Raw genomic sequence first — 70,962 nt, 5'->3', positions numbered from 1 at the left:
ATAGACTATTTACCGAACTAAATGCATAGATTGAAACTAATTTGCAAGACGAATTTATTAAGCCTAATTAGTCTATGATTTGACAATGTTGTGCTACAGTAAACATGTGCATATGGTAGGTTAATTAGGACTTCTGTAATTTGTTTTTTTATTAGTATTCATGCGAGGTGCAGTAAACATGCGAGGGGGAGGGAAAGGGGAAAGGGGTGAGTCGGCCGGAGTGGGGGAGATGGTGAGGACGGAAGGACGTGAGGTGCCGCCCGCCGGCGCCATTCGCTGGAGTGGGGGAGGTCCAGAGGTGGCGCGTGGCGGCGTCGTGCTGCCGTGCGTGGCTACGTGCTGCGGCGTGGAGCAGCGAGCGCGAGCAGGGAAAAGGGCGCCAGGCAGGGACAACGCAAGCATCAGTGTGTATTCTGGGCTTTGTCGCTTTCGTGGGCTGCCAGGTTGCTAGAAACAGATGTTCTATTGGCCCTATGAGTTAGAAACGTGAATGCACAAAGATATGTATAAAGATGTGTATACTTATTAGTTTATTCTCTCAAATCTTGGGTATGCCTTGGCATATATGGGCATACCCTGGCGCCGCCACTGCTCATGCGACACCCATATAACATCCAATTAAAATTTTAGTCCCTGCGTCAAACACCCCCAACATGCCCAAGAAACTAACGCGCACAGCGGCATAGCGGTACGTACTACTCCTACCTAACCTAGTGATGGCGATGGGCCATACTCCTACTCCTAGCTGCTGCTGTGCTCTGGGGGTGCGCCGCCAGCCCGCCCTACGACCAGGCCCGTGTTTTTTGGCGTAACAAAACACTGTGAGATCGAAAAATGGCCGACGCGAAACAGTACTTGCTCATCTTAGGCTGTCTAATAGGTCTCCGGTACCTATATGGAAGACTTATTTTAGGTGCAGGAGAGGCATAACTCAAATATGAGTATCCTCTCTTCTGGAGACTCGTTTGGATTTTTTTAAATTTTAACATTTTTTGAAAACTAATTTTAAATCTAACACTGTATGTTTTTTTTTCAAAACTAACACTTTTGGGCACGCCTACTGCCATGGCGCGGCCAAAAGGCTATGCCGCGCCATGCACGGTGGCGCGGCAGGGGGCTGACGTGGCGACGACTAGAAAGGTTGACGGTTGATGTGGCAGGGCCTGCCGCGCCACCCATCATGGCGTGGCAGTGCCGCGCCACGGAGCATGGCGCCGCAGGGCCAGATAAATATCACGAGTGAGCCCGCTCGCCCGCCCGCACGCCATCCCACCCGCTCGCCCGCCGTTGCGCAGCGCCCCGCCGCCAGCATGCCCGGACGGCCACCTGGACGGCCACCCGTGCTCGCCCGCCCACTCTCGCCACGCAGCACCCGCGCCGGCCGCGCCACGAACGTCGACGCGTCGAGGCCGCCCGCTCCTACCAAGGTACCTCCCTCTCGATTTCAAGCTATTTTGATTATTATTGATTTAGGATAATTAGTGATTTAGGATAGTTAGTGATTTATGATAGTTAGGGTTTTAGGATTGTTATTGATTTATGATAGTTAGTGATTTAGGATAGTTAGGTTAGTGAATTTGTTTATGATTTAGGTAGGTAGTTTTTATGTTTGAGGTTGTGTGTTGTAGTATAGTTTGGATAGTTAGATATTTATTATTTAGTTTATAGTTAGTTATTTAGTTTTTTGGTTTGAGGTTGTGTGTTGTAGTATGAAGTTTCGTCAAATGCTTATATTCCTAGTGAAGTTGTTTAATATGTCTGTTAATGTTACTTTGAATATATACATGTGCTTTCATATTGTGTTCGTATTGCATAACAAGTAGTTCAAATTTTGTAATGCTACATAATGTTAATTTAAATTTTGTTAATTTGAATACTCTAACCCTTTGTTTATCAATTTATAACAGGATGACCCCTCCCACGCAGCACCCGTTGTACCCCATTCTTGAGGTGGAGTACGATGACCAGCACCGAGCACACATCTTGAGTGACAACAACGCAGAGATGGCCTTGCCTCCTTTGAGGCCCCGCACGCACACCAGGGCGCACCAGTGGGACGAGCGTTACGCATCGTACATATGGCGTGCCGGTTTCCTCGAGCTTGTCCATGTTGTCAACTACGGTCTTTCGCCCCTTGACCCAACACTACTTACTGCAGCTATAGACAGGTGCAAGTGCCTTATTTATACGTAAACATTCTTGTAACAAATTTAAGGCAACTAACAGTCGTTCTATTCTTATAACAGGTGGAGGCCTAAGACCCACACGTTCCACCTACCATGTGGCGAGATGACCTTGACCATGAAGGACGTGAAGGCTATTTTTGGCCTTCGATTGGGGGGACTTCTAGTGATAGGGATAGTTGACAACGATCACTGGAGGGAGCTGGTGGCTCAGTTTACTGGCTTTCTTCCACCGGATGATGAGGCTTCCAAGAAAAATAAGTGAGAAATTCAAGGCTATTTAATACTTGCATTGCTTTCCTGCAGCCATCGGGTCTTATTTTCTTTGGTCAATTTTAGGAAAAGTTCTGGTATTTCGTCGTCCTGGATCACAGAGCGCTTTGATTACTTGGACCCACAAGCTGAAGAGGCTCAGATCGACAGGTTTGCTCGAGTGTGGCTCTGGCACTTTCTTGGTGCTTTCCTCTTCCCAGACGCCTCGGGCAACACCATTAGCTGGATTTTCCTTAACATACTACGCCAGTCATGGGAGAACATTGCGACGTACAGCTGGGGCAGCGTAGCCCTGGCATGGATGTATCGACAGCTATGCGTTGCCTGCCGTCGCACCTCAGGGTATGCGAACCTTGGGGTTGCTCGTACCTGCTCCAGGTTTGGCGTTGGGAACGATGGCCCATTGGGAGGCCCCTTAATACTGGTTTACCGGTAAGTACTTCGGTTCATTATATTCTTCAATATGGTTACATATGATGAGTTTATTAATGGCTAATTCATTATCGTGTTCAATGAGCAATGAAATGGGCAGGATACACTCCCTACAACTATGTATATCTAGACGGAATCAGAGTTAGTTAGAGGGAATGAGAGGCGCAAGTACATGGAGTACACGGACGGTCTCGACGTCCTGACACAGCACCAGGTTACGCTCTCTTTACTATCATACATGTGTCTTATTCGATGTACACTATATCACAGCCTAACTCAATTACGAAATGTTCAGGTGCATTGATGTCCTTGGGATGCTCTAGAGCTCCAGTACTATCTCAGTCCTGTCACTAGGGATGAGTCAGAGGAGTATCGTTGCAACGTCCCTCTTATTTTCTTCCATGTGGTCGAGATTCACTTGCCCATCAGGGTCTGCAAACAGTTTTGAAGAATGATAGGCTGCCTACCACCGCTTTACTCCACCAACCAAGGATTGCACGGGTGCGTTATCGGTTAATAACAAAGCTATAATTCAGAGGTGTGTGTGGTACAACTAACATCGTTTTGTTGCAGGTATGACCGTAGGAAGAGGTACAAGACCAAGGATTGGCGCATGACATACAACACGCACATCCACTTGTGGGAGACCAGGGAACGATAGCTGGTCCATGCGGGTCCTCCACACGACTAGCACACCTTCGACGAGTACCTACGGTGGCTTCATAGGTCTACGGGGACACATATCAAGCCCCCGTACACTGAGGAGGCGATTGACGAGGACTCGAAGGAAGATGTGATCGAAGATGTGTATGACATTGCCACTAGGGAGGTGAAAGGTCCTAATATGGCTAGAGGGGGGGGTGAATAGCCTATTTAAAAATCTACAAATCAACTAGAGCAATTTGATTAGTATGACAAATAGTGAAATGCAAACTTGCTCTAGCTCTATAAGGGTTGCAAGCCACCTATCCAACAATTCTAGTTGTAATGATTACTAGGCACACAACTTGCAATGTTACTACTCACTAAGAGCTCTCAATTTTGCTACTCTAACGAGCTCCACTAGATGAACTTAAAATAACAAAGCAAGCTCTCAATTCTAATTACACTAAAGAGCTTGCCACAACTAGTTTGCAAGAATATAAATGAGTGAGTAGGGTGATTATACCGTCGTGTAGAGGAGTGAACCAATCACAAGATGAATACTAAATCAAACACTGGGAGAATACCAAAGGGCAAGAGACAACCAATTTTTCTCCCGAGGTTCACGTGCTTGCCGGCACGCTAGTCCCATTGTGTCAACCGACACTTGGTGGTTCGGCGGCTAAGAGGTGTTGCATGAACCTCGTCCACACAATTGGACACCATAAGAACCTACCCACTAGTGAGGTAACTCAATGACACGAGCAATCCACTAGAGTTACCTTTCGGCTCTCCACCAGGGAAGGAACAAGACCCCTCATAATCACCACGATCGGAGCCGGAGACAATCACCAACCTTCGCTCAACAATCCTCGCTGCTCCAAGCCGACTAGGTGGCGGAAACCACCAAGAGTAACAAGTGAATCCCGCAGCGAAATATGAATGTCAAGTGCCACTAGATGCAATCACTCAAGTAATGTGCTTGGATTCTCTCCCAATCTTACAATGATGATGAAACAATGATGGAGATGAGTGGGAGGGCTTTGGCTAAGCTCACAAGGTTGCTATATCAATGCAAATGGCCAAGAGAGTGAGCTTGAGCCAGCCATGGGGCATAAATAGAAGCCCCCATGAAATCGAGCCGTTGTACCCCTTCACTGGGCACAACACGGGGTGACCAGACGCTCCGGTCAGTTCGACCGGACGTAGGACCCCAGCGTTCGGTCGCCCGATGCTTGCCACGTGTCATCGGCTTCAAACGCCGATCGCTCGATCTCAACGGTCAAGTGATGACCGGACGCGTTAGTTAGAAAGTGACCGGACGCAGGACCCCAATGTCCGGTTGTTTCTAGTAAGGTTCCAAATACAAAATTTCACGGCCGGACGCGTCCGGTCATGCTCGATCGGACTCACCCGGCGTCCGGTCACTCAACGTTTCTTCTGTGTGCCTCATGTCAGCGTACATCAGCACTGACCGGACTCAGACCATGAGTGTCCGGTCAATTTACACGCTAGCGTCCGGTCACAAGACTGAGACAGTGTGCTTACTGTTGTCACTGACCGGACTCTGAACCCAGCGTCCAGTCACTGCACCACCAGCGTCTGGTCACTCTATGAACCCCTGTCTTTTCTGTATAGGGTGTCGGTGGCACCGTTGGACTGTCCACACTCTACGGGTGGACACTCCATCGGTGAAGTTTCTAACCCTTGCTCAAATGTGCCAACCACCAAGTGTATCACTTTGTGCACATGTGTTAGCAAATTTTCACAAATACTTTCAAGGGTGTTAGCACTCCACTAGATCCTAAATGCATATGCAATGAGTTAGAGCATCTAGTGGCACTTTGATAACCGTATTTTAATACGAGTTTTACCCCTCTTAATAGAACGACTATCTAACCTAAATGTGATCACACTCGCTAAGTGTCTTGATCACGAAAACAAAATGGCTCCTACTATTTATACCTTTGCCTTGAGCCTTTTATTTTTCTCTTTCTTCTTTTCCAAGTTCAAGCATTTGATCATCACCATGCCATCACCATCGTCATGATCTTCACCATTGCTTCATCACTTGGAGTAGTGCTACCTATCTCATAATTACTTTGATAAACTAGGTTAACACTTAGGGTTTCATCAATTAACCAAAACCAAACTAGAGCTTTCAATCTCCCTCTTTTTGGTAATTGATGACAACCCTTTCACAAAGACATGAGTTGAAATTTAATTGAATCCGTATTGCTTGCCCAAGCATATTTACCATGTGTAAAGGATATGGACAAGTTTCATGAATCCCAAATGGTAGCAATTGCTCCCCCTATATATGTGCTAAGAGTCTATATTGTAGCTTGCACATATGCTTAGATAGGAAATATATGAGACAATTTCTACCGTATGATGCTAAGGTATAAGAGATGGACCTTTGAAGCGTGATACCAATCGGAGTGCACCAATATACCATCCTTAGCACCATTAGTAACTATATATACACAAAAACTAGAATACCCCATGAGATCAACATTACAAGCAAGGGTCTAGTTTCTATAAAATGAACATAAGTCTAGTTACTTTACCCTATGCATGCTAGTTTTTAATTTCACCATTCAAGCATATAACTATCATACACCACACAAGCATGGATATTGAAATTTAGAATTTATGCTATGCAAGCAAATATATGAAATACACATCAAAATGCAACATACAAGTTTATGAGCTTGCTCCCCCTACTTGTGTGCATTTTTTATTTTTCCCCTTACAATGTCATTTCATTTGTTTGGTTCTCCTATCTTACTATCTTTGTGAATTTCTCTCCCCCTTTGTCAATAATTAGCACAAAAGGTGAGCTCAAATTGTAGATAGGTTGGGATGAAACCATGTGAAATGAGGATCATTTTCCCAATTTGGTTCAATCTAGATTATTTGCAAAAGATATTTAACTCGGTTTGATCCAAGGACAAGCTTCTTCACACCTCCAAATAAGGGTCATCTTGTACCATGTTGAGTTAAACACTTATAGCTTATTTTCTAGATCAAACACTAGGTTTACAAGTCCACAAACATGTCATATGCTACCACTAGATCATTTCAAGCATACAAGCAATAGTGGTACCATACAAGCATCAAATTCATTTGATTTTTATGAATGAGCCTATTCAAATGTGAAAAATATCTAGATGCACTAAACATGTCCTTAGCAATGATGTATGCCATGCCAATCAACTTTTACCTTGGATTGCTCGAAGGAGAGGCATATCATATAAGTGGGGGGTGCATCAACACATATTGGAGAAGTCAAGTATATTCAATTCATTCCTTAGCTTGCAAAACCTCTTTTCATTAAGTGGCTTGGTGAAGATATCGGCAAGTTGATCTTCGGTACCCACACTCTCAATGCAAATGTTCCCTTTTTGTTGGTGATCTCTTATGAAATGATGGCGAACATCAATATGCTTTGTTCTTGAATGTTGAACCGGGTTGTTGGTGAGCTTTACGACACTCTCATTGTCACATAGCAATGGCACTTGCTTGAATTTAATTCCAAAGTCACTCAAAGTAGCCTTCATCCAAAGTAATTAAGCACAACAACTACCAGCCGAAATGTACTCTGCTTCGGCGGTTGAAAGTGCTACACTATTTTGCTTCTTTGATGACCAAGACACAAGTGATCTTCCCAATAGTTGACATATGCCCGATATGCTCTTTCTCTCAACTTTGCATCCTGCATAATCGGAGTTCGAATATCCAATCAACTCAAATCTAGCTCCTTTAGGATACCACAATCCAATATTTTGTGTATGCTTCAAGTGCGTACACCACCACATCATAGCGCTAGGAAGGACCCTGCAACCGAGGACAACGACCCCCCAGGCTTCTACAGACAGCAAGGCCAGTGGGACGATTGGCCGTAGGACGAGATCGGCATGTCTTAGCTAGGTGGTGCCCCGCTTGGTACCCAAGGAGCCTCACATGTACTAACAAAGGTAGTTTTTTTAAATACGTAGGCTCCATGAACTAACGATCATAAAGATTATAAGTAATCATGCATATCATATACTTGCATGGTACAAGCCGTACGCATCGGCGATGCGACCACACCGACGTTGGCTATACTCTCAATGTGTTGCCAACAAATCCGAAGAGACAGAGGCGTCCGAGGGATCCTTACACTCCTGGGTCTTAGTTTGTTAGGTCGAATCAATATTGGCGTCTGAAACTTACAGGCTTAATTGGTTATGTTATGTCGAAGTTATGTCAAACCAATAAATATGTTATGTGGCAGCTTGTCAACTTGCGCACGGACTTCATTTATTTGCTTCATATTCATTTCAATGCGTCGTGGTAGCACTGCCAGCAAGATTAAGTAGCAACTAGTTCGGGAAGCGGTAGTCCCGGGGTATCTCGACGCCGAGGTCCATGGTCGCGTCGCTGCCGATCCTACAATATGGGGTCAAAAAGGCAAAAAATAAGTTCCCTTAAAAAATATTCGTTTCAATTCAATCCAATTTTTCATAAACGATTAGTTAACATGGTGGTTAACCGTATTATGAAAGACGGAAAAAAATCATTGGCTTATCAAATTCTCTATTCGGCCGTGAAAAAAATTTAACAAAAGACAGAAATAAATCCACTATTGGTTTTACGTCAAGCAATACCTAGACTTACTCCCACTATTGGCGCGGAAAGCTCCGATTAAACTGTCTAGGTACTGCCATGCCTTGCTCCGTGGTGCGGCACTGCCGCGCCAAGATGGGTGGCGCGGCAGGCCCTATCACATCAATCGTCAACCTTTTCGGTCGTCGCCACGTCAGCCCCCTGTCGCGCCATCATACATGGCGCGGCACAGGCTTTTGGCCACGCCATAGCAATAGGCGCTGCCAAAAGTGTTAGTTTTGAAAAAAAACAGACAATGTTAGATTTAAAATTAGTTTTCAAAAAGTGTTAAAATTAAAAAAAAAAATCCTCATTTGCAGAAAGGATTGTCTTTTGGGTCTTGTTGTTAGAGAAGACCAAAAATAGGTATTGAACCCTTTGCTTGTAGCACTACTCAAAGGATAAATGGGTCTTGTATTTTGGGTCACGGTTGTTGGAGACAGTCTTACCATTATATAAAACACAACATATCTAAACAATTTTTTTTTGTGTGACTTAACATATCTAAACAGTTTTGTAATCAAATTAGAAGTCGAACAAAATACTAGCTTGCTCCTCAGTAGCTGCTACTTCCCATTGTTAGCTTTCTTACTATTTTGTTAAGTAAGCCATAGTTTAAAAAGACATACATGCATGCATGTTATGTTATTTATTTCGGTTTACTTGTTACATAAATTATCTTTAGACAAGATGGTATATTAGTTCGTGTGGCTGTCTATTAAAATCAACTATGATAATGAGTTTGGTGTCTCGTGGCATATTAGTTCAGATTTATGGACGTCTTTTTAGCAAAGACAGTTTTTTAAAAAAAATGACATGTGGCAAAAGCCACATTTTAACAGTGTCCTCTAGCAAATTTTGTCTAATAAATACTTAAGGTACTTATATTAGTAACGGTCCCTAACCGATCACACAGCCCGCCCAGACACTACGGGAAACACGTGATTTGCCGAGTGTAAAAATCTTTGTCGAGTGCCAAATTTCGAGCACTCGGCAAAGACCTGCTTTGCCAAGCGTCGCACTCGGCAAAATATAGCACTCGGCAAAGACCTGCACTCGGCAAAGGCTGTCTTTGCCGAGTGCCTAGCACTCGGCAAAGGCAGACACTCGGCAAAGATTGGTAGGGGCCTAACGGCATCCAACGGCGTCCTCTTTGTCGAGTGCCCCCCCCCCCCATTTGGCACTCGGCAAAGAATTTATTTTGTCGAGTGCCAAAACTTGGCACTCGGCAAAATATTTTTTTTGGTTTTTTGCCACCAATTTTTTTTGAAGCTTTAGTACACTACCACAAACAACATGTTTAAATTTGGGACATTTTCATTGTCTTTTGGCATGTTTCTATAGTTTATTTTGTTTTGTTGAATTTTTCCAGAAAATGTAAGTTTGAACTGCAGGTGCATCGAATAATGGATTACATTCATTCAAAAAATGTTATCCTTGTTTCTTAGTGTAAATTTAGGCTAAATCCAAGAACTGTCTCGAAATTTCGATCAACGTGCTCACGGGGCAACGCCGCCAACTTGCGTGGGAGTGGTTTTTTAATTGTAAAAAATGTGAACGAATTCCGAAAATCATAAAACTTGTCGAGTTGTCCTGGTTTGTGAGCATCGTACGTGACAACGTGCTCGAAACTTTTTCAAATTTTTTTCCACAGCATACGCATACGATACGGCGACAACTCGATAAGTTTCATGATTTTTGAAATCCGTTCGTATTTTATACAATTAAAAAACTAATCCCACGCAAGTTGGCGGCGTTGCCCGTGAGCACATTGATCGAAATTTCGAGACAGTTCCTGGATTTAGCCTAAATTTACACTAAGAAATAAGGATAACATTTTTGAACGAATGTAATTCATTATTCAATGCACCTGCAGTTCAAACTTACATTTTCCGGAAAAATTCAATAAAACAAAATAAACTATAGAAATATGCCAAAAGGCAATGAAAATGTCCCAAATTTAAACATGTTGTTTGTGGTAGTGTACTAAAGCTTCAAAAAAATTGGTGGCAAAAACCAAAAAAAAAATATTTTGCCGAGTGCCTAGGGTTGGCACTCGGCAAAGTAATAACTTTGCCGAGTGCCGCCCAGCTGGCACTTGGCAAAGAGCTGCTGATTTTTTTTTAAACTTCGCCGAGTGCCAGATCACGACACTCGACGAAGAAAATTGACTTTGCCGAGTGCCGCCGATCTGGCACTCGCCAAAGCCGCCCTTCCCTTCACCCGCGCCCGGCCGGCGCGCTCTCTCTCTTTCTCTCATCTCTCTCCCTCTCACCTCTCTCTCCCTTAGCCGCCACCGCCGCACATTGCCGGCCTGCGCCTCCGCCCCGGCCACCGCGCCTCCCCGCGCGGGCCCCCGCGGCGCCCGTCCCCGTCCGCCTCCCCGCACCGGGTCATCACGCGGCCGCCTGCGCGGTCGCCCGTGTGGCCTCCCCGTGTGGCGGCCCCTCGCCGGCCGACGCCCCCGGGCCACCTCCCCGCGCGGGCCCTAGCGCCGTCGTGGCATGCCCCGTCGACGGCCACCGCCCCCGCCCAGCCTCCACCGCCCGTGCCGGCCCCCTCGACGGCCACCTCCCCCGCCTGCACGCCCCCCTCGGCGGCCACCTCCACCGTCGGTGGCCACCGCCCCCGCCGACGGCCACTGCAGAAGAGAGGAGGAGGAGGCGTGCCGCGGCCACCGCCGCCGCTCGGCCTCCACTGCCCGCCCAGCCTCCACCGCCCGCGCCGGCCCCCTTGGCGGCCACCTCCCCTGCCTGTGCGCCCCCCTCAGCGGCCACCTCCTCCATCAACGGCCACTGCCCCCGCCGGCGGCCACTACAGAAGAGAGGAGGAGGAGGCATGGGAGATGAGAGGAGAAGGGGAGAAGTGAGAAGGAGGGGAGAAGAGAGGAGGAGAAGGAGAAGGAGAGGAGAAGGAAGGTGTCAGCCTAGGCCCGTCGACCCTCACGACGCTGCGGTTGTCCCCGCTGTCATCGCCGACCCTTGTTGTTGCCATTCTCATCGCGAAGGTATGCCCTACACCTATAGTAGTTAGTAGTAGTACTTAGTAGTGTTAGTAGTAGTAAGTAAGTAGTAGTAGTTAGTAGTTAGTAGTGTTAGTAGTATTGTTAGTAGTAAGTAGTGATAGTAGTAGTGTTAGTAGTAGTAGTGTTAGTGTTAGTAGTAGTTGTAGTGGTAGTAGTACTTGTTGTTGTACTACTTCGATAGTTTCATTTGCATGGAAAGAGAACTAAAGTACATGGCTCATCTTGGTATATATATGTTTGTTGACCTTCGTGCCTATGTTTGGTATATATGTGGTTGTTGGCCATCGCGCCTACGTTTCTTGCAGGTTTTGGAAACCTCCCCGTGCAGGGGAGGTGCTGCCGAAATTTTCAATGGATTCTAACCTATTGCCTTTTTATGTAGGAGAAGGACCCGTGGGAGGTGACCCCGATCATCTTCGTCGGCGCTGCTGGTCTGCCTACACCGCATCGCCTCACCACTGCACTGACACGCCACTGCCCCGCTAGCCTGACTCCACTGCCACCCTAGGTATAACCCCCTCCTCCTTTGCATGCATGTTTTATATGGTCACGTAGCCCAGTTAGGCATCTCCCGTTCGAAAGAGATATGGTCGGAGGTATGCAGATCTTTGCATATCTGCGACCGTATCTCTTTTGGATTGTCCACGTATTTTGGACAGTTCGCGGATGCGTAGATGAGGTTAGTTTCCATGGTTCGCTTCGGTCCGAGACAGACTTTCGGCATCACCTCCCTGTTGTTCTCTGGATACACACTCTCCCTTGCAGGACATGTATCGGGAGAATAGCGGGGAGGTGCTACCGAAATTCTGTCTCAGATAGGAATGGAGCATTGAAACTGACCTCATATACGCATCCGCGGGTGGGATTAGGACCTATCCTCACCTATTAGATGGTAGGAATGCTGTGCAGATGCAATTGCTAGTTATATTACTTGCTTACATATGTATATACCAGAGGATGGAGAACCATGATTGGATGTACACGGGGCACGTAAGTATGACCCCAGAATGGATGACTAAGACTAATGCTTTCTTCGAGCATTCATTTGGTGAGGCTGCTAGAGGGTCGAGTCGGATGTCGTGTCCCTGCAGCAAATGTGACAACCGTGTAAGAAAGAATAGGAAGAACATGGGGGAAGACCTTTGTAAGTATAGATTCACGCCAAACTATACCTATTGGATCCACCATGGTGAAGCCGATCGTATTAGAGAGGAGGTGGTGAGACCACGCCTCGAGGCTTTTGATGGAGATGCTGGGGTAGCAGACTGGATGGATGACTTTCAGGAGGCACGGTTCGGTGAAGGATTAGAGGACGAGCCAGAGGAATCCACAAAGGCATACTACGATATGTTGTCTTCGGCATAGAAGCCCCTTCACGAAAAGACAATGGTTTCGCAACTGGATGCCAATGGACACCTAATGATGTTCAAGTCACAGTGTAGCATGAGTCGAGACAACTTCGATGGTATGTTGGCAGTTGTTGGATCCCTACTTCCAGAGGGTCACATTCTGCCAAAGAACTTGTACAAGTCACAGAAACTTCTTCATGCCCTTAAGATGTCGTATGAGCACATCCATGCTTGTCCGAATGGTTGTGTCCTATTTAGGAAAGATCACGAGAAAGCAACGCACTGTCCAAAGTGCAAATCCTCTAGGTATCTGGAGGTCAACACTAGTGATGGCAAGAAGGAACAGCTTGGTATCCCCGCGAAGGTCCTACGGTACCTTCCTGTCATACCAAGGATCCAACGGCTATACATGATAGAGGAGTCCGTAAAACAGATGACATGGCACAAACATGGCAAAAGATACAATGCTGACAAGATGGTACACCCATCGGATGGCGATGCATGGACCCATGTCGATGGCATACATCATGGTAAAGCTGTGGAGGCTTGGAATGTACGTGTAGCGCTGGCAACAGATGGGTTCAACCCCTATGGATTGCTGGCGGCCCCGTACACTTGTTGGCCCATGTTCGTGATCCCCCTCAATCTCCCCCCCCCCACCCCGACATCATGTTTCAACCCAAGAACATATTCTTGTCACTGATAATTCCTGGACACCCAGGGAACAAGATGGGTTTGTTCATGGAGCCTCTCATTGATGAATTGATCCTTGCTTGGGAAAAGGGGGTACTAACATACGACCGAGCTACAAAGAAGAACTTCACAATGCATGTGTGGTGCCACTACTCCCTGCATGACTTCCTAGCGTATGGCATATTCTGCGCATGGTGTGTTCACGGGAAGTTCCCATGCCCAATATGCAAGACAGCTGTGAGGTTCACTTGGCTGAAGTGGGGTGGCAAGTTTTCTTCGTTTGACCAACATTGTCAATTCCTCCCTCTTGACCATCCATTCAGACGAGACGTCAAGAACTTTAGGAAAGGGGTTCAAGTCACCGACCCTGCACCTTAGATGATGACCGGTGCTGAGGTTCGTGCTGAGATAAAGGCTCTCAAAGATGACAAAGAGAAAGGTGGTTTTATTGGATATGGTGAGGAACACCAGTGGACTCATAAATCGGGCTTGACTAGGCTCCCCTATTTCAATGACCTTCTTTTTCCACACAACATTGATGTAATGCACACAGAAAAGAATATCACTGAGGCGCTTTTTGCAACACTCATGGACATTCCTGATAAGTCAAAGGACAACGTTAAGGCTAGACCGGACCTGGCAACGATGTGCGATAGGCCAAAGCAAGTGATGAAGCCTCCCGTGCCCGGCAAGAAATGGAGAAGGACTCCAGTCGATTTTGTCTTGAAAAAGGACCAAAGGAAGGAAGTACTGCAGTGGATCCAGACGTTAATGTTCCCTGATGGGCATGCGGCGAATTTGAGGAGGGGAGTGAACTTGTCCACTATGCGAGTCTTAGGGATGAAGAGTCATGACTACCACATATGGATTGAGAGGCTCCTTCCTGCAATGACCTGGGGATACGTCCCTGAGCATGTGTGGCGCGTGCTGGCAGAGTTGAGCTATTTGTTCCACTAGCTTTGTACCAAGGAGTTATCTCGGGACATGATTGATGACTTGGAGAAAGTGGCACCTATGTTGCTCTACAAGTTAGAGAAGATCCTCCCACCCGGCTTCTTCCTGGCAATGCAGCATCTGATTTTGCACCTACCGTACGAGGCACGAATGGGGGGGCCGTGTAGGCCCATTGGTGCTATACAATTGAGAGATGTCTAAAGATTCTTCGGAAAAGTGTAGAAATAAAGCAAAAATTGAGGCTTCTGTGGCAGAGGCATTCATTCTGGAGGAGGTGTCAAACTACACAACAGCATACTATAAGGATGGCCTTCCCAGCGTGCACAATCGTCCCCCTCGTTACAACGCGGACGAGAGTTCATCGAACCTCAGCCTTTTCAAAGGGCAACTCGGAAAGGCAAGCGCATCGGGCACCAAGACCTTGTGGCATGATGAGTGGCGCACTATCATGATGTATGTGTTGTTGAACCTTGACGAAGTGAAGCCTTATGTGCAGTAAGTTCTCAATGAGCTTGTTACATACGCCCTTGTCACTATCCTCCATCTATCGAACCCCCTTATCTCTTGTTTTTTCAGGGAATTTCTGAATAAATACTAGAGAGGGAATAGGGCTCCTTCCCCTCAAGAAGAAGATAGTATTCTCAAAGATGGTGTGCCCGATTTCATATCCTGGTTCGATACGAAGGTACCGTCGAATTTACCTCGTTTAATCTTTGACATCCCACTTTGCTCCTACGAGCGAGTAATGTAATGATCTATCCGGCCTCACCTTGCAGGCCTGCAAGGATGCAGAAATGGATGCTGAGTTGAAAGGGCTTGCCAAAGGCTTCGCCTACAAGGTCAAGTCATTCACCGTTTATGATGTGAATGGCTATCGCTTTCACACAAGAAACTACGAGTGGAGTCGGCCCAATCAGAAAACCACGAATACCAGAGTTCGTACGCCCGGCACCGATGAGCATGACTACTATAGCATAGTAGAAGAAATATACGAGCTCAATTTTGAGTGTCACAAAGCTCCTAATCAAGTCATATTCAAATGCCATTGGTTCGATCCTAATGTCATGAGAACAGCCCCTGAGATTGGACAAGTCGAAATTCAATAGGATTCTATCTATCAAGGAGAGGATGTCTATATTGTGGCTCAACAGGCTACGCAAGTTTATTATCTCCCATGGGCGTGCCAAAAAGACCCTAATCTTATTGGTTGGTACCTTGTGCAGTTGGTATCACCACACGGTAAACTGCCTGTCCCAAACGATGAGGATTACAACTTTGACCCAAACACACGGGAGTTCTATCAACCAGAGAGGCTAGAAGGGAGGTTTGACATAGACATGTTTTCACTGATTGGGCATGGAAGTAGACAATGACATTGATCAGGACGATGGAGATAAAGACGATGGAGAAGAGGTGCAAAATGCTAAGGACTTACAAATGCTTGAGCGATTACAGTTAGGCGATGACAATGATGACAACGATGGAGATGAGCCCGATTTACTCGACAATATTGATAGTGGTGACGACACCTATGATCCAGCCGCTGCCGATCGTGAAGAATATTTCTAATTCATGTAATACTATATTATTATTATTATTGCAATTATGTTTTGTTCATTTTGCATCTCTTTATAAGTACTTGTAATTTAACTGTGCTAATTGGTTTACTCTTTGAAATTGCAGGCACTCGACAAAATGCCGGGCAGAAGGTAGGCCCGTCGAGGGGTCAACTCCCTCTACATGAGGGAGCGCTCACCACCCCACGCTGAGGAGGACCCCTTGCCTGAGCCACCGATGAGGAGGACGAGGAGCGGCCGCCCCCGCGGCCGTCCGATGACGAGGGTGCAGCCGGCTGCCACCCCATCGGTGGACGAGGACAACCAGGCGGTGGGCCTACACATAGGAGGGGGTGGCACTTCCTCTGACTCGTCGGACCACGGGGAGGCAGCGATAGCGACATCAAGGGGGTCCACTTGCACTGCCTCTGGCTCTACCTCGTCGGGAGTCTACTTGCGTAGGCCCTCGTAGCTCTCGGCGCGGCCGATCCCACTTCACCGGCCCTCGGTGATTCGACCCAACGGTGACAAGTAAGTATTATTTCACTACTATTTCATATGACATGTTGAAAATCGAACTAGAGACTAACAATTCTTCTTAATGACTCTTGCAGCAACTGGGAAGTTGTGTCCGGAATGGGCCGGCACATCAATGGCACCCTGGGCCTTCTGATTCGGTAGCACTACCCTGGCATGGTCACCTACGCCTCGGTGACTTCACCGCCCTAGACGTGGGACCACTTTTACGCCGCCAAGGACAGCGAGTTCAGCACCGTTGCGGCGCGGATCAAGGCCGAGTTCTGGGTGAGTCTTCATCGCACTAAATTGGTCAATACTACGTATTCATTGGTCGTTCTTGAAATAATGAAATGATACATGATGTCTGTATGCAGGACTTCTTTAGGTGCGACAAAGGGTTTGAGGACCGGGCGGTGCGAGTGTAGGACAAGGTCTGTAGGTCCTGACTCTCAGACCTGTACCACGAGATGCGACTCCAGTGCATCATCAACTACAGCGCCAATGTCCTTGGTCAGGTGGTGAGGAAGGCCGATGCCAGGACCAGGACGCTCACCAAGGAGCAGTACCTCTCGGTAAGTATGAAACATTAATACTGACTCCTTCCATGAAGAATAGGTAGGCTTCATTTCATCTTCTGACATATCAATAACTTGATGACATGTAGCAATGTCTTGATTGGTGCACCAGGCACCGCCTCTGCTGGGAGGCCATTGTGGACAGGTGGCTCTCGGAGGAGTGGGTGGAGAAGCACAACATCTGTCGAGACTGCCGCCTGTAGATGGGTGGGGCGCCACACCACCAAGGCAACCGGAGCCTCAGCGCGTACACCCAGACATGGGGTAATATTCTTTGTGTTTTCATCTTTATTTATTTATTCTAACACTCAATTCTCATTACTTGTAATCATATTTGTGTTTTCCTCGCAGTCCTAGGAGCACCAAGGCCAGGAATGCAACGAGTTCATGACGTACGCCCTGGCACACAAGGGCAAGGCGATAGCCCCGGAAGTCACCTACAACCTGGCGGACGGGCCCGAGACGTACACCAACGCGAGCGTCCACAACAAGCTTAGCGAGTACACCTCGGCGGCCCACGAGCACCATGGGGAGGACTTTGATCCGGTCACCCAGCCCCTGGACATAGACCTCCTAATGAGGATGGGAGGAGGGAAGCAGCACGGCCAGTACTGGATGGCGGACAGCACAGTCGACTCCGCCTCTGTTCCCAACCTCGTCAAGATTCGAGCAAGGAGCACAAGCTCCTCCCTCCCCATACGCTCTCGGCAGCAGAGCTCAGAGCAGCAGATGATGGAACTCCAGCTTAGTACTGTTTTATTCGTTGTTCATTGCTTTTACACATCTACCTTGCCTTTGCATTGTTTAAACATTGTGGGTGGAATATTGCAGGCCAACTTGCGGAGGTTGGCGGCCCAGCAGGCGGCCTAGGCGGAGGCCCATCGGCTGGAGATGGAGGCTGTACAAGCCTAGAGGGCGGCCGAGACGCAGAAGCTGCAGGACTTGTTCAGCTTTATGGCGAGCCTTCAGGCCTTGCCAGGTGTGGTCGTGCCCTAGTCGCTGCTCGCTCCAGTTGTGGCTCCTCCTCCTCCTATAGGGACTCCGGTGAGTATATATGGTTGTTTATTCCTTTAGCTTGTGCGACCCTCCTGTAGATACTCATGAATTCGCTTCTCCTTTGTGCAGCCACAGTCGGCAGGTTCGAACCCGACTCCTCAAGGTGGCCCTTCTCCACAGGCCGGGTGGACAAATGGCCCTCCTCAAGGTGGCAGTTCACACTCTGGGTGGGGAGGCTGACAGTGGGTACCGTTTATTTGTTTCTTTTCATGTTACATGGACTTGTGTTAGACTTAGCCTTATGTTGGACTACTACTAGAGACATATATATATTGTGATGGATATTGTCATGGATGATGTGAATGTATGTGATGGATTATGGACAATGGATTTATATGTGATGTATTATGGATGGTGGATGTGTATGTGATGGGTTATGAATGTGTATATGATGGAATATGGATGTGTATGTGATATATCTTGTGCTGTGTGTTGATATATATGTGATTTCTTTGTTTGTGCTGATGGAAAGCAAAAAAACCCAAAAAAAACATTTTTCCCTCTTTGTCGAGTGCCACACTCGGCAAGCCGTGACCATGGCACTCGGCAAAGCTGGGAAGCAGAGACCCAATTTCCCAGTTTTGCCGAGTGCCAGAGCCATGAAACTCGGCAAAGATTTTTTTTAAAAAGAAAAAATTTCTTTGCCGAGTGCAAGAGTATGGCACTCGGCAAAGAATTTTTTTTAAAAAAAAATCTTTGCCGAGTGCCACTGAGGTGGCAGTCGGCAAAGAGGCCGTCAGAATTGAAGCTAGCCTTTTTTCCACGTGAGGGCTATCCTCCATTTACATTTAAAGAGAACCGGATCTAGCTGCGTGCAAGGTGAAGGATTTTCTTTTGTTTAGCCAAGAAATTTATTTGTTTAATAAGTACGACTATCTTTCCGTATTTCCATTAGATACTTTGTTGAGATTTGAAAGAATGGTGCCATATTAACTTTAGACACTTGACTTTTTACCATTAGTTAGATATAGATATGTGGTTGGGTGGTTGTAGCACACTCTGACGACGGACGACCAACAGACCAACAACCTATTCGCTTTCGATCATAAATGGTCGTGGATTATAAGTCAGAATAGTATTTTTTTTTTACATCAAATTAGTCAACAATAATAATCCACGATCGTTTTAGCCGAAATGAACTATCGTTTCAGCCGAAATGAACAAACTGCAAGTAGCTCAGAACCACACTACTTTACCTCGAGGCGGGCAGGGCCAGGCCGGCGTGGCATGGCGGCAGTGGTTGACTGCCTGTGCGTGCAGTGCACGTGCATCAGATCAGCAGCATGGTGGACGAATCTTAGAGCAGCCATGCATCGACGTCGACGTGCTCACGGAAGGAGATTAGAGATGGGGTGGACAAGGCTCACATGGGCCACGGTATATCTGCCTGCCTGTCGTTGGGCTCACAAGCCGGTCCGGTTCGACATTTACGTGCAGTGCGGGCCTGGGCCTGAGATGCAATGGCGGAACAACAAGGGACATCGATCGGGCTGGGCATGCGTTGGGCCGCCAGCCGCAGGATCAGACCAAGGGGTTGGGCTGGCGGCCCAGGATCAGACAAAGGGGTTGGGCCGTCCCTTGTGCGAGACCAGGAAACAGGGTAAATACTAGACTCTGTTCTTCTTCTTCTGAAGGTCAGTGGGAGTATAGTTTCACTCGCCATCTTGCTCAATTTATGGTTTGTACTGCTATCAACTATGAGAGAATACTTCCCTGTGCTATATAGAATGGTAAAACTATTATTTTGAGACCTTGGCACCTGATCTTCCATATTCTACAAGCATTTTTAATTGAGCTTGCTGATGATAAGAATATGTCTATTGTCCTTGGTGTGGCTGGAGAAAATTACAAGGACACGCTAATTAATTAGTTGTGTGTGTCATGAATCATCTTAGAATTACCTATTCTATAGTCTTTGCCTTAAACAATGAGACATGAAAACTCAGTTTGGTAATTCTTTTCAATGACCTCCCTTTATTATTTTATCTCCTCAAGTTTGGCTGAACAAAACATTTTCAACGGTGACAAAAGTGAAGTGGTAGATTATATTAAAACTAGGATACAATGTGTTGATGCTTCCATACTCTTGGCCAAGACATGTAAATTTTAGTATGCACAAAGACATGGAGTTCCTGCTGAAGAAACAACACAAGCTCGAATCCTTGCATCAGAGATCTTGCTGTGTTGCCTTCAGCTTCAAATATACATTTATTGTCTGTTGAAAAAACAACGTAAATCTACTGGCTAGAACTGAATCCTGAAAAACATCAAACATACCATACTGTGCATTTGTCCAAGGAGCATTGCCTTGCATACACTAGGGCCATTGCAACTTGCAAGAGATTTTTACATATGATCTTCTCCAAATTTTTATGCTTACTCTGCTTTCAAATAACTTACAAGACTACTTGGACTACTCGCTTGTGAATTTTTAACAAGGGGGGCTGGTTGCCTACAGCAAGGGCACGGCAAAGCGTTACATTACATATGTTAGTTCTGGCTTCCGACTCTTGCCTAACCAAAATCATGGTAAGTTAAAACTTAGGCTTGACAAAATTAAGGTTTGTCAAAGTTAGAGCAAAAAATATGGATATGTAATTAGTTGAGTGCCGTAATAATGGTACAAAGCACTTCTTCTCTCATGCAATTTAAGAAGTTTTCAGAAACTAAAACTTTGCCCATAAGCGTTGGTGTGCTAATTCTTTCACTATGAATCAAGTGATGACTAAAATTTTTGGTTTGCCATGGTTTTGGTTATACGGGAGAAAACACAGGTGAGCAATTTTGAGCGAGTCACGATCCTTTTGGTTTCCACACCGTGCTACACAAAATCCACGTGCAAAGCTAGCTGCATGCAAGGTGAATTAGATGTGCGTTTTATTTCTTTTGTTTAGCTAAGAAAATTCTTTGTTTAATATAGTACGACTATCATTCCGTATTCCCGTCATCAGATACTTTGTTGAGATTCGAAAGAATGATACTCTCTCTCTACTCAAAAGAATATGATTTTGAAATAGTGCCATATTTTAGTATATCATATCAAGTTTGATCAATTATAGATAAAAAATATAAATATTTATAATATCAAATAAATAAGTAATTATAAAATGTATTTTCATAGTAAATTAATTTAGAGTCATAAATGTGAAGATTATTTACTAAAAACTTAGTCAATAACTGACGCGTAATCCATAGTTGTATCCATTTTGGGATAGTGATAGTATCATAACTTTAGATACTTGATGCATGTACTGTCCTTTTTACCATTAGATATGTGGTTGGGTGGTTGCAGTACACCACGACGGCGACCAAGTAGCCTAGAGCCACATGCTTACTTAGGTCTTCCCGAACGTTGTTCTTTTGCTTGTAGCTCCAAGGGCTATGTAGAACCAGATAAAAAAAAGTATGTGCTTTATACTTATCATATTGATTTGCAGAAGCTATGTTTGGAGAGAGAGAGAGAAGGTGATCCATGCTAAAAAAGAAGAGGGAGAGTAAATAAAGATGAGGCATGATGAAAGAGAAAAAAGTTTTTGTGTAAACCACAAACAGTGATAGTTTACATTGTTTGAATAGTAGTCTCAATATTTCCTAATATATATGGACCACTTTATTTGTACTAGAACTAATAAAAGTGTTAGCCTTCGTTAACGGTGCCCTTACCTCAAGGCGGGCAGGACCAGCCGGCGACATGCGCATGGTAATATAAGAGCACGCCCAACGTGGGTAACACAGTCGTATGCCCCAGATAAATTCTAAGGGCCACGTATTAAGCGAAGACGCAGGGGCTTACATCCACCACCAACGTGGGCAGCGTAGGCAGATGCCTTTTGTCAGAACCATTTGTAAGACCTTTTTACCATTCCGTGCGATGAGGCACCAACAATTCCCACCACAACGCATGTTCTAACATGTTCTTTAGCCTTTTGTCAGCCAGGGCACTAGTTGCTTCTGCATGCACTTCTGAACCTCTGTGAAGCCATCGATACCAGTGATTTGGATGCTGCGCGTCGACGTGGAAGCTGGAGCTACAAGCCAACATGAAGCAATAGGGCTGGCCTAATGCTCTAGTACTTTTTTTTTCCCGCTACATCAATACAATCCAATTTACGAACAGAAGAAAGAAGAACCCTAACTTGTCCAGCGATCGGCTGATCCTAATTAGCAACAGGGGTCACCGGCCTTCTGAACTTCTCGAATCTCGAGGAGAAGGAGATGAGGAGTCACGATTTGAAGCAGCAACGCAGGGGCCTGTTGGCCGGCCAGACAGGCCAACTTATGTGTTGCAACAGGTCAGCGCTGATAGTCCTACGCTCCTAATGGGTTGAGAAGCGTGTGACATTGTTGTTGTTGTTAGGATAATAGCAATTTCCATGTCATTTTAATTCCATAAATTAACAGCATGATGATGGCATATAAAGAATTATTAATCATTGAAATCATGATATCGATTATATCCATGGTAAAACTACATGCTGGATCATATATCATGTGAAACTTATGAAGATCATGAATCATAACAAAGAGAAACTCATGGAATGATATATATTTCATATCTGCAACAAGCATAAAGCTACATACGAAAACACAGGACTGTAAACAGGAAACACATATGTAGAGCATATATCTAGCAGGAACAGACATAAGATATCTTATGAAATGACATGACTGAACATATGAAACAAACTGATGAACTACTGAAATATGTAGAACGTAAAACAGAGAAAAGATGAAACGATCATACCCTCCCATCCGCAATTCCGAAGTTCCAGCTTCCCTTGACATGCCGTAGGAGAAGAAGATGTTCCTTCCGTCAGCGAACGGGAAGAAGACGACGTATGGTGACGGCGGCTCTTCGGGCAGTCGCGTAGACGCTCCCCAAAAACCTAATTGCCGATCCCCCGTGCAAGGTCCCGAACGACAAGGGCTTCGGAGGCACCTGCCCTCTCGCTCCTCCGTGCGCGCAGAGTTACGAGATGAGGAAAGCCATCAAGCAACTGAATCATTTTCCGGAATACGTGTGTTCTCTATTTAACTGGAGTTGGAAGACTCGCAGGGAAAAACGAAGAGGTTACAGAGGCATGCGCCGCGAAGACAGAGAGACCCCGAGAGATCAAGAGTCAGGTCGGGTTAGTGGGTGCTAAAAATTAACATGCCACGCCCCGAGCCCGGCCTGGCCGGCGGCGGCGCGCGCACGCGTGTGGCACACCTTTGTCCATTTCTCAACTTCCCAAATTAGACGGATTAATTCCAATCATTTAAGTTGAGTCAACGTCCTTTTAACTTCCAATCCGGTACAAATAATAATACCCACAATTACAAGCCATAGAGTTATTGATTTATTAAATATATAAATGGGCCTAGCCCATAATAAATCCAACAGTTGTTGAGCTAGACCAGAGACATATATAGGCCAGCCCTATATATGACATTGCATATCATACTACGTCGTCCGGCCAGTCAGCTTCAATCGGCCCATTTACGTGCGGACACTGACGGAGGTGGAACAACACGAGGCATGAATCGGGTTGGGCCACCAGACGTAGGAATGTAGGATCACACTAAGGAGAAAGCTGTTTGGTTCGAACGATTCTGCGCGTCATCCATTCACACCTTCTTTATTGAATGCCGTTGTTTATTGTTTGGTTGGTTCGGTTCGTGATCGATTGCACTATAATCAGATACCAGCATGTACAACGTCGTTACCCCTCCCCAACCAGAGCGATTGCACTGTAATCGACCTGCAAACTGGGTAAATACCCAGTTCATTCTGAATGCTAGATAGTAGGGATGAAAACGGTATGGATATTTTCCGACCGTATTTGAAACCGAATCCGTTTAGAGGAGATCTGTCCGTATCCAAGTCCGGATATCCAACATCCGATACCGTATCCGTATCCGAATACTCAAATCGCATATTTATGATGTCGATATCCAATCGTATCCTATCCGACATAGTTGACACTATCCGTATTCGAATCCGAATCCGGACAGAAATATGAAAACAAATGTAATATCGGTGATATCCGTCCGTATCCGATCCGTTTTCATCCCTGCTAGATAGACAGTGGCGGAGGCCGGCACACATAATTTTGAGGTGTAACGGATAAAGCATCTACTCACTCTTTAAATCATCTCTTGAAGAGTCGTTTTCTATATGTTTTGACTCTCCAACAATTGAGTCATTCACGTTTTTTATTTTTGGCTAGCGTGAAATCCGGAAAAGAAGATGAAATGTGCCATCTTTTGACGTTTGATATATGTCATAACACATGCAAACTTAGTCACAAATCACCATTTATGACACCAAGTTGACAAAAAATTAAATGTCAAAAGATGAGCGTCTTTAATGGCAATTTGTGACGTTTAAGTGTTCATGTCATATTATTATGACATTGATTTTGAAACTCACAAACGTCATGACATCTGCTTTTAAGTCATATGTTCTTAGACCTCTCACATGGGATGGCTCGTTAATATGGCTCGATCTATACCATCACATACCCCACACAAACCGCACAAATAATCCACATTAACATATGTAGGCCCAATAATATATTCTATTCATGACCAAATCAACATGTTCACGTGTCATACATCAACATATTTATTACATTCATCACGAACACCAAACTAACAGTTCAATGAGTGACCTTAGTTATAAAGGTGTCTCAGATAAAATAAACAGATGGAAATATCTCACGTCCATGTATCACAAGTGACCTTAGTTACCAAACTAATAGTTCAACAGGTCCTAGCAGCTAGTTTTTCTTGGTGTCAGGATCATGAGTGAATACCTTAGGTTGCTGGAATTTGTCCATATCCTGTAGACAACGCATCAGAAGCAAACATCATTTGTTGAAACAAATAAAAAAGTCAAAAAAGGGACTTTACATATGTGTAAAGCCAGAAGAAATCAAACTACAGCTTACATGATATATTTGATTATTTGTGCAGCAAATGTTGAGTTACAATAATCCATGCATATATCATCTCACTGCATCAACATCATGCATTCTTTGAACAACACTCCAAACTATATCAATTAAGTGCACAACTAGTCCTGTTCAAAATAACAGGTTCTACATAGCTCCAGTTTAAAATAATACAGCTTCAAATTTTCTCAAATGAATGAATTAGCTGTGCTGAACAGCACCACCTAAACCTTAAATCGAGTGACTGAACGTCTGCACAGAATAGTAGGCAAACTCAACTTTAAATCCATAAAAAATATCACATACCTATAGGGTATGAAGGTGCAATCTGCTATCCTTTTCTTGATTGTACGAATAATTTTATCATGTCCACTTCTAACAAACATTCCTGAACTTGGCTACACCCTGCATATAGCGCCATCAAGCAAAATGATATTGACTTGGTGTAAGAACAGTGTAAGTGAAAGACCTTTCTTTTTACATGTAATCTTTTAGCATTATGGTATACTCCTACATCAAAGAAACACAAAACATTTGTATGCTGTACATATTGATATATGCTGTACATATTGATTACATAATCTTTCAATGGTTTTGGTCAACTATTTTATAAAAAAATTAGTAGTGGATCAGAACTACAATCTAAGATCAAAAGAGCTAGAAAATAGGACAAGCTGCTACAAATGGGTACTGAACCAGTAGAGAACAAAGAGCTAGAAAAGCAGGAAGCTACAGGAAGCACTAACAACATGTTGAGCAGTCAGATCTCCATTTGGTATGACTGTATGAGCAAAGAAGCACGAATTTTTTACTGCCAGAGGAATTTTAGAGTTGGCTACAATAAGAAAAGCAAACAATCATTGTTATGTTGTCATGAATTATTTATGAAACCAAGGTGTATATTAAGTATACTATGTAATGGATTCCAACTAGTCATGGTATATATGGAGCTACTGACACCAAATACTGCAATTTCTAAGCTTTTTTCAGCCTATTTGTTAGGCTGAAAGCATTCCTTTTGTTTACACTAGTGTATGTCACTGTCTTGTATGGTCAAAATATCTATACTTAGACTGTTGAGATCTGAACCAAAGCATACAGTACTACTACACATGCTTTCATAAAAGTATATTACTTTGTCTACAACTCTAAATTCAGATTGCTTCTAGCAATTAACAACTCTAAATTCAGATTGCTTCTAGCAGGATACTGATGCTAATTAATCCATCAGTTTAACAGTCGTAGATCCTAAAAAATTGCAACGAAGAGACAGAGTGAACGAGATCGAACTCACGGACAGTTTTGCTGCTAGTTCCCCTGAGACGAATGCTATAACCGGTTACCTCCTCCTCTGTTGCTAGCCATTTCATGGAGTGGTGCTGACAGAAACAGGCATATAAGAGATGTAAGTTCTAGAGAACCATTAGCATGATACTAGGTTTCAAGTTGAACAAGGTGAAGAGAAAATTACAGCAGTAGCTAGACCCTACCTTAAGATATATAAGAGTTCTATTAATAAACAAAGACAAATTAGACATTTTGGTGGCACTAGATAAATAAGCAAGTTTCGACTGACTAAAATTTTCAGCCCTGCAGTTCTGCAGATAGCAGAAAAATGCATAAAAGTATGGGTAACAAAAAGAAATATTACAAAGAGGAACACACTAACATTCCTGTTTAGCAAAAAGAGGCCAAATATATCCACAAGAAAAGCAGGGGAAAAAATGACGTGTCAGCTTTGGAGCACAAGGGCACATATACAGGACGTGAAACTTACCCATCCATTGATGTCGTCATTAAGTCTTAGATTTCTCTATTTGTGTGTTTCCTAAGGATCCTGAATCGGAGTCCAAGTCACTAGCATTGTACCCAGTAAAACAAGAATCTATCAGGTCTAGCAAATAGTAGAAGACAAAATTTATCTTTACATTTCTAAAATGAAGATACTAAAGAGTGCCAATAAAAAAGCACCAGGAACAATGATAGACAATAGACATTTAGATATAGTATACTACAAAATTTATTTAGCAGTTCAGATTTTTTGAAAAATCAGGAAGAAGTCATGGTGAAAAATCAATACATTATTTCTAAAACTTTTTTTACTGAACTATTAGTGATTAAATTGAAAGTAAGTCTATCTGAATATAAATGCCTCAAGATACTAAACGTTAGACAACTTGGCTTGCCTTTTTAATTCATTTGACTCAAGATACTAAACATTAAACAACTTGGCTTGCCTTTTCTAAAATTAAATAGAGTCATGCAGCAAGGTCAGCAATACATGTTACTTATGGCTTGAGATTGTAAGACAAATACAGATGCATTTGCATCAGAAGCAAGGAATTCAAATTAAACTTTTCTGAATTTGCTGATTTTTCAGAAGTGCATTTTGAGATGAATAAGATAAGAAACAGTACAGGAAAATCAATATATTGATGGAAACAATACATCTTCATGAGTGTTAGAACATCTTCAATCTCTACAAAAGCAGCAACTAAGCCGAATGGAGATCATTTCATTCCGGAGTCACCTACAAGGAAGTGTTAGAATGTTACAACCATAAGTTGATTTTAGAAGTACAAATGGATCATGTCAGATAAATTGGCACAGGACATGTCAGGTAAATAATAAAATAATAATAACACAACATGTGTTTCGTGTTACAACCATTGGTTGGTTTTAAAAGTACAAGATGGTATTAGACCTAGGAATATATACTCACTCTTAATCAAGGGATTATTGGAGATTTATTGTGCATTCCACTGGTACATCTGAAAAAACAGAGACCTTTAGAAGAAAAACGATAGGACAAAAAAATCTTATCATGGTGACAACAAGAGGCTATCTGTGTGCATCTAATGGTCTGACGATGATGGAGGCCATCTGTGTACATCTAAAGGTCTGACGATGATGGATTCCTCAAACACTAACGCATTTACTATCCAGCAATACCGTGTACATTTCTTCAATAAACATGAATATTACTGAAAAAGGGTTTGGTGAAGAGGGGGAAAGCAGGAGTTCCATGTATCGCCCATGTTTACCTCATGAAGAAGCCGTGCCCTGCACTCGAATCTGAATCAAAGCTCGACGGGATGCATCCTGCACTGGAACCATCAAATAAAATCAAGAAGGGGAAGGGAAAGTGAAGGGGAATGACAAGAAGATGATATGGAGGAGATGGAGACGGGATTTGGAGGAGGAGCACCTGGATCTGCAACCGGCGTTCAAGGAGCACACGCGGGAACGGCGGCAGCGGCGCCGTTTCTTTCTTCCGCACGACATGAGACTCGCTTGGCATAGTCACGGAAAGCATGGGAGACCGCTTGGGATCCACTGCTACCGACTTGTTGGGGATCGGAGAAGCCCGCATGGGACCTCCCGTGCCCCCGTGCAGGTGTGGGCGTGCGCCCGTGCCCTCGCGCGCGAGAGAGAGATGGAGAGCGATGACGTCGAGGAGCGACGCACGGAGCCACCGAGAAGGCTAGACGGGGTTCCCCAGCTCTACGTAGCCGCCGGCGGCACGCCCAGATGCGGGCGGGCGCGGGCGACGATGGTGCGCGTGCGGCGGCGGCGTGGCCTGCTGCGAGCGGGCACAGGAGCAGGGTGGGCATTTCTTTCCTTAGGGAGATGGGCGTAGGGTGCGTGGAGAAAGATTGCGCGCGAATGAAGATAGGAGATAGAGACTCCTATATTTTCGTTCCAAACAAAACAGGGCCTTAACGATACAGTCCAGCCCAACAACACCCCTCTTATCCGACCCTGCTCTGCCCTACTCCCTACCCGACCCGGACGCATTGCGCCGCCACCCCGCCTGCACACCGCCCACACTAGCGCCGCCGACCACCGCCGCCGGAGGACACACCGGTGCCGCGGCCCGCCGGCGACGGACCTCCATCACCGCCACACCCGCGACGATCTGCAGCTCCGACGTGCCTGCAAGACTACAAGGGTGCTCTGCGGCTCTGCCACAGTGCCACGCCTGCGGTGGTGACTCGGCGGCAGCCCAGCGACCTCCAGTGAGTTCCTTCCCCTTCGACTTGTTCGGCGGCCGGCGGCCCTAACCTCTATCGATCTAGTCTTGTTAATCTTGTTCTTCGATTCGGTTCTTGACTTCTTGTTTGTTTTTCCTCTCTCCTTCGGTCCTCCATGATCGTAGATGGCAACAACAAATTCGAGCAGTGGTACAGAGACCATCAATCAACTGTGTACTTGTTATAACTGTTATTTATTTATTTAAAAATTTGATGAAACGTATCCACGTATAGTTTTTTTTTTTTTGGTGGAAAAATGCCGTGTTCGCGTGTCCATATCCGTGCTGGATCCGATCCGGCCAAGGAGCACATCTTTGCTGATGTTTGGCAAGTGCTTCTGGTGGTTGTTATCAGTGTCCTGAGAGGTCAGTGGTTCTGCTGTTCTGCTCCTGGGTTCTGTAGTGACCCCGGTGGCATAGCTAACATCCACAGCAGGAGTGGAAACCTATGGATATACGGTACTCTATTGTCTCTTCTCCATCCCAGAAGCCAGATATCCTACTCCTTCTGATTTTTGGAATTAGTTGCCATCCTTTGTTTGTAGGTTTTATCAACTGCAATGACTGAGTGACCTTAGTGCACTTTTGGTCAATTAGTACAGCTAACATTTACTCTGTGCAGATATATACAATATTAGTCTGCTGATATATATGTTCACTACAATTTATGTGTAGGCTATTCTGATATGGGCCTCTGGAAGATGTTTGCGTTGTTTGCCAATCCATGGTAATGTACAACCCAGATCATGGGCGACTTCTAATTTGGGACACTGATCTGGGGACAATGAGCAGAATCGTGACACTACATGGAATTATCTTAGGCAAACATGATCGGATCATTGGGTCACGCAATCTGCCATCTGGGGACAATCATTGTCACCATGACGCTGCGTGGAATTGTTTTAGGCTAACATGATCAGATCATTGAATCATGATTCTACAATCTCTTCTCTACGTTTGATATGATAAATCACATCATATAGAAAGTATTTAGTATGGATTTATCATGAAATCATGCTGTTACTGTTACTTAGCTCAAACAGGGGATTGAGAGCCCCTAGCATATTAGTGGTAAGGACTGCACAAATAGCTGCCAATTTTCAGTGTTCACATATGGGTGAACAATGAACACACTAGTGAATCCTCCACCACAACACCCGCACTCCATCTCATTGTTGCTTATTTCATTCTTTTTTATTTGTTTCTGAGAAAAATCTTTTTTTTTATTTTCACTGTGCAGATAGAAGTGGGGCCTGTGTGGATATGAAGGAATAAGTGGCCTTCTTAAGAGAATTTGGAACGACAGAGGGCATGGAAAACCTGCTACCTGAAGATGTACTCACCAACATCATCCACCGTCTTGCACCACGCTACCTTGCCATATCCCGCTGCGTCTGCAAGACCTGGTGTACCATCATTGATGCCCACAACCTGCTGCGTGTGGACCTCCTCCCACGGTCGGTGTGTGGAATCTTCATTAACTTTAATGAGTTAAGCATGTCAGAATTCTTCTCCCGCCCCTCAAAAGGCCCAACGGTATCTGGCAACTTTGACTATTTGCCTCTCAGCTCCCGCATCATAGGCCACTGCAATGGGCTTCTCTTGTTTCACAAGTATGTGGTTAACCCAGCCACACGACAGTCGGCGCCACTGCCCCCATGCCCAAGCCCAAATATGGTCGTAGAGCACTTTTTCCACAGGGAGTACCTTGTCTTCGACCCCACATTGTCACCGCATTATGAGGTATTCATGATCCCTGAGATCCGACGACCCAATGTGAGGTATAACATGTTGAATTTAAATGACAAGTTAGACCCTGCAATAGAGGAATTAGAATGGCCACCGTCGCCTTGCATCCTGCATGTGTTCTCATCAAGGACAAAGGTGTGGGAGGAGAGGTCGTTTGTTCAAGAAGGGGAGGCTGCAGGGAATGTTGCTGACATGCGGTTGGATCACCCATATGTTCCAGACACTTCTGTCTATTGGCGGGGAGTACTTTATGTATATTGCCAAAACAAGTTTGTTATGAGGTAAATACTCACTTCATTGGCATTGTCGTTCATCTTTGTACCTAGTAATGAAACGAAAATTCAATTGTCGTTTATTAATATTTCTCAAATATTTGATTCTTGTAGAATATCATTATCCAATGGGAAATATCAAGTAATCAAGCCACCTTTAGATTGTGAGGGGATGGCATACACAAATCTTTATTTGGGAAAATCAGTGAAAGGGGCGTACTGTGCTGTGCATCACTTGACATCCCGTTTTTCGATCCATATTCTTGATGAATCGAGTGGCAAAATGGAGTGGGTATTCAAGGATTCATGTAGTATTCAGCCATGTCAAATAATTGACGGGCCTGGACCCTGGACTTTACAAGATATTAACAATCAGGAGCAGGGATTTGAGTATGAAGATGGTAACAATGAGGCAGTGGTAGAGGACAGGTTTGAATGGGACTCAGACAATGATAATGTTATTGAGACCAACAGCAGGGGCAAGTATAACTCTGGTGGTTATATTAATTTTCTTGTTGACACCAAAAGGAGGGGCAGATATAACTCTGGTGGTTATATTGATTTTCTTGGATTTCACCCTTACAAGGAGGTTATCTTCTTGAGTGATACGTTGAGAAGAGGATTGGCCTACCACTTAAATAGCTCAAAGATTCAAGACTTGGGCACCCTCCGTCCAACAAATTATGGAACAGAGGTGGGCATTCAGCCATTTATACAAGAGTCTTTTCCATACACACCTTGGATGGGATGGTTTCCAGAAGACAATTAATTTCATCTGGAAGATTACGAAGTATTGCATATGAGGCATTGGTGCTCAGGACAAGCTGTGAGGTGCAACTTGAGAGTTCGTACCAGCTGAGTTTCTCAAGTTGTTCATTGTATCCAATAAGAAATTATTTGATGTTAGACTACAGAACATGGGACCTGTCTGCTGTTACTGTTGCATGAGCTCCTGCTATTTTCTGCTTCCGTATTGCTACAATGGAAGTTTAGATGTTACAAATCAACAATTATGTTCATTCTCATGAAGAAGAATGTCCCATTCATGATGTGCGATAGGTCCCATACTCAGTTAAAAGTTGAACATGGCAGTGTTCAAGTTTCTAATCCCACGTATATCATTTTAGGCCCCGTTCGCTTCGCTGAAAAAACAAGTCGAAACATTGTTCCGGCTGATTTGTTGTGAGAGAAAAACGCTGTTCCGGCTGAAAAAATAAGCTGAAAATGATGGATTATAAGAGAAGCAAACAATTAGTTTTATTTAAACGGATCAAACCTTTTAACTTGACATTTATTTATGGAAAAAATGCATCATTAAAATAGTTTGTTAAATCCATCGTTCCATATGATGCCTTCCTGTTAGAATCATTCCAGATGATGCTTTCATTATTGGATGGTCTTGCTTCTTTTTTCACTTCCATTTTCACTTTACTTTTATGCTCTTCTTAATGTAATGATGTGCAGCTCTTGTGCGTTTTTTAGAAAAAAAATTGCACTTACTTAAATGACATAAAACAAGAAGGAATATATGGTTTTGCATGAAAAATCAAGCTGATGATAATCAGTTTGCCAGAGATGCATGCTCTAGACAGCCACGATATGGATTTGACTTGAGCATCATTTTTCTCTATTTCTAGCCACAGTTACGCCAAATTATTATCGATCCCTTGTTGATTCAAGTTTCAGCATAACGAGAAACTCGAACAAGGCTGTATATACTCCACAGCTCCCTCCTGCTATTCTGCTATTGTACACTGAGAAATGACAAACCAGGAACTGGTAATTTATGCCAGCATGGTTGTACTGAAACTATATTCCAATGCTCCAGCATGGTTGTACTGAAACTATATTCCAATGCTCCAGAAAAGTACAGGACCTTTTATTTCCATACACTAATAATGCTGAACTCGTGCACAGATTTATCGACTATCGTCCTTCAAATCTCCAAGTTTACAAGAGGAAGATGCTAGGCTAAGAGGGTACCGGCATCAGTGACAGCTTCTCCCTGAATTCGCACACTCCTGGATGCAGCTTCCAGCTCCAGGTATAGTGTCCCGCTCTGTGGAGAAACCTGATGATATATGGACTAGTATAATGCCCGTGCTAACGCTACGATTTAATTAGGTAATGCAAATCAAACAACCAAAAGTCTATTAACAGGCAACTTGAAACTCATGCGACACTTTTCACACAGACAAACATAATTGTCACAAATATAATTCCATTGCCTAGTAACTACTGCTCTATTGAGATGTCCTCTGCGGCGCAGAGCTCCATAGTCCATACTGGATATACATATATAAAACTGTATTGCTTAAGTGAACACATCCTGCTGTAAGGGTACTCCTCCTCAGCGTCGATGCAGTCTTCTTGAGATAACTGAAGGTCATCACCATCAGCCCACAAATGCAAACCGAATCACAGAATTAGGTTCTGATGAATCACACTGCAAACCTTGATATGGCAGCTATGTCTTACTGTCACATTAAAGAAAACCAAAATACCAGCCATCTCTTTTCCAAGAACAGGAAAGAAACACCTCTGAGCTATGCTCAGAGTCCTCTCCTTCCAGGGCATTTCCTATCGCTGCCATATCACCGCTCGAATATAGTGCCTCGTCAATTTTTGGAAAGTCAATTTTTGGTCTTAACACAGGACTATCAGAACACAGAAGCAGAGGATTAAGAGCACACTACAAAAACGGCAACAACAAAAGTGCCTTAAATTTTGTCAAAAATTATGTCTCCTGGCCTTGTTGCCATAAGGACCAAATGACCAACAACATTATTGTGTGGTGGTGTCATTTACAAAAATAGATATCAAGAACTTAAATAATTACTGTCCAAATAGATCTATGGAAAGCTAACCTAAATTGCTCTCCAAAATTTTCAAGAGGCCAACTCACCATGATTTGCTTCTTAATCACTGGACCAGGGCAGTGACGCATCGTGAAAAAACAAGTGCCTTTGAGGTCATAAACTCGTGAAATATTGTGGCCAAAGAGAAGACTTTCCATCACCGTCAAGTCGATCTTTACCTCTGTGCCATGCCTAATTTGCTTAACCTGAACAGGCAAGTGAGTCCAGATGAAAAAAAAAACAAGAAAAACAAATTGAAATCAAACACAAGCTCGATATAACTACCTGATAGATCTTCCTCTTGTTGTTAACAAGAAATACAAAGGACTGTTCCTTTCCTGTTTCAAGGGGTATCACGCGGAGCTTGTACTTGCAGTATGGAAGCTATGGTTAACTGAACAAGAAAATATGTGAGCATAAAGACTTTCTTCAGAAAAAGTATTGACATGAACAAGATATGGCTGCAAACAAAATGAAAACACAATGTTTAAAAGAGCCAATATAATAGTTCCTTCCGAAGCCAAGATCTTGTCCATTGCCTCTTTTGTAGATTTAAAAGAGCCTGACAAGATGACATATCACGAATATTTAAGGACAACTTGTGACAAGTAGTGATATTGGAACAGTAATGCCACTGCACTACAAGTTAATCAACCATAAGAGGAGTCAAAATAATGAAAATTAAAAATTAAAAAAAATTGAGGTTGCTTCAGATGTAGTGCAATTAAGCAAGACAGCAGGAGATAATGTCTTATTGAAACATAATGAGGAAGAAATACCTCACTTGATTAATACTTTAAGTAATTTTTGTCACCGTAAAGCTTAGTTTTTTTGGAATCTTCACAGTAGAGTTCAATAAAGAAATAGAATGATTGCTTATTTTAATCAGCACATAGCTTTTTTCAACAGAAGTCGGTTTTGTCTAACTGCAATAAGATTTAATAATGTTTTGGTCAGTCTCAGGAATTATATGAGCTGCTATGGTCATACATACCGATTAATCTCCATCAGATCCTTATAGCTCCACAAGAATCCTAAGATAAAAGAAACTGAACTAAATCAGGATTTAATCCTTGCCACAATAAAACTAAAAACAAAAGCAGGATTTATTTTCACTGTATATTAGAGCATTGATCTTTTTAGCATGAATACAAAAGGAAATAATAATCTATTGCAGGGTCAACCTGTACAGATATACCTGTTCCCAAACAGCTCTTCATCAGGATCTAAAGTTTCAAGTATGTCGTCCATTTGTATGTTGCTCATGCCTGGTATCCACCTGCATTATCCACCTGATTAGACATCCAAAATTAGTCAGAATTTTTTATACAAATGCAGAAACATGATAGGTCGAAATAAGTTTTTGGTGAGTGAATATAATTTAGATTTTTGGTTCTTCCTGTATGCTCATTTCCGAATTCAATGTACAAGTAAGTTGTTAGTAAGAAAAATAACTTGCGTTGTCATTTTCATTAGTATGCATCTGCATTTAAATTAGAAATCTGTTTTCCTTCTATATATTTTTATCACAAATAGAAAAACCAGAAACAATGGTTTCAGGTTCCAGTTCATATCTATTGTCATAGAATTCAGTCAGAAAGTGAAGAAGTTGTATGGCATGTAAGCTGGTTGCAAATGTCTTCGATACACAGCCCACTATTTCACCGGAGAGCTCCTGGAGAACGTGGGCTCCTTCCCGGCAGCAGCATACCCTTTGTTACTCACATCAATTGCTAGACCAGATCCCTACTCCTTAGCTGGACTTGAGGCACACTCAGAAAATCGAAATCGTAACAGCATTCTGAAACTACCGAAGAAGAAGAAGAACGCACCGATAAATCCTTGGCCTTGGTGGAGCCGGACCGCGAAGACGACTTCTTCCCGAAGAGCACGGACTTGATCCACTTCACCGGAGACTTCCCCATTGGAGCCAAATCCGCTGCGCACCAGACCGGAGGGGTTCAGAGCCTGCAACAGAACCGCACATCAGTCCTCGGCCGGAGCGCCGCAGCAGCAGCCCGGGGAGGCGCGAGGGGCAGGAGCGGCGTGTGCGACGCGATGGAGCAGGGAGGGGAGAGTCGGAGTCGGAGTCGCGCGTGCCGCCGCCGCCGCTTGCTCCCGTGGCCTGGAGCCCGCGCCCTCCAGAGGACCGCAGCAGCAGGCATCGCCGCCGCACTGCCGACGGCCGGAGCTAGGGTTTTGAGCCTGGGGAGGCGCGCGTGGGAAGGGAGGTGAGAGGAGGAGTCGGAGTCGCCCGTGGGGAAGAGAAGTCGAGCCTGGACTGCCGGCCGGCAGCGCCCTGCCCTGAGGTTCGTCCCGTGGGGGAGAGGAGAGGAGTCGTCCGTGAGTGGGAGTGGGAGAGGAGGGGTCGGGGGAGCGAGGGGGTCGCGCGAGAGGAGGCGTCGGGGGACGGAGAGGGAGTCGCGCGCGGGGTGGAGGCTGTGCGTGATGAGTATTGAGGTTTGATCCAAATAACGGACCGTTGGATGTGGGTGAGTAAGAGAAACGAGAGATTAGAGTGGATCTGGTGCGTTGTTTTTAAAGATTTCATAGTTCCAGGTGCAAGTTTTTTTTTTTTTGGAATCAGATATTTAAAAAAAAATCAGTTTCATGAATGATGAAGGAAATGTTAAAACATTTAGGAGGACATGACAGCCGTCAGTTTTTGTTTCCCCAGCTTCCCACACCAGTAGGGTGCTAGAACACAATGTGCACTACCATTAACAGGGTCCTACCAAACTCAGAATGAAGTAATTAGGTGTCAGGATAGACAACCACAAAATTTCCAGAATTCTCAACACCCAGAAGAAATTTATCTAAATATTCACAACAAATGGATCCAGCATGTTCTAAAGTGCTGTACTACACATGGTTTATATATGGACAATAACTTTTAGAACGCTAACGGCACAAGGTAGCTATTTTCACTTGCGCCCGTCTGATGGCTCGTTTCAAATTAACTAGAAACACAGGCACGGCTTTGCCACACCCTTGTTCGAGAGTCCTAGCCAGTGGATGATGAATCGTTTATTCTGCAAATGGGCATATGGGGTATTGACATTTGTTTGGGCTCATATTTATTCCGTTGTATTTGATAAAATAGAAAATGTTAAATTCTATTTGCACAGGGATACCAGTCATTCTCAATTATTAAGTGGCTAAAATTTCACAAAAATTCATGTGCTTCAATGGCCCGGTGGTTCAAGGTAAAGCCAAAAGATTATGGTTAGCTACATGTTGTAAAGAGTTAAGTAACTCTTGGATATGATCATATTCATTTTTACCATATTTGCCAAGAAAATGATTTGCTTATCATGTGCCACTTGGCTGATGAAATCTGGTCTCTCAGTTTCATTATTGCAATTCTGAAAAAATGAGTCACATTAACATTGAGATTCTCTAAGAAGGAAGCAATCAATCGTACTGAAAGGATGTTGAAAATAGACAAGCCTGTTAGGTATTGCTTTTTGAGATCTCTGGTGTTAGTCACATGGAGAAGTTACAAAGCTTGATAGAACCAAACATTGGGTTCATGAATTGAACTATTATTGTGACATCAGTTGTTACAGACTTGAAAATAGTATGTGCACATACAGATCAGAGGAACTACTATCAGAATCTCTTCACTGAATACAGATAACTTGACTTTCAAAACTAACGAGTAAATGACCCATAACACTTACTGCACATACTGAGTACAGATAGTTCCCTATTTCTTGGAGTATGTCAAGGAGAAAGAATAATAGGCGCTTTTACAAATTTCTACTGCATGTTGTGGCACCTTACAGCACAAAATCTCTGCTAGAAACCCAGTTGAGAGTCACTATGGTTTTAGGTGGCTACCATACCAAAGGACATCTTCAGCTGTTGAAGCTTGTGCGGTTTTGCTGTTGAACGATAATTTTATCCATAGCCTCGGAACTTCAATAGGCCATGAAGAGGGCGAGGAGCAGTTTGCTTGATTGGTGTGGGGCTGTTGTTAATTGTTGTATTCGCCACTTCCATCCTGGCCCCATTGGCCCTAATCTTCAACAAGCCTGCAATTAACATCCTAGCAGTAATATTCAATCTGAAATTTAAGCTGTAATTAAATTTGAATGTAATACTTAGATCAATTTGGTAGAAATTCTTAATGCTTTACTGTCTAGTAGTCAGGAGGCAAAGAACATCTTTATATATTTAATATCATTTTATACTATAATGGCATAATCTAAAATCTAAGGTCACTGCTAAGTACCCACTTACTATATATAAGTAGAAATTTCAATCTATGTGCACTGCATGGACAGTACCATAGGCAGTGCATGAAGATACACATAGGGGGCTGCAAAATTCTGTTACAAGGGCAATACCGTCCATGTGTTGGCTACATAACAATTCTCTTCCAAATCTGTCTTTTATTTTTTGTTCAGGCCTATGAATCGAATGCTAACATATGAATAGCTTAGAGGTTCTATCCCAGCAAAGCAACAAGAATATTCATATGGTCTCTATACAAATAATGGATTAGTAGCAGTAAATGCAGCACCTCTAAGCCCAAATCTAGTTTGGAGTATTGCTAAAACTCAGGAAACAAAATTAAATGAGACTCTATATGATTGTATCTAATTGGTTTGCCAATGTCGACCATGCAAGTAAGAATTACCAGGATGAGCTACATTATTAGCAGAGAAAATAAGCAGAAAATAAGTCAGCAATGAATATAATCTTAAATTATTCCTTTCAGCAAACACACGTAATAATTTTCAATGCTGAGCAAACATTGACTTCATAGAGGGGCTACTAACTTTATCTCTCTCTCACACACTCACTATCGAGTTATAGTTACCTAGAATTAGTGCATATTCTCTCTCTCTCATAAATTATCGATTATCAATATGTGTTACTTATTCACCAGAATGTTAGATGAGTGGTACTGAGATTATATTCTTACTTCAGTTTAGGATTGAAAGGACATTTACACAAACTTGAAATTCTACATTTTTATCTATTACCACTTCATCAGCATTTAAAAGTGTAGAAATCTTCTTTCTCGCACTGCCATGCTCTAAACAATAGATCTTTTTTGTAGCCAATTAAAGGCAAAAGCTTGAGCCCGTTGACCTCTCAGTAATATTGTGGAGCCAATCACCAAGACATTCTATCCACAAATCCATGCCAATTCGTTGCAACAAGGAGATGGATTATGAAGAAAGTCACCTAACAACAGATAAAAGAGGAACGGTTTGTGCTGTGTACCTGTTATCTGAATATAGCGTGAACAAGGCTTTGCACATGGTGTGAAATTATGGCATGTTTTATGCAATTGCCGCTTTGTGTCTAGTGGCACGCAAAGCATCAAACACCATGGAGGCGTTCATCGAGCAGCTACTCTAGCGTCAGCCATGCCCATCTAGCGCACCAGGCGCACAGCTGCTTGTCGGGAACTTTGCGTTGCTGGGCCATGAAAGTTCGCGCAGCACACAAAGGTGGGCGCGTGCTCGGGCTCCTCGGACGCGCCGTGGACACCACTGCGTCCTAGAGCCGTCATGCTAGATATGGGCACCCCCAAGCTGTGCGTACAACGGTGACGTCGGGACGCTGCAGCTCACCCACATGCCGCCCTCACCGTAAGGCCCATCCGCTTGGCCCACCCCTTGAGCAGTGCTACACCATATGCACCTAGCTTCGCCCAGACAATTCCCTATGTGGCTCGACGATCATCACTCTGCGGCGACACCCGTGGTACAAGGCTTGTCCATTGGTCCACCGCTCGGGCACCGCCTCGCCACGCGTGTCTAGCATCGGCCCCAAGCGCTTGTCGTCGGAGACCAATACTAGGGTATCCAAAGAGGAGGAGCTAATGGTCATTAACATTGATTCAACCGAGCAGTTAAGAGTGCGCCTACAGCTCCAACCGACCTCAGGTGCGCGGGCTCCGCCTCACCCGACCCCGAGGCCGCGATCTCCCCCTCGCGTGACCTCTGAGGGTGGGCTCCGACTTGCCTAACCCTGAGGCCGCGATCTCCTCCTCACCCGACCCCGAGGTCACGATCTCCGCCTCGTCCGACCCTGAGTCCACAGGCTTCACCTCGCCCGACCCTTGGGTTTGTGCTCTGCCTCGCCTGACCCTTGGGTTTGTGCTCCACCTCGTCCGACCCCAAGACTGCGGGCTTCGCCTCGCCAGACCCCCTAGGTGCGGGCTTTGTCTCCATAATGAGAACGAGCAATCGCGAAGGACTGATTGACCCTGGCGCGAAGGACATTCCTCTCATGCTGGCGTACCCAGGCCGTGATCTCGACGGCATGAGCCACGAGCGAGCTGGTCCCCTCCGACCACACCACCTCAAGGTCGTCGTAGACCACTCCGAGGGTGGCGCTCATGATACCGAGCTTGTCACTCTTCGCCTAAAGTTTTCTCCTTTCCTCGGTGAGATCCACAACCAACCCGGTAGAAAGGCTCTTGGCCTCCAGCTTTTGGGTCGTCTCCCTTTCAAGTTTGGCCTAGAGGGAGCCGACTTTCTGCTATGCATCATCGCACTCTTGGCAGGCTTGGTCACGCTCTCGGAAAGCCTGGTTACGCTCCTGGCGAGCCACGCCATGTTCCGAGTGGAGCCTCTTCGTGGTTTGGATTAGCTCATCCCGCTCCTTGCGCAGCCGAGTGACCGCCGTGACATCTAGGCTCACCCTTTTCTCTAGGGCCACGAGCTTCTCCTCGGCCCCCAGCCTCAGATCCCTTTCTTTCTCAACCTTGCTCAGAAGGTCAAGGATCCGCTGGTGGGTTTCGGCGTCCTTCTAGAGCAACTCACCTGCTCCTTCCTGACCCTGGCGACTTCTTCATCATCCTTCTGCGACCTCGCCGATAGGGCCTCGAATGCCTTCTCAGCCTCATCAGCATCCCAACGGGCCTCGTCTACCCACGATCGAAGATTGGCCACCTCCTCGGCAAGGGGAGTCAGCTCGACACACTCTGCTGGGCGGCGGCAAGCTAAGCTGTCACCTCCCCGCATAGCCGCGCCTCCTCAACGAGGCGATCCTAGGTTTCCTTCTATTGACAAAGGGACCGAGATTGTCCCTGGTTGTGAGCTATAAGGGACTGTAGGGAGACGATGGTTAGGATACAAAAAGTATATAGTGGAAGAAAAGGGCAAGAAGCAGGACCAAATCATACCCGACCGGAGGGAACAACAACGTCACGCAATGCGCCCGTGGCATGGTCCAGGGACTCGAGCATGAATGTGATCCCTATGTCGAGGCTCTCCTACTCCATGCTCTCTACAACGGTGTCAAGGGTAAAAAGCATCGAGGGCTACTGTCGGGGACCAATACTAGGGTACCCGAAGAGGAGGAGCTAATGGTCATCAACAGTGATTCAACCGAGCAGTCAAGAGCATGCATACAACTCCAACCGACCTCCAGGTGCATGGGCTCCGCCTTGCCCGACCTTTGAGGGTGGGCTCTGCCTCGCCCGACCCTGAGGCCGCGATCTTCGTCTCGCCCGACCCCGAGGCCACGATCTCCGCCTCGCCCGACCCTGAGGCTGTGGGCTCTACCTCGCCCGACCCCTAGGTTTGTGCTCCGCCTTGCCTAACCCCAAGACCGCAGGCTCCGCCTCGCTAGACCCCTTGGATGTGGGTTTTGTCTCGCTCGACGGGGACCCATACCGCCGCCGACCACTCCAGGTCCAAGCGTATGGGTCTGGGTCAAAACTCTGACACCAAGGAAGAGACCGACACGTCCCGATGTAACTCGCAGCCACGATAGGCCATACCTGAGGATTCACATCAAGAACAACGTTGGGCGTACCGGTGCTGTTCTAACTAACCCTCGTATGAACACTGACAGGCGTGTCAGTTCACCACGACGTTCGTTAGGACGTAGTGGAGCGCCATGACCGGCGGATGATGCCTGCGCATGGTGCTAGTGACCGACATGACCGCGATGTGGAGCCGTCCCTGTTAACATCTACAGGGTCGGCGAGACCCGCATGAAGGAGAAGAAGGACCCGATGATCCTGGAGGCCTTCCTCTCTCTCGTTCTTCTCATTTTCCTCCACTATAACCCGCGCTTTCTCTTGGCCTATAAAAGGGAAAGCATGACGTCCCATGAAGGGGATCCCGAACCAATCGACCCATCAAGATCCGATACAGATCCGCATAAGAGCATGACACGAACGCACAGCCGAGCAGCGATCGAGCTCTCGGCACCCAATCACTCCTTTCACCAGAGACTTGGGATCCTTTCCCTCCCTCGCTCGTTTGTAACCCCTATAACAAACTTTTAGTGCTAAGTAACACGAGCAGCATCGACGAACTGGACATAGGGACTTTCTCTCCGAACCAGTATAAACCTCGTGTCCTCTAAGCACATCATCCGAGCCTGACGCGCAACACTAGAAATTTACTCGTCGGTGGTAACTCGAAACACCGACACTTGTCTTCCACGCCTCCATGAGGAGCGCGAGATCTAGGGAGAGGGAGAAGTGATGAGCACGACGATCGGGGCGAGGTCCAGGAGGAGGACGGGTGTCGTCGAGCCGCGGACGAGAGCAAGGCCATCTTCCAGGCTGTGCATGATGGCTGCGGCGGCGGGGAGAGGCCCTAGCCAGGGAGGTCGAACGCAGGGGGGTGACCGGAGATGGCTGCGCTCGGAAAGAAGGCTTTGGAAATGTAGCTGGAGTTTTCGCTTTTCAACCGTCAAAAGGTTGAAAGTACGAGGTGACGTGGCCAATTAAGAGACAAGAGTGTTTGGAGAGTGTTTGGTGCAGGATTCGTGTTTTAAGAGATGGTCCATCAGTTGTGAAGACTCAAATTAATGTCTCGTACGGCCCATCTTCCTTGATCGAATAGTCCAGCACAGCAGAAGCCCAAACCAAAACCGCAGCTTCTCCGTAGCTTATCAAGGAAGCGCTACGGAGCGCAGGTCACCCAGCTCCGTGCTGCTGCTGCTGCTGCTGCGGGAAGCGGCTCCAGAGGGGGCCCCGCCCAAGTTCACTACCCGACCCGCCGCGCCGCAGTCTAAAAGTCTCCGCTGGCCGTCCGCGCTCCGCCCACCCGCAACCGCAACCCATGGCTGTCGTCGAAGAAGACGCGGCGCCGTCTGCAGATCCCGCCGCTGGTGAGTCCCCTCCTCGCACGCGGGGACCACCACCCCTCGCACCCACGCGTGGCTGCTGGTGCCCAGTGAATTGGGTGTTGTTGAATTGTTCTTACTTTCTGTTGGGAATTTGGCTGGCCATTTGGGAGATCAGAGCAAGTTGGGGGCAGCTAGTACTTTACAGCGAGGCAGTTTCGGATCCCACCCGCGGCTTGGCAATTTGGAGTGCACCGCTGCCGCACTAGCACTGCGCTTTTTCCTGAATTGCAGACTTGCAGTGTGGCTCGACGATAAAATTCGGGATCTGTGTCAAGACGGAGAGTTCCTGGTTCCTGACTTCTGCTGCTTTCTGATTTTCAGGCTCCAGTGATAACGAGATCACAGTGGAAGAGGCTTCTTTCGTGCATTCTGAACCTCCCCAGGATGGCAGCGCCCCACCCGTGGTTTCCTCTGACATGGAGGTGCTTCATGACAAGGTTAAGAAGCAAGTCATCAAAGAAGGCCATGGCAGGAAGCCCCTGAAGTTCGCGACGTGCTTTGGTGAGTATGGCGGAAGTGGTTCGGTCCATATGCTCATGCTCCGGATGTCGAATTTTAGGATATATGCTAATATGTTGTGCCTGCCCTGTTTCTTATTCTATAATAATGATATCCTGAATGTGTTTTGTTTGAGTGATCATGGTCATGAGATGCTTATGGCGTTGTTCACACTGCGTGCAAATAACCTATCTAAACAAATTCTCTTTTATATCTGGTCTTAGGCTGCTTTCTCACCAAAAGACAGAAACTACCTTGGCATGTAAACTTGTGGAGGTTTATAGTGTTTACACCTTCCTGTTACTCTTTTGCATTCATTGAGTGCCAGTATCTTTTGCCGGTACCTATTCAGTTTCTAACCCTAATGCTGATGTCAAATTTCAAACATCAGGTTTCATAATTTTTCTATTTACCCAAAGTGACCCACGTCTCTTTTCTCGTTTGGGGAGTACTGATACAACAACACCTATTGATTTTGTTGGTCTAATGATTATGTCAAATTTCAAAACTTCAGATTAGTTCCTGTTTTGTCCAAAGCGGCCTAATTCAGTCACCACACGCTAATTTATTCGTCCTTTTACTATCGGGTGGAAGCATGCACATGGATTTTGATTTAGCACACATGAGAACACCAGTGAATTATTTGTTTTCTTTTCTAAACTTGGTGTTGCAGTGCACTATAGAGCATGGGTTCAAGGATCATCGCATAAATTTGAGGATACCTGGCAAGAACAACATCCAATTGAACTAGTACTTGGAAAAGGTGCCGCAACAATCACTTCACTTATTTTATACTCAATTTTGCTCTGCTTCATGCATTTCACCCATCAATTTCATAAATTCAAACAGCTTACTTTGCATGCTATTATGGTTTTCTACTACAATGATGATGGTTCTTACTTCTTAGTGACTATTCTGTATAACCAGTTATCCTGCCAGTAACTTGCCATGCCTGCTACTAATGGTTTAATATGTTGTAAGATGAAAGAGTGAAATGTGCATAGTTAGTTCTCATTTGCACCCTTTTTATGTTGCATTGCCAGTAAGCCTACAGTTACTTGGTAACTATCTTAGAATCATATGGGCAACCTCAATAGTACAACAGTGTTTATCAGTGATAATTGCCTATGGGGTAACTTTCTAAAGCTTTCTCCTCCGTCAACAGAGAAAAAACAAATGTCTGGTTTAGGCATTGGTGTTGGCAGCATGAAAAGCGGGGAGCGTGCATTGTTGCATGTTGGTTGGGAGCTAGGCTATGGCAAAGAAGGAAGCTTTTCTTTCCCAAATGTCCCTCCAATGGCAGACCTTGTTTATGAAGTTGAACTTATTGGATTCGATGATGTTAAAGAGGTAGGCAAACAAAGTTCTACTGCCTCCAGCCCACATAACGCTTCAATCATTATTATTTTGAAGAGTAGGCTGAGATTATTCATATCGGTTAGCATTACTTACTTTTCTCAAGTTGGGAACTTCCAAATCATGATAAACTGTGAATCAGGGTAAAGCCCGAAGTGACATGACAGTTGAAGAGAGGGTTGCAGCTGCAGACAGGAGAAAGATTGAGGGCAATGCATATTTCAAAGAAAAGAAGCTTGAGGAGGCCATGCAGCAATATGAAATGGTTAGTGGCATCTATACTTTGGACATGATTAAAGTTATCAGCATACTCTGATTTCAGTTGACCTGTTCTCTTTTACAGGCGATTGCATACATGGGAGATGATTTCATGTTTCAATTATTTGGAAAGTACAGAGACATGGCCTTGGCTGTGAAAAATCCATGCCATCTCAATATGGCTGCATGCCTGATCAAACTGAAGAGATTTGATGAAGCTATTGCGCAGTGCAGCATTGTATGATACTCTACCATGCCCATGAATACATTCAGTCTTCAACTCACAATTTACATTCATGAGTACATTTTTGCAGTATAAGACTTTACATAGACCTTCGCAAAAACTATACATGATTGTATGTTCAGACAATAAAAGCATGACAATTTTTAAATGATGTTAAAAAAACCTGTAGCAACTAGGCTCACATGACCAAGATGAATTCAGATATCAACATGCAAGATTCTGCATTACAGTTATCAAACAGCTGATTTGCACATTTTCAGCCCTTTTTCAAAAAGGTGTTGGTCTCATGATGTTTGATGAATTGAACAATCCCATGGTCCTAATATAAAATTACCCTGCTTTGTCTGAAAAAAAGGAAAAAATTACTATTTGATGGATGATCTCTTTTGTAACCATATTCTTCAGGTTTTGTCAGAAGATGAAAGTAATGTGAAAGCACTGTTCAGGCGAGGAAAAGCTAAATCTGAACTTGGCCAGACAGAATCAGCGAGGGAAGATTTCCTGAAAGCGAAGAAGTACTCCCCAGAAGACAAGGAGATCCTTCGGGAGCTTCGTTTGCTCGCAGAACAAGACAAGGCTTTGTACCAGAAGCAGAAGGAGCTCTACAAAGGTCTCTTTGGACCAAGACCTGAAGTGAAACCAAAGAAGGCAAACTACCTTGTTGTTTTCTGGCAGTGGCTGGTGTCATTTATTCTTTATCTGGCTAGGATGTTCAAACGAAAGAAAGAGTAGGATAGTTTACCAGAAAATTGTGTAGAACTGGTGGCCAAGATGACCAAGCTTGTACTATAAGATTGAATTTTCTGTAGAGCTGTTGATTGATCGGGATAAATAGTTATGAACTCTCCACGATGTTGTGTACTGGCCACCTTGGAGCCATACTCATGCATTCTTTCAGCTGAATTTCAAAGGCCTTTTATGGAACTGTATATTACATTTTTCACATTTAGATTATGCTAGTAATAATGCTGTTACTACAGTAGTAATACTATTGTAGTATCACTGGAGCTCTAGATTTCATTCTCTGTTGGATGCTGTTGCGGTAGAAACTGCAGTTGCTTGCAGAGGAGCACAAACTCTCAGTTCATTGCTATGGCATTACAAGCATTTGAGTGGAAGCAGCAGGCATATGCCTGAACACACGCTCCTGATGCATCAACAGAGAATATACCTTCAAAAACATCTCAAGGATAAGCAATGTAGAAGATGAATGCATTGAGTTTGGTTATTCCAGTATCATCATTATATTATATACCAAACAAACAGTAATGCACTCGTTTGAGTTTTCTTTTAATCTCTTGATCCATGGAAGATGGTATATGTTAGATTTACCTGATGCATGGAATCACAAACAGTAAATGCTGTGAACAAAGACAGGAGGAAACAAAAGCTTAAATAGTAATCATCTCAAACTCAAAGATCAGTAGTTTCAGATTATTGAATTTCTTAATATATTATGTAGCAAAATGGTAAACTGCTTGCGGCCGTGGTATAAGTAGGACTCAGAACATGCATTTCACTAAAGAATTTCATAAAATAAAAGGAGACAATAGAATGTGACTAATAATTAATAAATTAGAGCATGAGACAATGGGTTTGTTTGGTTCAAAGCCTGCCAGACAGCAATCTCCACCCTAGGCTCACAAAATCCAATGCCTAGGAGCCCATGAAGGGCCAAGCAAAACTGTCTGGATTGAAAGCAAACAGGCCCTGGCACAGTGGAGAATTTGTTTCAATCCATGTGTGCTCATTTTTCGACTTCCTGATAAAAATGATGGTACTTTTTCAGGCAGGGACTTCACTTGGTGCTTATAATCCTCCTTTGAAAAGGCTCTCCAATCCATGTGTGCTCTTTTTTCGACTTCTTGATAAAAATGATGGTACTTTTTCAGGCAGGGACTTCACTTGGTGCTTATAATCCTCCTTTGAAAAGGCTCTCCAATTCATGTGTGCTCTTTTTTCGACTTCCTGATAAAAATGATGGTACTTTTTCAGGCAGGGACTTCACCTTGGTGCTTATAATCCTCCTTTGAAAAGGCTTATATCATCAACAAAGTGGTGGAAGCCTCAAGTGAGAAGCTCTGCTCATCAATTTTGGAGAGGCAAGCCCCAACCCTCGATTATCTCACCTCTATGCAATAGCATACTAAGTTGAGTGCATCTACTCTTTTCCATTTCAGAAAACAGATTGTCAGACTCTTCTAGCAACCCTTCTTTTGTGAATTTTTCTAGCAACCCTTTTGTGAATTTTTCTAAGGTAGGTCACAACATCTGAAACTAAACCATGGGTAGAGATATCAACAAAAAATCAATGGCATCTTTCTTTCTGCCACTTAGGAGCAAAGAACCAATCATATTTGAAAGTAATAATCTCAAGATGAAGATCCTTAGAAAAATACGCTTTGAAAATTTTGAATGCATCATCAACACAATTGTTTTTTGCAAAGCCCATTTAAAATCATGCTTTGCTACAGGTACTCCAAAATAACTGAACCATCCATTTAATTATATCTAGATGGCTATGATCACTCATTTAAAAGCGTTGATTCACATTGGCCACTGACCACCGTCCATGAAAACAGACAGAATAGTAGTGTGTTAATAAACTTTCTCCCAATTAAACTTCATCAAATATGGCAAAGCTACTAGGTCTAGGAAATGGGGGCAAATCAGTAGTTGGACTTAAAGGAGGAAACGCGCAATAGAAACAGATGCGATGAGAAACAAAACGAAAAACAGGCTCAGGTTAAAGGGTACAGTATGATTTCATTATCCCAACTGTCCATTTAGGTGGCATATAATCTGACAACTTCCAACTGCATCGTAGGAGTTTTAAATTGCTAAGCAAGTCCTATGATGGCACCATAGGGAAAAACTGCTCATTTGTAAAGCTAGAGGATTATACATAGCCAACAAATTTCGGCCTGGTAAAAAATCGGCAAAATATGCCCTAGTAGACAAGGGTCTAGTCATCCAGCTCAATGATCTTCACAACTGATGAATCTCCCACTTTCTGGCAAACAACGACACGGTCATGGGACTTGATCACACCAGAGGCTTTGCCATGGTCTAGAGCAACCTTTAGAACTGACTCATTTGTAGAGCTGGTTGATTCAGCCTGAAAGACACAATGAAGATTGATTAATACCAAGTAACCAGACAATCACACCAAATCAATTTACAGCACACAATAGAAATTACACAAAAACACGGCAAACAAAAACTTGTCTCTGCTCAGGAGACCAAGACATAATAAATAAAGGTCTAGGGTGCAACAAGAAGCTAAGTGGGATTGTCACTTGAAGCCTTCTCAGTGTACTAGGGGTCCCTAGCCTTCTCCGATAAGTTATATAGACAAATAAACCAGCAGAGATTTTTTTTTAAAGAAAATGGATATATGTTTTGATTAACCATGCTATCAGACCATGTTTGTTTTAGAAGTGCAGTGAATTGCATTCTAGTGTTCTTGCCTTCGAACCTTTTATGACATACAAAATTTTACATACTCAGACAGATGGAAGCGAGTACACTATAAATTTGTAGTATGATAATATTGTTATGTTAATATAAAGACGGATATCTGTAGCTCCTAGCAGCCTCATACTACTTACTGAAAAGCATCAAGTTTCCATAGGACATCTTATCAACATAGATGAATTGAAAGAAAATGCTAGTACAAGGGCAACAGGGATGTACTTGCAAAATCTTTCCACCCCCAACGATGCTAGAAATGGGATGCTCATGTGTACATGTGGGCAAATCCAGCTAGTATGTTTTGCATATACACAAAGTAGTGAACTGAAAAACTTTTGTTTACTTACTGGATGCCGAGGATCAGCAAGCATCGGAAAGAGGCCTCTAACCATCAGTGATTGTCTTGCCTGCAAGAAAAAAAACAACAAATGAGTTATATGGTGCCAAATATCAGTACAAGGCTTTCTTCTCAAACAAAAAAGCATTCAAGGTTATTAATTCTTCTCAAACAAAGTAATATGTCTCTTTTAAGCATTGCATGACATGTTCAATGTCTACAAGAGAAACTTCACAAGACCAATGTTACCATTCACAAAAGAAATGATCAGCATGCTAATAATAGACAATGTCCGCATTGCATAAAAAGGAAACATCTAACAGGAAAGATCACAAAGAATATTGGAGTTCACGTACCTCAAAAGCACCAGTGAAGCTCCATTTCAGTTGGTTTGTCTTCAGACGAGGAATGACAACAGAAAGAACAGGCATGCTGGGCCTGTACTTGGCGATGAGCCTGCAGATCATATAGATATACATGAGATTAATTCCCACTAACTGCAACCCTGTATAAGCATATTCGTTTCTACCGACCTTGCAGCCCGTCCAGAAGAGGTGAAGCAAATGATCACCGAAGCCTTAACTTTGATAGCAGCTCGCACCTAAAAAGTAGTAGTAACATAACTATCTTAGACTACAAACTCTGTGTTTTCCAAACATTAATAAAAAAAGGCTGGAATCTGAGAAGCACATAGATCTTACCGCTGTGGAAGCAATGGACTCCAAGTGGGTCATGGGTTCTCCCACATATTTCACAGTTCGCTTGAAGTATAAATCTTGGTTGAAGACCTTCTCAGCCTGTAAGACAATTGGCAAACATGTATAACTAAATCGATGACAACAAGTCAGATGCAGAGCGAAAAAAAAGACGCCAAATTTGCAATGAAGTAACAATAATTGTTGAAAATGCAACTTTATCTAGAAATCATAACAGAAATTTCACCTCAGCACAAATTCTGCCCACTGTTGAAATAGTCTCAACTGGATATAAACCTCGGAGAGTCTCAGCACCAAGGAGAATGGCATCACTCCCTGCAATTAAAACAATCGTGAGTCATGATTGAACTGCCCTTTTTTAGTGCACTAAGGACCAGCTGCATATCAGGCTAAAAGAGCCCGAGTATACCCAAGATTTTTGAAAAGCAGCAAAAAAATTTAACAACTTACCGTCAAGTACTGCATTTGCCACATCAGTTGCCTCCGCCCGAGTAGGCCTGAGGTTGTCAGTCATACTGTCCACAACACGAGTGACAACAGCAGGCTTTCCAGCCATGTTGCACTTGTGAAGAGCAGATTTTTGAAACAAAAAGACCTGTAATATGGAGAGTTGGAGTGATAAAGATCAATGGCTAAATAAACTAGTAAAATATGGACAATTATTGCACCCAAAACGAGACAGAGAATATACTAAACTAGAAGTAAATTTAAGGTTCATGTGTGTTGTGTCATATCTTTTCTCGACGCCTTAGCATTTTCGGTAAACTGGCAGGTATGAAACTCAATTCAATTCTGGTAACAGTCAAAAGTCTTGAGTATAAGACCATGCTAGCACAATTTTAAGGAAAAAAAATAACTGTGACCCTGACCCGCTTCAAATCCACATAGTACTCTAGGTGGTCTGATGGAGCCCACATGTGAGGGGGTGTATTATGTGGCCACAAAGGCACTGAGGCTTAAGCCCAGACGTTAAAATTGTGCTATTCTCAACTGCTAAAATATTAGTATAGGTAACCGACCTTCTCAGGTGGAAGATCAATTCCAAGGTTCCCTCTTGACAAAATGATACCATCTGCCTCAGCCAGTATTTCATCAAAATGGCTCAAGCCCTGCAAAGAAATAAGGAGTGTATGTGTATTTGAAGGGCAAACAAATGGTAGCTAGCTAATAATGTAATAAGATTTACTTGAAAATACCTCAACATTCTCAATTTTGGCAAAAATCAGAGTTTGGCTTAGATCGCCCAATTTTGACAGGAACTCCCGTGCCTGTGTTGCAACAAACAAATATTAGCACTGTTGACAGCATTCTTCTTAAGCATTGTTCTGCTTAGAAGCACAGCAAATCAGAGAGGACAAACAGAATAAAGGTACTGCTTAGAAGCATAGCAATCAGAGAGGACAAACAAAATAACTCAAAATGCAGCCACAATGCAAGTAGTTTACCTGCCTCACATCCTCTGCATGTCTAGTGTAAGACAGAGAAAGGAAGTCAATCTTATTCAGAGTACCCCATTTTCTGATAACCTGAAAGCAACTCATGCATGTAAGTCTTAGGACGGGCTAAAGGACAGGGCTTCAACTTTACAACAAATCAAGTTCCGTCCCCACATTTTCATGTTGCTAAAGGTGAAACTCTGAAAGGAAGGAGACGATTCCAAGGCAACAATTACACAAGGATATATAAATCACAATTTGAGAGTAGATGCTTACATCCTTATCCTCATCAGACAGGGTGGGCAAGTCAATGTGAATCTGGGAGCAGTGCAGTGTGAACAGTGACCCAGCCAAGGTGGCTGTGTTCTTGATTATACAGACCACATCATCTCCTTTAACTTCAGAAACCTATATCAGGTAGACAAAAAGAGTTTTTTATTAGAAAATGCCGAGAGCAAACCATAATCCTACTGAAAGACATATGAAATGAAACATACAAAACGCTTAAAGGTACAGCATGCCAAAGCATTTTTACCTCCAACCAAACTGAAGTAGTCTCACTGCCAGTGAACAAGTATTGCCCCACGAATATTGTTGCCCCTGGTGTCACCGCCTGCAAGGAACAAAGTTTTTTTTTGTTTGTTTTCTCCTCTGTGTGATGTGGAAACAAGACTAGACTAACAAAAAATCTAAAGTTGGTAGTCAGGGCATGGTCAACTAGCATAGGATATTAGATCTGATGAGTAACATCATCAGCACGTGCTGACCTTGGCGAGTCCAGAGAAGTTGATGGGCAGCAAGCTGGAGGAGGCTTCTTGGCCGCGGTGAGGGGTGAGAACGACCGTGCCATTCTCCTCGAGGGAGATCGGGGTCTCGTTCTTGTTCACCACCTGCAGCTCCGGGCCCACGGTGTCGAGCATGACCTGTGGTAAGCAAAGAGAGGGATGCAAGCAATTGTCAGCTCCGTCGCGCAAGAGGAAAGCACATTGCCGTTGTGGCGCACAGTGCTGGTTGGTTCGTTCATTCGTTCAGAGCCGAACTTACAGCGCAGAGCTTCTTGGTGGACTTGATGGCGAGCTTGAGGTTCTCCAGCGTCTCCTGGTGGTACGCCGCGTCCCCCCACGAGAAATCGAACCGCGCGACTGCAGTCGCAGGAGGAGGAAACCAAACAGACCAACCAACCGACAAATCAGCTCCAGTGCTAGACTGCAAGCTCGGGACGGCATTAAGAGAGAGAGAGAGACGGGGAGTGAACAGTTACCGGACATGCCGGCCTTGAGGCAGGCGGAGATGGTGTCGACGGAGCGGGACTTGGGGCCAAGCGTGCCGACGATCTTGGTCATCGACGGGAAGAAGCTCTGCTCCAGATCAACCAGACAAGGATCCATCCGCCCGACACCGAACGAAAAGAAAAAAAAAGTTAGTCAGTTCTCAGTAGAGGTAGTACGTAGGGTTCGTCCGTCGACCGATCTCGGCCGAATCAGCAACGAAACGAATCTGAACATGACAGCGGCGGGGGCGGGGGGGCGGAAGGGGATGGGATCGCGCCGCCGGCGGTGGTGCTTACAGGCTTGGAGGGCTCCAGGATGGAGGCCATCCGGATGGGCTCCTCGAGCAGGAGGTTGGTGGAATGCATCCTGACGGCGACGGCGGCGGCTCTTCCCCTCTTCTTCTGCTCCAAGGAAAGGAGGTGGAGGCGGAGGCGGCGGCTGCGGAGGCAAATGGCGAGTGCGCTGCTCCCCTCGCTCGGCTAATGGTTGATTAGGCAGACGAATCTCTTGCTGCGTGCGCTTAATAGGCCGGGCGGGCGACGTGTCCCTGCTTCTCGAGCGGCGAACGCCCTGCCCCCCACGGCATTTTCCAATGGGCCCAGCTGCGGGAATCGGGAACGCTGAGACGGTCTCCAACAACCGAAGCTTAAAAAAACATAAGATCCATTCCTCTTAGACAGCGTTATAGCTAAAAAGTTTAACACATATTTTTGTCTTCTCCGACAACACAATCTAAAAGACAACTCTTTCTATAAATAGATCTTCAGGAGAGAAAATATTCAAATTTAGGTTATGTATTTTCTAGCACTTAAAATGAGTCTTCTATATAAATATTTTATTGGAGGCTATAATATCCTGTTGGAGACCTATTTTAGGTTTAGGTATCCCAACAGGTCTTCTATTGGAGACAGTCTGATACATCGATGGGTCCTGACCGGTTAGGCTATCTCCAACAACAACACTCAAAATACAAGACATATTCGTTCTTTGGTAGCGCTACAGACAAAAGATTCAATACCTATTTGACATCTTCTCCGACAACCAGACTCAAAAAAGAATCTTTTCTACAAATAGGTTTTTAGGAGAGAGAATGCTCATATTTGGAGTGTACCTCTTAGACAACCAAAAATAGTTCTTCCGTATAGGTACTATGGTAGTGTTTAGTTCCTAAAATTTTACAAAATTTTTCAAGATTCCTCGTCACATCGAATCTTTGGACGCATCCATGAAACATTAAATATAAATAAAAATAAAACTAATTACACAATTTAGACGAAATTCACGAGACGAATCTTTTAAGCCTAATTAGATTATGATTGGACACTAATTGCCAAATAACAACGAAAATACTATAGTACTATTTTTCAAAAAATTTCGCCAACTAAACCAGACCTATGTTGAAAGTTAATTTTAGATCTCTTGCTAACTATTTTGAGATTAGGTGGCCTATGGATTCGTTGCTGAGACAGTCTCACCGGCGGCCGCCGCTGGTTTCCTGCCTCCGGTCCGGCCACATATTGCTGGGTCGTATCGTATCCAGGCCCGGCCCAGATTAGCCCAACTAGCAGCGGCACTGCATGTGGACCAGAGTTTGACTGACGTTTCGGACTTACCCGACACGTCATTTAGGAACTGTTTTATAGCTGCCCCAGCAAATCGCTCCGTGCAAGGTTTCCATGCATACGTGCTCCCATCGACTGCCATGTGTCCATCGAAGAGAGATCGACGTCTGTCATCCGCTCTTCCTCCGTGCTTCGGCCCACTTAGCTCCCGTGCTTTGGCCCACTCGCGGTAAGCCGTTGAAACACCTGTCGTCGGATGCAGACAGCTCCCACGCGGCAACCATCTGGTGCACGGTATGCACAACTACATGGTGCGTACTGTATGCATGGGATTTTTTCCCGTGCAAGAAGAAGTAGAAAATGTGTGAGCTGTTTCACGTGACTGAAGCCGAAAAACAAGAGAGAGCCGCGAGGTTTTTCTCTCATAATAAATCAGTTTCAGCCTGCTTATCAGTTGCAGAAACCATCGGTCAAACAGCTCGAAGCTTCTCGCGGCTCCCTCGTCCTTGATTATGAGCCAACCCTGAAATACCCTCCCTGTGTGGGCGAGGCATGGGCGCGTGGCAGCTTCGGGTCGCGGGGGTGAATGGAGGTTGGACGGAGTAGCGAGGCTAGGGCTCCAGATCGGTAGAGGCCAGAGGGCGGGGCGTGCAGGCACTAGCTCGCCGGAGGTTGGCGGTGCTAATCGTCGTCTCGCGTGGAGCGGGAGCATGGAAGGGGGCTCCCGCCAGGGCGCCGCGCGGGGGGGGGGGGGGGGGGGGGGGGGGGGCACAAACAACGGCTTGCCGGAGGTTGGAGTTTGGGGGGGAGGGGGCATCGTTGCCTCGTCGGAGCCAAAGCGCGCGCACAGGGGTGGAGGTGGGGCGGGCACGGACGCTGAGAGGCATGTGTGGGACGCGGTAGATAAGGAAAGGAGAGGAAAGAAATAGGAAGGAAAAAGGGGGAAGATGAAAAGAAGGGTATTATGGACATTTCGACCTCTTGGACTATCAAACAATACTGTTTTGTCAAACTGTTCCAAAAATCTATTTAACTCTTCGAGGTGAATATGCTCTACCGGTGAAATCATAGCTGAAATTGTTTTGGCTAGAGTAGAGTAGGAACTCTACCCGACCCTTTATTCATTTTCTTTCTCTTCTTATTGCACAAGGAGCCAAGGACCGCGGAATTTGCAGTGCCAGATCTTGCGATTTTTCGTTCACGTAGCACACTGGTTGAACGTGTCCGTTTTTTTTAAATGAATTTTCCCTTCAACATCCACGTGTTTCAGATCATGGCATGTCCGGGTCAATTCCAGTCCCCGGCTGCTTTGACGATTCTTGGCTCTTTTCCTCCTGTCCGTCCTTCTGTAGTTGTTGTTGTCCCATGAATGATGCCTGTCGTTTTCTCCCTCAGTTCTTCGTCTTCCGCCTCCAGGACCTTTGTGAACCGTTCTGGCGTTCTGCAGTTCAGCTCTCAGTACTGTACACCGTTTCTGGATCAGACAAATAGGCACTGAAGAATGGTAAGCTGTAACAATTAACAAAGTACTAGCTCGATTGAAATTAATACTACCCCTACACCTAACTATATTGTACCATGGGTTCGGCCGATGATTTCTGCGGCTAATAAACCGGCTGAAGCTTATTTGTTGTGAGAGAAAAACATTGTATTATGACTGATATGCTAGGTCGATAAGTTTAAGCGAACAGGGAAATCAGCAAATATGGAAAATCTGGATTTGAAATCCTGGATACACAAAGTAAAATGTGATAAACAGCAGATTACTAGCTGACCGAGATGCGACTAACAGCCGCAGCCATGACGCATGGTCGCATGGATGAAGAGGTTCACGTACAGGCACGTCCAGGAAAGACAGGAACTGCATCGTATATCCGTGTCTCTTTTTGGAAAACAACAAAATGGCATTGCTCTTTGTCATCTGGATCTGAATGTAAACACTTCTTATTGACAGGGGCGACAGCATTTTGCCGAGCGCTTTGATTGACAAGAAATGAGCTTGTTTTTTGACAACTGCAAACCATTTTTTTTTTTTTTGCAGATTTTGTTTGAGGGACACACTGGTTTCGGTTGCAGATTTTGTTTGAGGGACACACTGGTTTCGGTTCTGGACGCAGTACATGTTGGATATATAATGGGCTTGGCCCATATAATATTTCATAAATTAAATAAAACTCTATGACATGTAACAATGCGCGATATATGGTTTAATACCATACGAGATTTTGACTGGACGTTGACTCAATTTATATGGTTGAAAATTGTTCATCTATATTGAGAAGCTGAGAAAAGTACATAGGTGTGCCACGCGCGCGTGCCGCAGCCGCCAGCCGGGCCGTGGGCGTGGGCGGCGGACGGGACGGGACGGGAGTAGTTTTGCCACTCAATTTACATAATCACGGAAGTTACTCTCTTTTATATTGGAGGCGGCTTCATTGCGGGAGTTTCGCCAGTTACCGTACCGTCTCCTGATCTCCTCCGTAGCCTCTTCGCTTCCCCACCGTGAGCATTTGCCACTCAATTTACATAATCACATGAGTTACTCTCTTTTATATTGGAGGCGGCTTCATTGTGGAAGTTTCGCCAGTTACCGTACCATCTCCTGATCTCCTCCGCAGCTCCACCGCTAGCATATATTCCAAACTCCTCCGTCAGTCTTCTTCTTCTTCGCTTCCGAGAACAACCACACATTCCGCTGCTCTCTGGTTTTCCCTGTCCCGATTCCCTGCGCGCACAGGAATTGGGAGAGTAGGCCTCTGGAACGCCTGTTGTCTTCGAGTTCGCCTGCTCGGGTGAAGGTCGACAATCACGTTTTTGGGGAGTGTCGCTGGTGGCACGACTACTCATTTCGTCCTCTACTTCCTGGAGGATCGCTGGTGATCGGCACGGCTTCTCACCTGCACTGCATCGAGTGGGACGACTACATCGACAGGCACTATGTCTTCGAGTGCATCCAGCTCTGCCGCTGGGTATGTTTCTGGAACGAACCTTCTAAGGTCTTCGCTATCAATCCTTAGTTTGAGTATCATCCACATGCTCGTCACATTTAAGACACACAAGCACATACATGATGTCACCAACTTGTTCATATTGTTTAATGTCATTTTCTAGATTAAATTGCTATTGAAAATACCTAATTATCTAGCATTACAACAATGTGATAAAGGCGGCAATGCAGTTCTTTGTGTCTTATGGATGGCCACTTTTTTTATAGTTGGATTTTAATGTGGAGTCCTTTGGTAACCTTTTCTTGCCATGTGGGTGGTGTGTCATATGGTGTAATAATTTGGTTTGATTCACCTCCTTGGAAGGGGATAAAGCCAGAACTTTTTTTATTATCTAAAACATCTACATGTAAAACTAGACTGCATGATCGTCGTGACACTTTATATACTATATACAGAGACAAGTGACCCATGAGCGCGATTATGCGAGTCAATAGTTGAACACCACAGCTCAAGAAATGAGGCAGGAAAACATATGATTCCACACCTGCACCTTAAAGTACTCCCTCCGTCCAAAAAAAACTCATTCCTACATTTCAAGAAATCCAGATACTTTCAAGTTTGATCAAGTTTATATGGAATAATACACATATTTATGATACAAAATAAATATCATTAGATTCATTATGAAATATACTTATTTAGAGATATAAATGTAAATAACATTCACTGTAGATTTGGTCAAATTTGAATAACATTAACAAGCACGAAAACTATAGTTGCATTTTTTTTTTTGTGGAAGAAGGTAGCAGTAGATTGACAGAATTACCTTTCGAATTTGATCTTTTTTTAAAAGAAAAACTGTTTTAAATTTGATCGGGAAATTTTAGAGTCCATAACAGAGATGGTTGTCCTATGTTGTCCAGGGAAGAACAAAAACAGAGGCTGAGCAGCTGCAGTCCTGCCCTCCTATGCACAGCAGTCAAAGGTCGCGCCCCAACCCAACCGACACATGTCGGCCCAGCGTGCTTGTAAAGCAGCCCAGAATCGGAGCTGTGGTGTGTGTTTGCATAAATTCAAATAGAAGAGGACGACAGCGAATTTGTATTTCAACTTTGAATCCTCTAGCCATTCAGATTCATCGCCCAAATTTCAATCTGCTTCTCCTATCCACGTCTCATTCCTCCCCAAGTTAGCCATCGCTAATAATCTGGTACTCCAGACTAGCGAATCCTACGTACGTCACCAATCCAAATGTCTTTGCGATCTTTCAAGAACTCCATACGACAGTAGGTTACTAGGGGCGTGTTTAGTAGGCGGCCTGAAGACAGCTAGGCCCGCAGGCCTGACCCAGACCAGTCACAGCTTGGTTGACCCAGTGCAAGGCCCTTGTTTGGTGGTCTGTACCAAACTGACCAGGCCCAAAGAAGATTGTGTTTGATTCCACAGCTAGGAGACATGCCCAAGGCCAACTACCACCAACTGCCATTCCCAGATCTTATTTGATCCTCGGACTGGCCAGCAACCATGGAGAGCAGCCAACAGAAATCAACAGATAGGAGATAGATAAGAGTAATGCAACATCACATAACCAACAGGCCTCAGACTAATTAGGTAAATAAGCATGGAGTCGTAACTGCTCTAACTTTACAAAAGTACCAATGAAGCAAGGCAAAATAACAACATCAGCAGCCTAATTAGTAATCAGCAGTCCTTGAACAACACAAGAGAGATAGGTAACAGAAATGGAAGATAGAAATCAGTAAGACACATCAGCAGCTCATCCATCATGTAGTTATAGTCATCACAGGCCTAAATGGGGCAGACGTAGCTGACAGTTTTTGCCCCCTTTCATCCATAGTACAACCACCGAGATAACAAGTGCCATAGTAACCAAATTCCCAAATTTCATCGAACTAAACGAGGCCTAAAAAATATAAGATCCATTCCTATTTGGACAGTGTTATTTATAGGCAAAAAGTTCAACACATATTTTTGTCTTCTCCAATAACATAATTTAAAAGACAACTCTTTCTACAAATAGGTTTTTAGAGAGAGAAGATATTCAGATTTGGGTTATGCCTTTTTTAGCACCTAAAATAAGTCTTCTATATAGATACTTTATTGAAGGCTATAAATATCCTGCTGAAGACCCATTTTGGGTTTGGGTATCCTAATAGGTCTCCTGTTGGAGACAGTCTGATACGTCGATGGGTCCTGACCGGTCAGGCTATCTCCAACGACAACACTCAAAATACAAGACATATTCGTTCTTTGGGTAGCGCTATAGGCAAAAGATTCAATACATATTCGGTATCTTATCCAACAACAAGACTCAAAAGAGAATCTTTTCTGCAAATGGATTTTCAAAAGAGAGAATGCTCATATTTGGATCATATCCATTAAACAACCCAAAATAGTTCTCCTGTATAGGTACTCTGTTAAAAATTAATTTTGAGTCTCTTGCTAACTATTTTGAGATTAGGTGCCCTATGGATTCGTTGCTGAATGCTGAGACAGTCTCACCGGCGGCCGCCGCTGGTTTCCTGCCTCCGGTCCGGCCGCATATTGCTGGGTCGTATCGTATCCAGGCCCGGCCCAGATTAGCCCAACTAGCAGCGGCACTGCATGTGGACCAGAGTTTGACCGACGTTTCGGACTTACCCGATGCATACGTGCAAGGTTTCCATGCATACGTGCTCCCATCGACTGCCATGTGTCCATCGAAGAGAGATCGACGTCTGCCATCCGCTCTTCCTCCGTGCTTCGGCCCACTTGGCTCCCGTGCTTTGGCCCACTCGCGGTAAGCCGTTGAAACACCTGTCGTCGGATGCAGACAGCTCCCACGCGGCAACCATCTGGTGCACGGTATGCACAACTACATGGTGCGTACTGTGTGCATGGGATTTTTTCCCGTGCAAGAAGTAGAAAATGCGTGAGCTGTTTCACGTGACTGAAGCCCAAAAACAAGAGAGAGCCGCGAGGTTTTTCTCGCATAATAAATCAGTTTCAGCCTACTTATCAATCGTAGAAATCATCGATCAAACAGCTCGAAGCTTCTCACGGCTCCCTCGTCCTTGATTATGAGCCAACCCTGACATACCCTCCCTGTGTGGGCGCGGCATGGGCGCGTGGCAGCTTTGGGTCGCGGGGGTGAATGGAGGTTGGACGGAAGTAGCGAGGCTAGGGCTCCGAGGTCGATAGAGGACAGAGGGCGGGGCGTGCAGACACTAGCTCGCCGGAGGTTGGCGGTGCTAATCGCCGTCTCGCGTGGAGCGGGAGCATGGAAGGGGGCTCCCGCCAGGGCGCCGCTGGGGGGGGGGGGGGCACAAACAACGGCTTGCCGGAGGTTGGAGTTGGGGGGGGGGGGCATCGTTGCCTCGTCGGAGCCAAAGCGCGCGCGCAGGGGTGGAGGTGGGGCGGGCACGGACGCTGAGAGGCATGTGTGGGACGCGATAGATAAGGAAAGGAGAGGAAAGAAATAGGGAAGGAAAAAGGGGAAGATGAAAAGAAGGGTATTATGGACATTTCGACCTCTTGGACTATAAAAAAACTGTTTTGTCAAACGTTCCAAAAAATCTATTTAACTCTTCAAGTGAATATGCTCTACCGGTGAAACCATAGCTGAAATTGTTTTGGGAGTAGAGTAGGAACTCCAAGGACCGCGGAATTTGCAGTGCCAGATCTTGCGATTTTTCGTTCACGTAGCACACTGGTTGAACGTGTCCGTTTTTTTTAAAATGAATTTTTCCCTTCAACATCCACGTGTTTCAGATCATGGCATGTCCGGGTCAATTCCAGTCCCCGGCTGCTTTGACGATTCTTGGCTCTTTTCCTCCTGTCCGTCCTTCTGTAGTTGTTGTTGTCCCATGAATGATGCCTGTCGTTTTCTCCCTCAGTTCTTCGTCTTCCGCCTCCAGGACCTTTGTGAACCGTTCTGGCGTTCTGCAGTTCAGCTCTCAGTACTGTACACCGTTTCTGGATCAGACAAATAGGCACTGAAGAATGGTAAGCTGTAACAATTAACAAAGTACTAGCTCGATTGAAATTAATACTACCCCTACACCTAACTATATTGTACCATGGATTCGGCCGATGATTTCTGCGGCTAATAAACCGGCTGAAGCTTATTTGTTGTGAGAGAAAAACATTGTATTATGACTGATATGCTAGGTCGATAAGTTTAAGCGAACAGGGAAATCAGGAAATATGGAAAATCTGGATTTGAAATCCTGGATACACAAAGTAAAATGTGATAAACAGCAGATTACTAGCTGACCGAGATGCGACTAACAGCCGCAGCCATGACGCATGGTCGCATGGATGAAGAGGTTCATGTACAGGCACGTCCAGGAAAGACCGGAACTGCATCGTATATCCGTGTCTCTTTTTGGAAAACAACAAAATGGCATTGCTCTTTGTCATCTGGATCTGGATGTAAACACTTCTTATCGACAGGGGCGACAGCATTTTGCCGAGCGCTTTGATTGACAAGAAATGAGCTTGTTTTTTGACAACTGCAAACCATTTTTTTTTTGCAGATTTTGTTTCAGGGACACACTGGTTTCGGTTGCAGATTTTGTTTGAGGGACACACTGGTTTCGGTTCTGGACGCAGTACATGTTGGATATATAATGGGCTTGGCCCATATAATATTTCATAAATTAAATAAAACTCTATGACATGTAACAATGCGCGATATATGGTTTAATACCATACGAGATTTTGATTGGACGTTGACTCAGTTTATATGGTTGGAAATTGTTCATCTATATTGAGAAGCTGAGAAAAGTACATAGGTGTGCCACGCGCGCGCGCCGCAGCCGCCGGCCGGGCCGTGGGCGTGGGCGGCGGACGGGACGGGACGGGAGTAGTTTTGCCACTCAATTTACATAATCACGGAAGTTACTCTCTTTTATATTGGAGGCGGCTTCATTGCGGGAGTTTCACCAGTTACCGTACCGTCTCCTGATCTCCTCCGTAGCCTCTTCGCTTCCCCACCGCGAGCATTTGCCACTCAATTTACATAATCACATGAGTTACTCTCTTTTATATTGGAGGCGGCTTCATTGTGGAAGTTTCGCCAGTTACCGTACCGTCTCCTGATCTCCTCCGCAGCTCCACCGCGAGCATATATTCCAAACTCCTCCGTCAGTCTTCTTCTTCTTCGCTTCCGAGAACAACCACACATTCCGCTGCTCTCTGGTTTTCCCCGTCCTGATTCCCTGCGCGCACAGGAATTGGGAGAGTAGGCCTCTGGAACGCCTATTGTCTTCGAGTTTGCCTGCTCGGGTGAAGGTCGACAATCACATTTTTGGGGAGTGTCGCTGGTGGCACGACTACTCATTTCGTCCTCTACTTCCTGGAGGATCGCTGGTGATCGGCACGGCTTCTCATCTGCACTGCATCGAGTGGGACAACTACATCGACATGCACTATGTCTTCGAGTGCATCCAGCTCTGCCACTGGGTATGTTTCTGGAACGAACCTTCTAAGGTCTTCGCTATCAATCCTTAGTTTGAGTATCATCCACATGCTCGTCACATTTAAGACACACAAGCACATACATGATGTCACCAACTTGTTCATATTGTTTAATGTCATTTTCTAGATTAAATTGCTATTGAAAATACCTAATTATCTAACATTACAACAATGTGATAAAGGCGGCAATGCAGTTCTTTGTGTCTTATGGATGGCCACTTTTTTTATAGTTGGATTTTAATGTGGAGTCCTTTGGTAACCTTTTCTTGCCATGTGGGTGGTGTGTCATATGGTGTAATAATTTGGTTTGATTCACCTCCTTGGAAGGGGATAAAGCCAGAACTTTTTTTATTATCTAAAACATCTACATGTAAAACTAGACTGCATGATCGTCGTGACACTTTATATACTATATACAGAGACAAGTGACCCATGAGCGCGATTATGCGAGTCAATAGTTGAACACCACAGCTCAAGAAATGAGGCAGGAAAACATATGATTCCACACCTGCACCTTAAAGTACTCCCTCCGTCCAAAAAAAAACTCATTCCTACATTTCAAGAAATCCAGATACTTTCAAGTTTGATCAAGTTTATATGGAATAATACACATATTTATGATACAAAATAAATATCATTAGATTCATTATGAAATATACTTATTTGGAGATATAAATGTAAATAATATTCACTGTAGATTTGGTCAAATTTGAATAACATTAACAAGCACGAAAACTATAGTTGCATTTTTTTTGTGGAAGAAGGTAGCAGTAGATTGACAGAATTACCTTTCGAATTTGATCTTTTTTTAAAAGAAAAACTGTTTTGAATTTGACCGGGAAATTTTAGAGTCCATAACAGAGATGGCTGTCCTATGTTGTCCAGGGAAGAACAAAAACAGAGGCTGAGCAGCTGCAGTCCTGCCCTCCTATGCACAGCAGTCAAAGGTCGTGCCCCAACCCAATCGACACATGTCGGCCCAGCGTGCTTGTAAAGCAGCCCAGAATCGGAGCTGTGGTGTGTGTTTGCATAAATTCAAATAGAAGAGGACGACAGCGAATTTGTATTTCAACTTTGAATCATCTAGCCATTCAGATTCATCGCCCAAATTTCAATCTGCTTCTCCTATCCACGTCTCATTCCTCCCCAAGTTAGCCATCGCTAATAATCTGGTACTCCAGACTAGCGAATCCTACGTACGTCACCAATCCAAATGTCTTTGCGATCTTTCAAGAACTCCATACGACAGTAGGTTACTAGGGGCGTGTTTAGTAGGCGGCCTGAAGACAGCTAGGCCCGCAGGCCTGACCCAGACCAGTCACAGCTTGGCTGACCCAGTGCAAGGCCCTTGTTTGGTGGTCTGTACCAAACTGACCATGCCCAAAGAAGATTGTGTTTGATTCCACAGCTAGGAGACAGGCCCAAGGCCAACTACCACCAACTGCCATTCCCAGATCTTGTTTGATCCTCGGACTGGCCAGCAACCATGGAGAGCAGCCAACAGAAATCAACAGATAGGAGATAGATAAGAGTAATGCAACATCACATAACCAATAGGCCTCAGACTAATTAGGTAAATAAGCATGGAGTCGTAACTGCTCTAACTTTACAAAAGTACCAATGAAGCAAGGCAAAATAACAACATCAGCAGCCTAATTAGTAATCGGTAGTCCTTGAACAACACAAGAGAGATAGGTAACAGAAATGGAAGACAGAAATCAGTAAGACACATCAGCAGCTCATCCATCATGTAGTTATAGTCATCACAGGCCTAAATGGGGCAGACGTAGCTGACAATTTTTACCCCCTTTCATCCATAGTACAACCACCAAGATAACAAGTGAGGTGATTAACACCTCTTCCACCAACCAGCATTACCATTACCATCAGAAGGAGGAATGATTGGAGCAAAAGCATCATGAGGGACAGGATCACATGGGAGGGGAGGTGCTACTCCATGAGATGGATGGACACCTATCATGACTGCCTGATAAGCTCTAACAACCTAGTCATAGTTGCTATACTCCTTGTATATAGCATTTCTCACCCCAAGAACATGCTTACTATAGTCCCGCCAACTCAGGTAAATCCCAGGAGCCTTCCCATTGAAAACAACGTAGTACGCTACCATTTCTGTGAAATGAAACAGTGTTGTAGCCTCAATCAATTATAAAGCATGAAACCAGCCATGAGTGTGGAACTTGAAGATCTACGGTTTGCGGTGGAACAAATCGTTGATCTTAAGTCCCCCACCGATGACCAGCATCATCAAGTTCATATGTAAGAGAATTGACATCACAGGCATTGTAATAAAAGGTTGGACTCAGTTTTAGAATGTGGTGGTGTTCTTTCAGTTCAAATCATTGGTGGCTGCTATAGAAAATAAAAACCAGTAGTGCAGCAAATCCAAGCTCATGGCTGCCATGGCATCCATGTGCACATCCATACACTGCCATCAGCATAAGAAAGAAGGGGCTGTTGTTAGGGTATGGATGTGTCTCGTGGATGTGATGGCATACATGACAAACCAGAATAATCAAGTAAATAGGGCAGGCATCAAACAAGTGCAAATCTAGGGTCATGACTACCATCAAACCCTATTGTGCACATCCATTCACTTCCATCAGCATAAGTGAATGGATGGGCACACATAGGGTTCCATGGCAGTGATGAAAAACATGAAAAACCAATTAAAAAGACAACCACCTCTTGAATATGTTGTTTGCATTATAGGCATTATAGATTTCCCACAGTTACCACCAATCAAAAGAAACAAAACCAATATGTCATAAGTAACACACATAAGTGACAGATGATGTAGTAAATGGAGCCAAAAGAACAGAATCCAACAAAAATAAAAGAAACCATGAACAGTACCAAATACAGCAGCCAACAGAGGCCACTACTAGTGCATTACACATACCAGTGCAACCTCACACATGTAGGCTCAAATAAGGTCCATCTTGCTTAATGTTACCTATAGTCAGCCACCCTCCAACTACACTAACCCAAAAGGACAGGTGTGAATCAGCCAACTAAGCTGCACAAAAGCTACATATAGGTGTGTACAAAAGGTAAGAGAGTGGGTGAGGGAGGTGGAGGAACTATACATCTCAACAGTCAACCCTCTCTTTGCCTTGCTGTTCTAATTGGACACAACTACATATAGTAGTTCTTGGCAAGGTAGTTCCTCAGCCAAATGTCTCTATGGGTGATTGCCATCTTCACAAAGCCTGTGGCGATGGCCTTATTTTCCAGCAGGTACGTGTAGGCAACAATGAAGGCTTCAGTGGTGAAGCCCTGCATCTCCATGATTGCAAGATAGAGGTTAGGATCCACATGTGCAGCACATGTCTCCCTAAGTGCATTGACAACATTATTGTTAGCATCAGACATGTTGGTCAGCAAGAGCATCTCATCCTCAGTGAAGTTCCCTCCTTCCTCTTCCCGCCCACAGTAGAATGCAGCTGCTCTGTGGCCTTGCTGCCCTCCACAACCTCAGTGTTGGTCTTCTTCTCAAGGACATGGTGGAAGGCATAGCCCTCAACCTTAGCAGCTACACTATCAGCCTGATTCACCCCAAGGGCCTCACCAGAACTAAGTGCATACCTACCAATGGCCATAAAATGCCCAAATATGGCCTCCATCTCAGAGTAGAACCTTATAGGATAGTTAAGGAACTATGCATCCTTAGGGTGGTCATGTGGTAGGGGATATAGTTGCAGATGAGGTAAGACATAGTGGCATGGTTAGCAACTCAAGTGTTCTACCTTGTAGTGGCCTAGGTAGTGCTCGCCATCAAGCATGATTGCATTGACAACACTATCCCAGATGGCACCACTAAGATCTTTCAGCTTACAGATCCTAGACCGCTTTTGCATCCACTTCCTCAGGTGGTTGTACACCTAAGTTGGGCTCACTGCATCCCCACTATAGTCCTTAAGACACTTGGCTACAAGGTTAACATCCTTGTCCTTGAACACCTTGTTAGACCTAGTGCCATCACTAAGCAACTAGGCCATCCTCCTAAGCACAAAACTAGAGGTGTTGTTGTTCCACCTCATGGGCCCAGCAGCTGGTGCTACAGCAGCTGCAACATTAGCAGCAGGAGTTGCTTCAGCCCCAACAACCTTAGCCATAACCTCAGCAGCAGCTGCAACATCAGTAGCAGGAGCTACTTCAGCCCCAACAACCACCCTCAATAGGAGTTGAAGCCATCCTATTTAGTTAACCAATGAAACATTAACATAGTATGGATGTCTCATTGGTAAGAACAATATAAAGCAATAACGGTAAGAATAGTATATAGTATTGAAGCTCATTAGTCTCAGCCTTGTCTAATAATTATTACAACAGAAGTACACAAACCACATGTTCCATACTAGGATCAACAAACTAAGTTATACAAGAATAAACATGCATGAATTAGGTCCTAGAGGTACCCCTACCCTCCCACATTGCAGTACAGATGGCATCCCTCCTAGTGGACATGACATTAGAGTCTTGAGACAACAGCTCATGGACATGCTCAGAATCAGGTTGGTTTGGTGGTAACCAGTCCTCTAGTGGCACTACTTGGTCTATGCCAAAGCCTAGAATCCAGTTGTGAAGAATACAACAGGCTAGCATAAGCTTGACCTAAGTCTTATAAGGGTGGAATGGCTTATTGTCCAAAATACGAAACCTATTCTTCAAAGCCCCAAAAGCCCTCTCAACTATGACCCTAAGTGAGGAGTGTCTCAAGTTGAACAATTCCCTTGCATTAGTTGGGTTGTTTCTGCTGCCATACTCAGATAGATGGTACCTCACCCCCTGTAGGGAGGGAGGAAGCCACTGCGGCAGGCATACCCTACATCTACAAGGTAGAATTTACCAACAAGTGCACCAAAGATGCTCTTTGTAAATGTCTATGACATGGCAAGGACATAAGTTCAGTAGACAGTTGGTTTCAGTTACCTTTAGGCACAATGAACCTATCATTTCTCTCAATGGTATTAGCAAGGATGAGGGCATCATGTGCTAAGCCCTCCCAGCCAGCCAATACATAAGTGAACTTCAGGTCAAAGTCCACAGCAGCCATCACATTTTGTATGGGGTTTGATTTCCTACCCCTAAAAGCCTGCTGCATGTGTCTAGACACCCTAGCCAACACATGGGTGCCATCAATGGCACCAATACAGTCCTAAAAAAGATGTAAGTGGGATAAGTGCATTGGTTCACACTTATAGTGACTTATGGCTTAACAGTTAAATTTACAGTTACCTGCATGTAAGGGTTCCATCTATAGCTCCCAAGGATTTTTGGACGTGTGCCATATGTAGGAGGCTTAATTATTTCACTTTTAAGCTCACCAACAGCATACAAAATTGTGGTAGAACCGCCTAATCTAAGGCCTCCCAGGAGTACTTGTCTTCCATTAGACACTAAGTGTAACACCCTCGGTGTTACATTGTATAGTTTTTGCTAAAATACTGCATGAGCATCATACTTATGTGTGAATGTGTGTAATATAGGGTATAAAGTAATGTACATAACTTGAAACATTCGTCGGCAACATGAAACAAATGCTACATTTCATGTCGCTTTATATCGTTTAGGGTTCTAGTGAATTTTTATCGAATCAAAATGCTATATAACACTTATGCGAGACTTTGATAAAGTTTGTAGTACGAACTTCATAGGTGATGATGAAATATGTATGGTCGAGTATGGGGTTCGCTAGCTAGTGTATCGAGTAGCTTGGAAAAGGAATTCGATGTGAAACCGTTTGAAGTTGTCATTTCGCGAAAGTCTAAAAATGGGTCGACGAAGCCATGTTCGACAATTTTTGTAGGATGATCGGGTTAAGAAGTGGCAAGATGCTTTGGCTTAGTTCGATAGCCCTAGGTACCCTCCTAAGTGTAGAATAACTGGTTTGACTTTTGAATCATCGGGTTTGAGTTTTTGAACGGCTTTAAAAAACGTGCAAGTCACGTGTTGAGCAATACCAGCGCCCGGGCATGGTCACCGCCTGGCTCTCAGCGTTACCGCGCCCGCCGCCCATCGAGCCTGTGTGCGTGCACCCATGTGTTTGGCTCTGTGATGCCGGCCACGGCCTCTTGCTGCCACGCTCTGGCACACGGCATGCGCACGCGCTGGGCTCGGCAAGCCTGGCTGCTCTGTCCCTCCCCATCGTGTACGCCTGAGGCTGCTGCTCGCTGTCGCGTCGCTCGCACTATGCGTCGTCTGGCGCTGCTGCATAGTTACTGCTCCCGTTGACGTTCGGCTACGCACGCGTTGGCTTGCCCTGCTTGCCCTCGTTCTCATGTTTGCGCGTGAGGCCACGCCAAAGGTTCCCATCATGTCGCCTGGAAGGTCGCCGACAGGTTGAGCCACGCCAAAGCCAAACCAATGAGCTAGCCCCATCCGTGTTACCGAGCATGTTTGGTGGTTGAGTGGGAGGACAGCTTCGTGCATAACCTACCACTATTGCGGTGGTACAAGGGAGGGGCATCAATTTAAGTTTTTTCTATCGCCAGCCGCCATAAGTCTGTAGGCGTCACCCCTACAATTGGCCTCGCATACTCCACATCTTTCCAATTAACCATACGCACTACGAGCTCGGGTAGTGAGCTTCCAATTGGGGTCATCCCGATGTTCGTTCGACCTATTGTAAGGTAATACGGGGCGTTCCCCTCGCGGCGGTCCACCATGGCCGTTGAAGCGGGCGCACGGCTAGGGCATCGCGTGTTGCTCCGCTATTTCAATTAGGCTATGCATTGCGTAGTAATTGACTTGGTGACCTCGCTCGTGTAGAGGTTTCGCCGGTGGAGCATCAGTTCACCAGGAACGTTGTCGCCACGATTGCCGGGAACCAAAGCGACCCCGCGTACGTGGCCAGTCGCCTTGTCGTGCCCCGCGACCTCGTCCAAGCCATCCTATGTGTCGCTGGTAAGGCCCTCCTACTCCTAGGATAGATGGGTGAGTCAATTGGGGCCGAGGCTCACCGGAGTGTGTGGCCACCACCGGTGGACACCATGTCATCACTATGTCTGTGGCTGGTTGGATTGGGAGAAGGTTGGCTGTATCTAGAACCTCTAGGGGGTTATCGGTACTCTAGGGATGGAGGCTAGTGGTAGCGGTAGGCTAGACGTTTAGCCGGTGCCGGCGTTACCGCGACCAAACCCTGCCGTGGTGCACGGTCATGGCTCTACACACCATCAATCGTGATGATGGGTACCTTGTTCAACTACGTTTGCGTTGAGGAGTGTCTCGATGGCGAGTATTGCTGTCGAGAGGGTCGGTGCTCACCAACGTTGGTCGTAGACACCGTGGCCTCTGTTAAATCCGGCTAGGGGTGTCAGAATGTAAATTCGAGATGAGACAGGGGGAATAAATGCGAGTGTTAGTGAGAGTAGAATAGTAGGAGGGATGGCAGAGTCATTTAGTGGAAAGCCAGGGTCTCTTTTGCATATTCGCCGACACGCGTGTGGGTCTCCCTGAGTTGGGCCACTGTCGCGGGAATGGGCCGTCGCGTGGGCCGTGCTGGTGCGTGAGTGCGGGTCGCTATGGTGGGCCGAGCCGCGTTGCGAGTTGGGCCACACTGTGAATTCGTTTTCTAATTTCCAGCGAATTACAAATGTTTATTCAATATAGTTTCTAGCTAGACATTGATAAATTATAGTAAATCTTATAGATGTTTAAAAATAGTGAAATTAAGTTTGCTAGGTTCATAAAAATGCCATCTACCTGTTAGTGTAGTTAGATTACAGTTAGCTATGACATTGTAGGTTCATAAATTCAAACTAAAGAGCTTAGTATTATGTAGATTAATAATTGTAGGATTTTTTGTGGTAAATTGGTGATAGCTATAGCTATGAAAATTTTACAGTAGGCTCACTAGATTATTATGTACTTGCTGTAAATTTTGTAGCCCTAGAGTAAGTTGATAAATAGAGTAGCTATTATCCTTGTGTTATCATATATAGGTTAAGTCAGTATTAGGAGTAAGAATACCTTTAGTCGCTATGATAATGTATGTCATGCTTCGTACTTATTAGTGGTAACAATTTTAACTTAGTACCTTAGCCGGTAGCACTAGCTAGTAGTTAGATAGATGTACTTTTATTTTAAGAGTTGTTGTTACCATATTATTAAGTGTTACATCATCATTTCATTCATGTAGATCATGAGTTGGTAGAGTTCATACCCTTGGATGAACAGGAGTATGAGAAAGTCATTGAGGAGTATGAGGAGGAGATCCTTGTGTAGGAGGGAGCCCTAGAGTCTTTTGGTGCTGACTTTGCTAACCCGTCGCCTGTCCAAGGCAAGCCGCAGTGCATAACCCCTATTTTATGATCACTGAATATATGTATATGATGTGCATTTAAGTTATAGGCATTTTATAGAAACTACATGCATAAATGTATCTACCCATGAGTCCTACTAGTACATGTCGAGTAGTTGCTATGCTCAGGAATTCAGTAGCGTGAGTAACCTACCGTTACTCACAAATTGGTAATAAATATGATCAC

General features: G+C 44.8%; 4 protein-coding genes and 2 long non-coding RNA genes across 9 annotated transcripts; 3 read left to right on the top strand and 3 right to left on the bottom strand.

Annotated features, from left to right (window-relative positions):
* The first annotated feature begins 1,208 nt into the window (after nt 1–1,208).
* LOC136479361 (formin-like protein 3) lies at nt 1,209–11,049 on the top strand. The gene is made up of 2 exons (XM_066477252.1): nt 1,209–1,427; nt 10,471–11,049. The coding sequence occupies exons 1-2, from the start codon at nt 1,209–1,211 to the stop codon at nt 11,047–11,049; spliced, it is 798 nt and encodes a 265-aa protein (XP_066333349.1).
* Nucleotides 11,050–24,977: 13,928 nt separating this feature from the next.
* Nucleotides 24,978–27,607, bottom strand: LOC136481487 (uncharacterized). The gene is made up of 5 exons (XR_010764726.1): nt 27,565–27,607; nt 27,291–27,372; nt 26,620–26,699; nt 26,137–26,221; nt 24,978–25,247 (listed from the first exon to the last, which is right to left on the bottom strand). It is a non-coding gene; the product is annotated as an uncharacterized lncRNA (long non-coding RNA).
* A 979-nt stretch (nt 27,608–28,586) lies between these two features.
* LOC136481486 (uncharacterized) lies at nt 28,587–31,940 on the top strand. 3 transcript variants are annotated; one of them, XM_066478829.1, is made up of 5 exons: nt 28,587–28,861; nt 29,002–29,026; nt 29,551–29,602; nt 30,116–30,905; nt 31,011–31,940. In XM_066478829.1, exons 4-5 carry the CDS (start codon nt 30,187–30,189, stop codon nt 31,663–31,665), a joined length of 1,374 nt encoding a protein of 457 aa, XP_066334926.1. In that variant the 5' UTR covers nt 28,587–28,861; nt 29,002–29,026; nt 29,551–29,602; nt 30,116–30,186; the 3' UTR covers nt 31,666–31,940. The 3 variants fall into 3 exon arrangements, with proteins under 3 accessions (XP_066334926.1, XP_066334927.1, XP_066334925.1); XM_066478830.1 differs by having other exon boundaries at nt 29,002–29,334; XM_066478828.1 differs by lacking the exon at nt 29,002–29,026.
* A 770-nt stretch (nt 31,941–32,710) lies between these two features.
* LOC136481485 (uncharacterized) lies at nt 32,711–36,161 on the bottom strand. 2 transcript variants are annotated; one of them, XR_010764725.1, is made up of 6 exons: nt 35,587–36,161; nt 34,953–35,046; nt 34,749–34,788; nt 34,040–34,148; nt 33,802–33,960; nt 32,711–32,967 (listed from the first exon to the last, which is right to left on the bottom strand). It is a non-coding gene; the product is annotated as an uncharacterized lncRNA (long non-coding RNA). The 2 variants fall into 2 exon arrangements; XR_010764724.1 differs by lacking the exon at nt 32,711–32,967 and having other exon boundaries at nt 33,169–33,960; nt 35,587–36,157.
* Nucleotides 36,162–42,664: 6,503 nt separating this feature from the next.
* On the top strand, nt 42,665–46,153 carry LOC136481484 (peptidyl-prolyl cis-trans isomerase FKBP42-like). The gene is made up of 7 exons (XM_066478827.1): nt 42,665–42,850; nt 43,190–43,369; nt 44,040–44,129; nt 44,532–44,716; nt 44,865–44,987; nt 45,066–45,218; nt 45,630–46,153. Exons 1-7 carry the CDS (start codon nt 42,802–42,804, stop codon nt 45,954–45,956), a joined length of 1,107 nt encoding a protein of 368 aa, XP_066334924.1. The 5' UTR covers nt 42,665–42,801; the 3' UTR covers nt 45,957–46,153.
* A 1,812-nt stretch (nt 46,154–47,965) lies between these two features.
* On the bottom strand, nt 47,966–52,962 carry LOC136481483 (pyruvate kinase 1, cytosolic-like). The gene is made up of 16 exons (XM_066478826.1): nt 52,755–52,962; nt 52,449–52,545; nt 52,232–52,329; nt 51,955–52,110; nt 51,723–51,800; nt 51,464–51,595; nt 51,197–51,277; nt 50,948–51,019; nt 50,771–50,860; nt 50,202–50,346; nt 49,978–50,066; nt 49,737–49,832; nt 49,569–49,636; nt 49,392–49,491; nt 49,046–49,105; nt 47,966–48,342 (listed from the first exon to the last, which is right to left on the bottom strand). The coding sequence occupies exons 1-16, from the start codon at nt 52,821–52,823 to the stop codon at nt 48,190–48,192; spliced, it is 1,584 nt and encodes a 527-aa protein (XP_066334923.1). The 5' UTR covers nt 52,824–52,962; the 3' UTR covers nt 47,966–48,189.
* Nucleotides 52,963–70,962: the final 18,000 nt, after the last annotated feature.

Source organism: Miscanthus floridulus, chromosome 9 (assembly GCF_019320115.1).
Source record: "Miscanthus floridulus cultivar M001 chromosome 9, ASM1932011v1, whole genome shotgun sequence".
Classification (NCBI taxonomy): Eukaryota; Viridiplantae; Streptophyta; class Magnoliopsida; order Poales; family Poaceae; genus Miscanthus; species Miscanthus floridulus.
The sequence above is the reverse complement of the archived record's forward strand: the minus strand, read 5'-3'. Positions and strand labels throughout refer to the sequence as shown.

Excerpts from the sequence above, each read along its gene's own strand:
- LOC136481486 (XM_066478828.1), top strand. The coding sequence starts at position 30,187 with ATGGAAAACCTGCTACCTGAAGATGTACTCACCAACATCATCCACCGT. Across the intron at positions 30,906-31,010 it reads CAAAACAAGTTTGTTATGAG|AATATCATTATCCAATGGGA; the intron begins GTAAATACTCAC and ends TGATTCTTGTAG.
- LOC136481483 (XM_066478826.1), bottom strand. The coding sequence starts at position 52,823 with ATGCATTCCACCAACCTCCTGCTCGAGGAGCCCATCCGGATGGCCTCC. Across the intron at positions 50,861-50,947 it reads CCAAAATTGAGAATGTTGAG|GGCTTGAGCCATTTTGATGA; the intron begins GTATTTTCAAGT and ends ATTTCTTTGCAG. Across the intron at positions 49,492-49,568 it reads TCTTCTGGACGGGCTGCAAG|GCTCATCGCCAAGTACAGGC; the intron begins GTCGGTAGAAAC and ends TATGATCTGCAG.
- LOC136481484 (XM_066478827.1), top strand. The coding sequence starts at position 42,802 with ATGGCTGTCGTCGAAGAAGACGCGGCGCCGTCTGCAGATCCCGCCGCT. Across the intron at positions 42,851-43,189 it reads GTCTGCAGATCCCGCCGCTG|GCTCCAGTGATAACGAGATC; the intron begins GTGAGTCCCCTC and ends TCTGATTTTCAG. Across the intron at positions 44,717-44,864 it reads GATTCGATGATGTTAAAGAG|GGTAAAGCCCGAAGTGACAT; the intron begins GTAGGCAAACAA and ends ACTGTGAATCAG.
- LOC136479361 (XM_066477252.1), top strand. The coding sequence starts at position 1,209 with ATGGCGCCGCAGGGCCAGATAAATATCACGAGTGAGCCCGCTCGCCCG. Across the intron at positions 1,428-10,470 it reads GGCCGCCCGCTCCTACCAAG|CCGCCACCGCCGCACATTGC; the intron begins GTACCTCCCTCT and ends TCTCTCCCTTAG.